Source organism: Hylobates moloch, unplaced genomic scaffold (genome assembly GCF_009828535.3).
Source record: "Hylobates moloch isolate HMO894 unplaced genomic scaffold, HMol_V3 SCAFFOLD_14, whole genome shotgun sequence".
Lineage (NCBI taxonomy): Eukaryota > Metazoa > Chordata > Mammalia > Primates > Hylobatidae > Hylobates > Hylobates moloch.
The window spans coordinates 77,056,394-77,128,482 of NW_026652289.1; positions in this window are offsets into that span (position 1 = coordinate 77,056,394).

Consider the following 72,089-nt stretch of genomic DNA (forward strand, 5'->3'; position numbering starts at 1 on the left):
TTCATAAAAAGCTCAGTGTACTGGTTCCGTTTCATGCACATATGTACATGAACTGGGCAAACATGGCATAGAAGCATACTCAGAAAGAGACTAGGTAAAAGAGTGCCCTCCACCTTGAAAGAACTTAGCTACCTATGAGGATTTGGCCCTGCTTTGTGACTATAGAGATGTCTATTGCAAAAGTTGAAAGGATGCTGGAATAACCTGTGTAATCCACTGGAGTGCATTACATTAAAACTTAGATGAAAATCATAATTTCTTATTGAAATGATTCAATTAGATTACGGTCCCTGAGTTTGAATAATTGGGTCTCAAGGCGACAAGGGACTTTAACAACTCATTAAAACTATCCCTGTGTAGCTGGATTACAGGACCAACAGCAAGGCTGTTCGTGGAGGTGGTATCAATCCGTAAGAGATGTTAGAAGACCATTTCAACAAATGTGGGACCAGTTAACTCAGGCTTTTGTACAAAATCTATATGGTGGGTAAACTACAAATTGCCCACCTCCTTCAGAAGTAGATAGTGCTGCCAAGTCACAAGTTTAAAACTACTTATTTCTAGCACCATTCTTTCTGTTGAGCATGGTCTTCATCAGCTGGAATTAGGCAGACACAATCAACTATTCACTGTTTACCTGGAATGAGTGGCAAAGTATCTGCTTCCCAACAAAAACGTGTTTTAAAAATAAAAAGGAAGATAATACAAGCAATTTAAAAATAGGAAATGCTTTACCTGCCCATTTCAGAATATCGATTGTACTTCCAGCAGTTGAAGTGAATTAAGGCTACGGTCTCTATAGAATTTTTATTAAGACAAAATCAGTTTCTCCTGATCTCAGATTGTGAAAGAACCCAAAGAAATATTGTGCCAAGTAAGAGCCCACCTATATCATTTCTCATAGACCACAAGTATAGGAATGGGAACTATCAGAAACACATTCTAAATTGTAGTAATTCTCACCATGGGCAAATCTCTATACATATAATTGTAAGCTTCAGTCTACTTGGTCTCTGCTAAGCAGAGACGGTTAACAACAGACAATCCTAAAAATGTTCATTATCACATGTCAGTGACTTGTTTTACACATTGGCAAAGTAGTGGTGTAACAGATGAAGGGTGTGACCTGTTCGAACTTTTAAAAACAATAAGCATAGCAGAAAAATATTTCCCAATAAGGATTGAGCCCTTCAAACTGGAATGCCTGGGAGACTGCCCACACAGACTTCCTCAGGTGAAGCTGATCAGTCCTTACCCTTCTGCTGCCCTCAGCCAGGCCCTCGATGCAATCTCTCTCCTGGTTCTCTTGAAAGCACTCAGTGGGCCACTGAAGTGAGAGAACACACTAAGAATTCTACTTACATTGATTCATATCTAAAAATTAATAGAAATCAATCTTTATTAATACTTAATATATGGTTTGACACTAACAACCTCACTCAGACCCAGCTCCCTCTTGGGCTGTGCATCCCAGCTCAAGAGGGAGACAGAGCAAACTGTGGCCTCCACAGGGCAGGGGGGCCCTCCTGCCCACATTTGCACTCAGCCTCTCCCAGCACATAATCGTTTGCACTTGCCCAGTTAGACTTTCAGATAACACTATCTAGTTCTAGCTAAGCTAACCCTCACAACCTGACCCTCTGGTTTTAAAAGGAAAACTGTGGTATGAAGATATATGAGCAATGCAAACACAGGCAAGCATTCCTCTTATTCCTAACTGAGGGCATCATAGTTCACACAAGTTGAATACAATTCGGGCAAAAGGCTTAAAATTATCAATATGATTATTGGAAATATGAGTTAATATCCACAATTGCTAATAACGACCTTCACCCTATTCATGCAACAAATATTTCTTGAGCACCTACTACAGGCCAAGCAGCATTCCGGGCCCAGGGCATATGACAGTGGACAAAATGACAGGTCTCTGGTCTCATGGGGAAGAGGGGAAAGAGACATAATAAGCTAAATAAGTAAATCACATAGGGCACTCAAAAGTAATAGGAGAAAAATAAAGCAGGGAAGAGAGATGGGGAATGACAGGGGAGGGTTTATAATTTTAAATGAGATGGTCAGGGAAGCCCTCACTGAAATGATATGTGATAAAAATGATGCAATGATGAGCAGCAGGACATATCAAAACCAACCATTCTTCTATGTAAAAACAAACATTTACAATTTGAAATTGAAGGCATCAGTGCGTTTAAAAAATGAAATGCTGTTTTAAAATTTCTAAGACACATTTCAAAATTAGCTCATTCTTTTTTTTATATGTTTAAAATTATTTTTTTCTTATTATACTTTAAGTTCTGGGATACATGCGCAGAATGTTCAGGTTTGTTACATAGTTATATACGTGCCATGGTGATTTGCTGCACCCATCAACCTGTCATCTACATTAGGTATTTCTTCTAATTCTATCCCTCTCCTAGACCCCCACCCCTGACAGGCCCTGGTGTGTGATGTTCCCTTCCCTGTGTCCATGTGTTCTCATTGTTCAACTCCCACTTATGAGTGAGAACATATGGGGTTTGTCTGTTCCCATGTTAGTTTGCTGAGAATGATGGTTTCCAGCACCAAAACAGCATGGTACTGGTACCAAAGCAGATATATAGACTAATGGAACAGAACAGAGGCCTCAGAAATAACAACACGCATCTACAACCATCTGATCTTCGACAAACCTGACAAAAACTAGCAATGGGGAAATGATTCCCTATTTAATAAATAGTGTTGGGAAAACTGGCTAGCCATATAGAGAAAACTGAAACTGGACCCCTTCCTTACACCTTATACAAAAATTAACTCAAGATGGATTAAAGACTTAAATGTAAGACCTAAAACCATAAAAACCCTAGAAGAAAACCTAGGCAATACCATTCAGGACATAGGCATGGGCAAATACTTCATGACTAAAACACCAAAAACAATGGCAACAAAAGCCAAAATTAACAAATGGGATCCAATTAAACTAAAGAGCTTCTGCACAGCAAAAGAAACTGTCATCAGAGTGAACAGGCAACCTACAGAATGGGAAAAAATTTTTGCAATCTACCCATCTGACAAAGAGCTCATTCTTCTGCATATTAATTTTATGTATTGTTTAAAAATAAACAATATATGAGCACAACAGAACCAACATAATGTTTATAAGTAAAGAAGGAAATATTCTTGTATTTGAGATGAGTTCAAAAATGTTTACTGATGGCGGTGTGTGATGAAAAAGTTTGGAGAGTACTCTTCTAGACTACAATAATTTTTATGAAATGACAATTTGATCACCCCTTGCTTATCTAAAGCGTGGTCATAGTTTCTGATTGCCATGAAAGATATATTCAGATCTTTAACTTGGTTCTACATGACCTGGCCTTCTCTCCATCTCACCCTCACTTCAGAGAGACTGAACTTCTCCCAGTTTTTAGAGTAGCCCATGCTTCCTCTCACCTCCTGGCCTTCACATCACCTATTCCCTCACTTGAGAATACTCTTTTAAGGACAATCGTCACTCTCAGAACCTTCCCACTTTTCACCTGCTCTTGTCTTTCACGTTGTGGCACTCTTCAGAAGTCACTTCCTCCTGGTGGCCTTCTCAGACTAACCAAGTCCAGTTTAGTTGCCCTCATTGGAATTCAACTTCCCTGTGAGCAGTAGGAGGGCATGGACTTATCCTGAGTCATTGCTGTACTCCCAAAACCAAATCAGTGCCAGGCACATAATAGGCATTTCATACATACTTATTAAATGAGTAAATGAATAAACGAATGGCTAGAGCTACAGCATATTTAAGTATTGATACAAATTCCATATCTTCTGCAATGCTTGTAGAGGTTCAAGGTTCCATTGATTGTACTCTTATGACAGTTTCTCTCTGTATATATTTATAACAGGACATCTTACCCAGGGTTTTCATTATTTTCACCTTGGATAGCGTAAACATTGACGGAATCTGACAAGCTTATAGTGCATCAGATTGTGGCTGACATGTAATGAACACACCAAAAATATTTATTAAAATACTTATCATATGAATTTATTTGAGAATGTAAGCTACAGTACCCTCCAAAAATATTTATTAAAATATTTATCCCATGAATTTCTTTGAGAATGTAAGATATAGTCCTCAATTCGGGCAAACCTGTGTTCTTAAATGATCAATTTTCATAAAGCATAATGTCTCATAAGCTCTGTAATTATATTTTAGACTCTGTAATTATACTTTGGACTACTATTTGCCAATATATAAAACACTGTCACTTAGATGTGATCCATTTTCAGGATTATCTGTTCTTAGCTGCTCTGCTCACGCAAATTTACAAAGTTGAAATAACTGTTTTTTTACATTTTTTATTTATTTTATAATCACACCATAAATACTGGAGATTAGTTGATTGTAAAGTAATACTAATGTACCATGTCTGTATATTTCATATGTATGGTGGGTATGTGTGTGACTGAGGAAGGTATGTGTCTAGACTTGCCTTCTCCATGTAACCAAAGGCTGTCCTCACTTTACCGATACGTGGAGGAAGAATTTAATCTGAGATGCCACAAAATTTTCTTTACAATGCTCACCAGGGAGATAAATAAGAGATTAAATGTGACTATAAGGAACTAGACCTTCCTTCTTATGAAAGACTGATCACATTCTTCTTGTTGGCAATTATGTAAGTCTTTCCTTTTCCAAGTTGCACCAACACCCCAGTTTCTCAAACCTTGGTAAAGCAAAATGACATGATGAAAGAAAAATGTTAAGAGCAGACATACTTGGACTATTCTTGTAGTAGTCAGACTACATTCTTTTTGCGGAATACTCCTGATTTTTTTTTTCATTTTTTTCTAAAAGCAATATTAATTTTTGAGGGATAATAAGAGGAAACCCCTAGCTTTGACCATGAAAAAAAATTACAATCAATGAATATAAATATAGAAGGAGATGCTGTGTGTTTTTAAGAACCTGCTCTCGCATTTAAGCAAAATCAGACCACAAGCTGTGTTGTCTTGATAAAATGCATGGTATTTGAGAGCATTTTTTCCATGATTCACTGTGTTTGGTTTACTTTTAGCTATAAATACCTTTTTCATATAATTCTGCCTTTCCAAGGCATACATATGTAAGCAATCTTGACTAACTGATCAAGCCAAGCTGCTAATAAATTTATTTGATTGCTATTTTTTGCATATCCTGTACCGCCTAAATATATAAATTCCCACAAGTAATAAAAGACTAATTTTTATTGCATTTTAATGGAGTGATTCGGCAATTTTTTATGCTTGTGTTTTATTTAACTACAGTGAAAGCCTTCAGAATAAGCTTCATGTAAGGATATAAGTAGATGGGGAAAAGATGGAGGAAAATGGAGATGGAAGGTAAAAGAGCTTGCTATGCTCAGAAAGTGCTTTGCATTTCATTGAGTCTTACAATTCATTCTCAAGTAGAGTAGCTCTGTTGTGTGAGCAAATCTCTTTGCCTAGACCATAATAATTGAACTTTTACAGATTTCTCAAGTACATCGAAACTGCTGCTAAATCAGAAAGGGTGAACTGAAACCTGCTCCACTATACCACACTCACTCATCTCCAATGCTATGCTGGATTTATTTTTGACACTAAGAAAAGAACCATGAATTTTTGTCAACTGCAGCATGGGAATTTACATTTGTTCTATAAAATGCACTGAAAGGACCAGCCTGCTCTTTGAGTATGGGAAATGTAATCTATCCAACTCTCAATAAACTTGAGAATATATATCTGGTTAAACCCATCTAAAATGAAATGCAGTCCTGGCAATATGGTGGGCTCAGAAAGCCTGGCAATAAAAGTAGATATACAGTATCTGACATCAGATTGTTTCAAGCTTAATTTCAGTAAAGTAATAATGTCAGGAAAAGAAACGCTCTGTGATGCACAGATTGATACCATTAGATAGAAACTATGCAATGCCTTATGAACACAACCATTTTTGACTTGATATTATATGTAAAGAATAGAGCAATATTCAATGTGCCAGCTCCAGATTTGCGGTTATAAAAGTTGACCAGGATAGTGGCCAGGGAGAAGAATAAAATATGGCAAAATACATTCCTCTGTAAACAAAATCAAATAGGATTATACTATTCTAAAATATGTTCTGTGTAAATACCCTCCACAATTTGCCCTGGGTAGTGAATAATTGCCCACATTCAGTGAGAAGGAGCCTCCAAACACAGAATGTTAAACAAATAATGCATATGTATCATAGTCAAACTAAACAAAAGCACGTCAGTGGTACTCGTAGCCACAACGGCAGAGGTGCATGAAATAATTGGTGAAAGGCAATGGATATCTTGAGAAACCCAAGCAATGAAAGCCCAGTTCCATTTATTTTTCTCTTAAATTGCTTTTTCCAGTCAATAAATAATCACATAATCACATCCTACTTCCAGGAGAACATACGTGGTTGCCACCCTTAGCAGGTTTCATTTGTGGGCTCACACCTCTCTATTCAGGATTCCAAGTGTCAGGTCTGCCTTGGGCTTTCATCTTCACAAATGTCAAGTGTGTTTTGTCTTCAAAAACAATGGTGTTTCTGGTTTTACTTGTCCTGTACGAATCATTCTCTGCTCTCCTTTTTCATTTGGAGAAGACATTATAGCAAGTTCATGTGCAGATCAAGTTTGTAAGAAATTAAGTGAGGCATACACACAAGGACAAAAGCACACGTAGAAATAGACACTGCACTCCCCCCTCCACAAACACACACACACACACACACACACACACATTTTCTACCCAAATACAGCAAGATGCCGTAACAAAGAAATTACTTGGACATACACATTAAAAGACAAGCAGACAAGTAAATAACCCATAGAGAATTATCCTTTATAATTTTGGAAAATATTATGGCAAGCTTAAATCAACAGCTAATGCCACAATTAAAAAAATTATTTCTAAATCCATTTAGTTAAATATTAAGTATGCTCCCTATTATGCTGTGAAATGAATAAAAGAGAGACAGATTACATTTTTTTCTTTCACCTCCAAAATAATGAAAAGATTACTGACAAATCAATATTGTTGCTATTAATAGTTGCCTCCGTCAGCCATTTTTGGGGAGACGTTATGCTTTTCTCGATTTGTACACCACGAGTCTGTTCTCCGTCATTCCCTTTCTCTTTAATCTTGTTTGAGTGTACAGCTCACTCGTCCTTATTTTATTGACTCAATCACAGGCGCACTGTCACTTTTTATAAAATGGTCACTGCAGAATCACATCAAGCAAATTTTTGATTCTGCAGTCAGTAATTTAGTGCCTTTATGGAATTGCAATTTCAGGGCTCACTGCTTGTTTTTCTAAAATGTACTTTAGGAATTAGTTACTCCAGCCACAAATCAGTTGAATTTATGCACAGTTGTAATACAGTTTATGGCCTCATGGTACATTGCTTCAAAAACAGCAGATGTGAAATTATGATAAATATAATGAGTGTTTTTTTGCCTGATCTAGTGGAGTAGAGAAGGATCTGGAGCGTGTTTACCTATCCCATACAGTACATTTAATGTCTTAGTCAGGAGCCCTGACAATGGCTGATTAATGTCCTCATCTCCTTTATTAAAGATAAGAGTAGCACTGCAGTCAGGAGATAGAAAGCACACCATAAATCTTCGTAAAATGAGCAGTCAAATAATCACTCATCAGAAATAAAATCTACATACATTAACACTAACACTCAGCCTTCCACGCACACTCCCATAAAAAGCAAAAAGAGATGGCGGTCCTGAAGTTTTAATTTGAACTAGTTCTTTAAGTTGAATATTACCAACCCTGTAACCTGGATGCAAAAGCTGGCATTTAAAAGCACATGTGAAAGGAGCAGATGCCTCATCATTACATTAAGAGCATGAAGCAGGCAACAATTAAGCGATTCACTGGAAAGACATAATGCTGATCTATGCTAGCAATTAATCACAGAATACATTAGACAATGATGGGTGACCTACAAATTTTTGACAAAATAATTTTTCATCATGTTGGCGATTTCTTAGCCTAATATGCCTGCAAGGCACAGAGTCAAAACCTGTCATTTATTCCATCTCTCCTTGACAGGCGGCAACCTGTCTTCCAGACAAAATGAACATTATCTGTGCTCACTAGACATTTAGTGCAGGGCTTAGCTTATGACTAATGATAATCGGCAGACAGAAATGTTAGAGTCTGAAATAATGTTCTCTTTGTTAAAGAAATTTCTTGAGGTAGAATTTTTTTTCCGAAAGAGGTAAAAAGATAAAAACTGGTTTTTATCTGGGTTTTAATGCAACTCAAAGAACCAATATTTCCCTTCTACCAAAATAAACAGAAGGATGTAACAATTTTTTAAATTAACATCTCATTTGAATACCGACTCTTGCCTGAAAACGTCTTATGTGGTTAGGAACTGAGATACAAAGGAAAGCTCAGGAGATAAGAGTCTGAAACGAGAAAATATAGGCAAGCTGTTTTGTGTTCCAGGTTTTATTTTGAATGCGGTGGAAATAAGTTTGAAACATCATGGGTGCATGTGTTGCAGAATATAAATAAATGAAGACCATGTTGAGAAATGGAGTCCCACCATTCCTATTTCTCTTGATTTCCATTCATCACTAGGTTCTTCAAAGCCTGAGACAACATATTTGGGAAAGGCAATTTTGAGCAAGAGAAATGCATAAAATTGCAAATGTATTAAATTGATTTAAAATTCCACAAGCAAGTATTTTATCTTGTACTTATAATTAATATAATTGTTTTATATGTTTTGGATGGAGAGAAATAGATTTTTTTTAGTTATTTTTCTTGTGCATTACACATGCAAAACACCATCTCAGAGGTAGATTTTTCTTTGGATTCAGGCACCGAATTCCTATTAGCCTTAATGGTACTTACATATGCACACTGATGGCGAATATACCCCCTAGGCTGGAAATTTAAAAGAACAAATGGCAAGGACATCAAAATAGTAAAGTCTAATTTAGATGATCCATAAGCCTGCACAGTTACTTTCCTGAGAAGGCAAACAAATGTTATGCCTTATGATGTTTCCGATTGTTTTGATAGCCCTGTAAATACATCCTCTAGACTCATTAGTTAAAGGGAAAGTCTGTTTTTATCAAGCAATGCAATTTTTGACCACGTGTGTTTGGTTTGAATTTTATTTTTTTCTATTTTGCATAATGTGTTGTTGCAAGTTCATATAATGTAGTTGGTCTCTTCAATCACAGCATCTTGCTGTGCACCTATCAAACAGCTCGTATGTCATTCTTTTCCCAAAGATGAAATAGAGGAGGAAAACCCAAAACGTTTTTGACCCCAAATCATGGTTATTTTATTAGATTTGCTCCAAATTCCTTCTGGAAAGAATCTGATTGTTGCATAATCCAAAGAAGTACATGTTATTCTGATAAGATGACAGCTGAAGTCCCATAAATCACTGAATTTATCAGTTGACAAAGCCAGATAAATAGTCATCTACTTGGCAAAGGAGGGCCTGTTCTGTTATTGTTCAAAATAGTTCAGGGAAGGCTATTGAGAAAATTACCCTTTCCTTTCTGAACATAGCCAGGGCTTCCAGTCCAAGGATCTGGATACACCGACTATGAAAGTCAATATTTAAAGGTCTGTCTGATATCAGGATAACAAACAACTTTAACCTTTAGGGATCACAAATCCCTTATTTTCCGGCTTTCATTTTATCTTTTGCAAAATAAAGATGAGAGCATTATCACCCTTTTCCCGATCACTGAGCCTCATCTCCGTCGTGTATATTGATTATCAGCACCAAGCAGCTTCTCAATGAGGGCCAGGAGAACCTGGGTGTTGTAACAAGTCGCCTCCAGCAGGTTACATCACCAGGGCCCAATAGGCTAGAATTGCCTCCCTGCCAGGGCAGAGCTAGTTCTGTATTTGTTATTCCCACCTCCATGTAGGAAACCTCCAGAAAATCCTTTGCGTTATTCAAAACTGAAATTTTACCTCAACAAAAGTAAGAATGAGAGATAGGGACCTGTACAGTCAAATGACCATTTGGTACTGATCACCCATTAAATGTCGCAAAAGAGTAAATTTAATTTGATTAAAAAATAAATTAAGTATATTAAAATCTAGAAGGCAGACAGCTAGCTTAGAGCTAAGGAAATAGAGCTCTGTGCCTCCTATTCTAATCCTGGAAATAGTGAACTTTAGAGCTTGTCCTCACCTCCACTTATTCTCTTTTAGCTATTATTAGATCTCCCTCTTTCCCGTATGTGCCCCTTCTCCCTCTATTCCAGCCAACACACTCATCATACACTCTTTCTCTGTAGGTAAAATGGGGTCAGAAGAAGAACCAAACGCTGATTCGAACATCTGGTAGATGGATCATAATTAAAGCAGAGTTGCTGGGCAGATAAGGCTGAGGACACATAGAAGAAAACAACTATTGGGTGAATTTTGTGAGCATGGAAATGACACAGCACAGGGGAGCTATGAAGGGGAGCTATGACTTTGTTCCTGTTTTTAAATCCACACTTTGCTGGTTCAAGAATTGCTTTAAGATCATACTTTTGATTTTCTGTGCATTTCTGAAGTAGGAAAAACTGACTAGAAGGTCAAAGTCATGATACTACTGTATGTTTGAATTGAGGGGACTTCCTAGCTGTCCACCCAGTGCATGAATTCTTCTCTGCAACATCCATATGTAACAGCTTCTGTGTTTTCTTTTGTCTTCCTTCAATGATGTGAAACTTACCCTGAGTAAGACCTTCTTCTCCTAAGAATACAAAAAGTTAATAATAATAATAATAATAGTTATTATCAACTTAGCATTTATTAAATAAGAAACATTGGAATACAACCTTTACCTGCATGTCATTTAAATTCATTCAAAATATTATCAACCCATTTTAGAGATGAAGTAATCAAGACAGAGTTAAGAAACTTCCACAAGAACGGAAGACTACTTGGTTCTGTATGATTCTAGAGGCTGTGCTCCTGACCTGTATGGAATACCAACTCCTTCAAGTATACACACATTTTTAGTCTTGCAGAATAAGCTGATTCCACACAGCTGTCATCTTTACTTTCTCACCTCCTGTTCCACTCCTTCTCTTCCAGGAGGCATTTTTATCCCAGTTTAACATTTCTAGTCGTCCGGGCTATTTCTCGTATGACTTAACTTCTATTGCCTCCTCTCTTTCCCCTGAGTATTCTCTTAAAATCTGGCACTCAGAACAAAATGTAGTAATTTTAAAGAGGTCTGGCCACTTTTCCTGGAAGCTATACTTCCATTTACATGGACTGAGATGAAATGACCTTTGGTCTTAGGTCATATTTTCGAAGTGCTAAGTTCTATCACTCAGTTGACACTCAAACGTTGCAATCCAAAAAAAGTGCCAACTACACTTCATGTGACTATGACACACCTCTCCCTGGATTTCCACCTGATGTCATCATCAATGGGATGTGGAACCTTCACTAGGCCTCAGTTTCTTTGTCTAAGAAGAGCTAGTTTGTTGATTTCTCTTCAAGGCCTACTCCAGCTAATATATTAGCTGCTTCTTCCATGCATGTTCCTATAAATTCTCTTTTGCATATTGCTCATTCCTCTACAGGTATACCAAATTGAGCATGGGGTAAGGAAACAGTGGACAGGGCTGACAAAAAGCAGAAAATTAAGGAAAAAGCAAAAGCCTACTTTAAGAATAGATTTATTGGCCAAGTGTGGTGGCGAGCGCTGGTAGTCCCAGCTACTCAAGAGGCTGAGACAGGAGAATCACTTGAGCCCAGGACTGTGAGGCTGCAGTGAGCCACAACTGTGCCACTGTGCTCCAGCCTAGCAGCCTGGGCAACAGAGCAAGATCCCGTGTCTAAAAAAAAATAGAAGAGATTTATTTACATTCAGGTCATATTTTATGTGTGATGTGAGGAGTGTTGTAAACCTTTTCGAGTTTAAGCCTCTAAGAGTCAGGTACTGTCTGTCAGGGAAGCTTTGGCACATTCCTAGATTCAACAGAAGAAGCAATAATCTTTTTTAAAGTCCTTCTAATAAACTAGATTTATTATAAAACAAATTAACTAGGGTCAAGTTCTTTGAACTTAGATCCTATGCAGTTGTTTTAGATATCAACAGAATCAGGTGAGTTTTCAGATCTCTGAATGAAGCAGCATTTTTGGCAAAGTATCTCCAGCTTACTCACTTTACTCCTTCCCTGAGTAGAAAATTCAGAGAAAAAAAAATTTTTTAAAGATGGAGTCTCGCTCTGTTGCCCAGGCTGAAGTGTGGTGGTGCGATCTCAGCTCACTGCAACCTCTGCCTCCCAGGTTCAAGAAATTCTTCTGCCTCAGCCTCCCAAGTAGCTGGGATTACAGGCACCCGCCACTACGCCTAGCTATTTTTTGTATTTTTAGTAGAGATGGGGTTTCACCATGTTAACCAGGCCAGTCTCAAATTCCTGACCTCAAGTGATCCACCCGCATCAGCCTCCCAAAGTGCTGGGATCGCAGGCGTAAGCCACCACACCTGGCCAAGGGAAGTATTTTTTTAATTATTTTAGATCTTTTTAGTGCTGACTGTGTTTCATCATTTTTGATGAGAAGATGGATTACCATAGGAAAGGGAAAACTGCAGATAAGCTCTTCTCTTCTAAAAGCTTCGGTGATTGTTGCAGGCTTCCAGGAAACAACAGCCCATGTGTCTTGCTTCATTACCTGAAAGATACCCAACTTATTTCTGAGAGCTCCAGAAGTAGATGTTTTTGACATCATTGTTCTGCCTGAATCCAAAAAGGGTAATAGGAACCGTGAATCAGCTATTCTCATGTTTCAGTCTCATTAATTACTAAATTCATAACAACTACCTATAGAAGTTTCCTATCACCATACTTTTGCCCTGGTTTCTCTTTCCTTTAAAGGGATGTAGTAATTTTGGTTCTTTTCCTATTTAGAAAAAAAAAAACAGATGTTAAGTTATAAGATAATGTAGATAAAACTTTAACTGACAAAAGATATCAAAGGCAAGCTAATATAAAACCTTATTTAATCCAATATTCCAATGACATGGGTCAGCCTTATAATTGATATACAACTAACATGTAAAAGAAGTCCTCAAAATCAGAATCCAGACTTCTGTTTTTTGTAGAGGGGAAAAGAAAATCACAAATACTTCAAGCATGTTCTACCTGAGTGCCCTCAGACAAACCAACAATGATTTTCATTTTGCCAAAGCCAATGATAACTCAGCGACATTTGCTATAGTTATTAATTCTCATCTTTCTGGCTTCAATGACACCATGATCTCCTACTTTTCCCAGCATGCCACTAATCCAGCTTTTCAGGTTCTATTGCTGGCTCTTTCTCCTCTGCAGTCCTTAAGCCTTCCTTTCCTCTCTCTCTCTTTTTTTTTTTTTTTTTTTTTACTTTATTATACTTTAAGTTCTGGGATACATGTGCAGAACGTGCACGTTTCTTATATGGGTAGACACATGTCATGGTGGTTTGCTGCACCCATCAACACATCATCTACATTAGGTATTTCCCCTAATGCTATCCCTCCCTTATTCCCCGACCCCACAACATGCCCGGTGTGTGATGTTCCCCTCTCTGTCCATGTGTTCTCATTGTTCAACTCCCACTTATGAGTGAGAACATGTGGTGTTTGGTTTTCTGTTCCTGTGTTAGTTTGCTGAGAATGATGGTTTCCAGCTTCATCCATGTCCCTGCAAAGGACGTGAACTCATCCTTTTTTATGGCTGCATAGTATTCCATGGTGTATATGTGCCACATTTGCTTTATCCAGTCTAACATTGACGGGCATTTGGGTTGGTTCCCAGTCTTTGCTATTGCGAATAGTGCTGTAATAAACATACATGTGCATGTGTCTTTATAGTAGAATGATTTATAATCCTTTGGGTATATACTCAGTAATGGGATTGCTGGGTCAAATGGTATTACTGGTTCTAGATCCTTGAGGAATTGCCACACTGTCTTCCACAATAGTTGAACTAATTTACATTCTCACCAACAATGTAAAAGCGTTCCCATTTCTCCACATCCTCTCCAGCATCCATTGTTTCCTGACTTTTTAATGAACCCCATTCTAACTGGCATGAGATGGAATCTCATTGTGGTTTTGATTTGCATTTCTCTAATGACCAGTGATGATGAGCTTTATTTCATATGTTTGTTGGCTGCATAAATATCTTCTTTTGAGAAGTGTCTGTTCATATCCTTTGCCCACTTTTTGATGGGGTTGTTTTTTTCTTATAAATTTGTTTAAGTTCCTTGTAGATTCTGGATATTAGCCCTTTGTCAGATGGATAGATTGCAAAAATTTTCTCCCATGTAGGTTGCCTGTTCACTCCGATAATAGTTTCCTTTGTTGTGCAGAAGCTCTTTAGTTTAATTAGATCCCATTTGTCCATTTTGACTTTTGTTGCCATCGCTTTGGTGTTTTAATCATGAAGTCTTTGCCCATGCCTATGTCCTGAATGGTATTGCCTAGGTTTTCTTCTAGGGCTTTAATGGTTTTAGGTCTTATGTTTAAGCCTTTAATCCATCTTGAGTTAATTTTGGTATAAGGTATAAGGAAGGAGTCCGGTTTCACTTTTCTGCACATGGCTAGACAGTTTTCCCAACACCATTTATTAAATAGGGAATCCTTTCCCCATTGCTTGTTTTTGTTAGGTTTGTCAAAGATCAGATGGTTGTAGATGTGTGGTGTTATTTCTGAGGCCTCTGTTCTGTTCCATTGGTCTATATATCTGCTTTGATACCAGTACCATGCTGTTTTGGTTACTGTAGCCTTGTACTATAATTTGAAGTCAGGTAGCATGATGCCTCCAGCTTTGTTCTTTTTGTTTAGGATTGTCTTAGCTATGTGGGCTCTTTTTTGGTTCCATAGAAATTTAAAGTATTTTTTCTAATTCTGTGAAGAAAGTCAGTGGTAGCTTGATGGAGGTAGCATTGAATCTATAAATTACTTTGGGCAGTATGGCTGTTTTCACGATATTGATTCTTCTTATCCATAAGCATGGAATATTTTTCCTTTTGTTTGTATCCTCTCTTATTTCCTTGAGCAGTAGTTTGTAGTTCTTGAAGAGGTCCTTCACACCCCTTGTAAGTTGTATTCCTAGGCATTTTATTCTTTTTGTAGCAATTGTGAATGGGAGTTCACTCATGATTTGGCTGTTTCTCTATTATTGGTATATAGGAATGCTTGTGATTTTTTGCACATTGATTTGGTGTCCTGAGACTTTGCTGAAGTTGGTTATCAGCTTAAAGAGATTTGGGGCTGAGACAATGGGGTTTTCTAAATATACAATCATGTCATCTGCAAACAGAAACAATTTGGCTTCTTCTCTTCCTATTTGAGTACCCTTTATTTCTTTCTCTTGCCTGATTGCCCTGGCCAGAAATTCCAATACTACATTGAATAGGAGTGGTAAGAGAGGGCATCCTTGTGCTGGTTTTCAAGGGGAATGCTTCCAGCTTTTGTCCATTCACTATGATATTGGCTGTGGGTTTGTCATAAATAGCTCTTATTATTTTGAGATATGTCCCATCAATACCTAGTTTATTGAGAGTTTTTGCATGAAAGGGTGCTGAATTTTGTCAAAGGCCTTTTCTGCATCTGTTGAGAAATCATGTGGTTTTTGTGATTGGTTCTGTTTACATGATGGATTATGTTTATTGATTTGTGTATGTTGAACCAGCCTTGCATGCCAAGGATGAAGCTGAGTTGATCATGGTGGATAAGCTTTCTGATGTGCAGCTTGATTTGGTTTGCCAGTATTTTATTGAGGATTTTTGCACTGATGTTCATCAGGGATATTGGCCTGAAATTTTCTTTTGTGTGTGTGTCTCTGCTATGTTTTGGTATCAGGATGATGCTGGCCTCACAAAATGAGTTAGGAAGGAATTCCTCTTTTGCTCTTGTTTGGAATAGTTTTAGAAGGAATGTTACCAGCTCCTCTTTGTACCTCTGGTAGAACTCGGCTGTGAATCCGTCTGGTCCTGGGCCTTTTTGTTGTTGTTGTTGGTTTATTTCTTCTCTATCCATGCTTTAGCCTCTTTGAATTCGCTCAGCTCAGTCACGTGGTTCTAACAATCATCCATAAGCCAGACTCTTAACATCGACTGTCTATGTGACATTTCCATATAGCCATATGAAACATATATCTAAAACAAAAACAAGACTCCCCCAATCCTACTCTTCCTTTGGTCTCTCCCAATTCGAAAGGAAACTATTATTAAAAAGTCAAAATATAACAGATAGTATAGTAGCGAGATTGTGGTGAAAAAGAAATGCCTATACACTGTTGGTAGAAATGTAAATTAGTTCAACCATTGTGGGAAAAGGTGTGGTGACTGTCAAAGACCAAAAGATGGAAATACCATTCGGCCCAGCAATCCCATTACTGGGTATATACCCAAAGGAATATAAATCATTCTATTATAAAGACACATGCATGCGTATGTTCATTGCAGCACTATTCACAGTAGCAAAGACATGAAATCACCCTAAATGCTCATCAATGATAGACTGGATAAAGAAAATGTGGTACATATACACCATGGAATACCATGCAGCTACAAAAAAAAAAAGGAGATCATGTGCTTTACAGGGACGTGGATGGAACCGGAGGTCATTATTCTTAGCAAAAAATAATGAATAAACTAACACAGGAACAGAAAAACAAATATGGCATGTTCTTATTTATAAGTTGGAGCTAAATGATGAGAACACATGGACACATAGAGGGGAACAACCCACACTGGGGCTTTTTGGAGGGAGGAAAGTGTGAGGAGGGAGAGGATCAAGAAAAATAATTAATGGGTACTAGGCTTGATACCTGAGTGATGAAATAATCTGTACATCAAACCCCCATGACAAGAGTTTACCTATGTAACAAACCTGCACTTGTACCCCTGCCCTTAAAATAAAAGTTTGAAAAATAAAAATAAAACAATTTTAAAAACACACACAAAAAACAAAACCAAAACAGCACTATCTCCCCAGCAATGCAAGCTAAAATCCTAGGAGTGATTCTTATTTTCTACATTTCATTCACCCTCAGCATCCAATTTTTCAAGTAGCCTTGATAATTCTGCCCTAAAACATATTTTATGCACAGACAATTCTATCTCTGCTTTTATCCTCATAGTCCGGATAACCATTTCTGTTTTGAACTAACACAGTGGCTACCCAGCTACTCTTCATCCATTCTTGCCTTCTTAAATCCATTCTCTGCACGGTAGTTGTATCGTTTCACTGTATACGTGTATTGTGTCACTCTCCCGCTTAAAAATCTTCCAATGGCTTCCTGTCAGAGGAAAATCCAAAATTTCCTATCCTGGCTTATAAAGCTAACATGTTTGCCCCCTGCCTGTCTCTCTTGCCTCAACTTTCACAATCCCCTGTTCCGCATGCTCAAGCCACAGAAAACATTTTTTTTTCTGTTTCTCAGTCATTCATGGCTTATTCCTGCCTTACAACCTTTCACCAATAGGAAGTCTGCCTAGGATGCTTTTCTCTCAAACTTTGCCAGCTCACTGCTTCTTGTCCATTAATCTATCAGCTTAAATGCCATCTTTTCAAAGAGGCCTTTCCAAATCAACCAAATCAACCATGCCGTCTCCATAAAGAAAGATCCTTGTCCACTTGTTCTTAGGCCTCTTCCCAACACCTAGAACATGAGTAGCACATAGTTGACACTCAATAAATATTTGTTGAATGAACAAATAAAATAACTACATTTTTTTCCTGACTGTAAAATAAAGGAATTGAGTTAGATAATTACTAAGGCTTCTCTTGTTTAGTCATGCTAGGTAAATTAGTTGGTCACCAGTAATGTGGGCACTTGAATCCTCTCTGTTTCCATCAATTCACCCATTTGAAAAGATTTTCTCTTCCAACTGTGAAAGCTGATAATAGCCAATATTCCTGAGCATGACAATGCCATACCTTCATGATGTAATATTAATTACAGCTATTTTTATTAGCCATAAGCACCAGCACCATTTTTTCAGAGCTACGTTGACATACACCTGCTGTTAGTGTTTGATTTATTTAGTCATAGCAAAAAATTTACATGCCAATGTAAATAGGGATGAGAGAGGAATACACGCTATTTCATAATTTATCACTATACGAGGTCCTACCATCTGTTTTTAACAGAAAAGACAGAGAAACACTTCTACTATTAGACTAATACATAATAAAAATACATTTGTGTCTCACTTTATTCTCTTCACATACACACTTCTTTTATTTTACTGCCTCTACATGACACATACCTATTTCAGGATGGTGTGATTTAACTCATTTAATCTGAGCCCTTAAGAACTTTTTTCTGTCCAGTTTTATGATTATTATTACCTATCATATTTTACAATCTGGATGAATTTCTTGAAAACCAATTAAGACTGTAGGTATGTTGTATCCTACTGGATCTCAAAATGCCCAGATCAGCTGAGGACTTTGTAGTTATCCCAGCTATGAACAAAACAATAAATGTTCATGCACTTCAAAGATTTATGTGGCTAAAATTTTCCATTCTATATATATATCTGTAATTATATCACTTGTTGGTCTCACCCTCTAGATCTTCTTAAAAGAAATGACTGTGAAGCCAGGTGCAGTGGCTCATGCCTGTAATCACAACACTTTGAGAGGCCGAGGCAGGTGGATCACCTGAGGTCAGGAGTTCAAGACCAGCCTGGCCAACCCTGTCTCTACTAAAAATACAAAAAATTAGCCGAGCATGGTGGCACATGCCTATAATCCCAACCATTTGGGAGGCTGAGGCAAGAGAATCACTTGAAGCTGGGAGGTGGAGGTTGTAATGAGCCAAGATTGTGCCATTGCAATCCAGCCTGGGCAACAAGAGTGAAACTCTATCTCAAAAAAAGAAAAAAGAAAGAAATGACTGTGTCTTATATACTTCTTTGCTGTTCAGAGTCGTGCATAGAAGTTCAGTATGAACATGAAGAGTTAAATATTGAAAAACTAAGCGACTTCTTTTCTTTTATTTAAACACATGTTCAATATGGACACAGGGAGGGAAACATCACACACCAGGGCCTGTCGAGGGGTGTGGGGCAAGAGGAGGGAGAGCATTAGGACAAATACCTAATGCATGTGGGGCTTAAAACCTAGATGATGGGTTGATAGGTGCAGCAAACCATCGTGGCACATGTATACCTATGTAAGAAACCTGCACGTTCTGCACATGTATCCCGGAACAAAGTAAAATAAAAAATAAAACACATGTTCATTTGATCTTCAAAACTAAAATATTTTTATATTTCATCCACAAACACAAAAATATCAGTGTCATCATGCAATTGCTTCTTGTATTACACTAAATGGTGGCTATAATTCTAGACACACCCCTATGTATTTTATGACTACATCTCTTTTTATCTTTCAAAGATGCTGGTCCATATTCCAGGGCTGAGCAAAAGACTCATGTTTTTTGATCATCTTCCAATGGATCATTTCTGCAACATTTTCCAAGAATAACAAATAGTCTTAAACACACAGAGCCTGTGAACTCATCCTATGATTATTTCAGGTTAGCTATATAAAGGCGAGTTTTACCCCAGATATCCCATGGGCCCATGTATGGGAGACATGAACACGTTGTCATTAATACTTGATATCTGATAGTTACAGGTAGAAACAAACAACCCTTTCCTTTTAGGGAAAATACAAACTTTAAGCAACATTCCATTTATCTACATCAATATTTGCAGAAGTAAATATCTAACAGCACCACCCACATAGTTATTTGTTGATCCATTCCTGTAGTCTATCAATCTTTTTTCAATCCTGTGTTCATGGCTAGAATGATGCAGCAGTGTATATTGTATCTCTATGATAATTTAATTTCACTGCAGTGTGCTAGGGTCTAGGTTGCTCCCCTCAGCAGCCAGGGGTGACCGCAAACAGTGCCAGAGCCTAGATTGTTGTCAGCAATACTTACTGGCTAAAGAGAGGTTTGAAAGAATGTGACATTCTACAGAAATATCCAGCAATAAGAGTCAGAGTGTATACAAGGAAATATATACAGGTATTTTCATAAAACCATACATTTCTTCATCAAAACAGTTGATAGCTGATTAGCTAACAAAATCTCTCATGTGCATTTCCATCTCTGTATGAGTCTGTATGGTCTCTACTTGTTCCAGGCATGTTTCCTTAATGGCTTTTATTTATACAGATAATCTGAAAATGAAGTAAATGGCTAAGCTAAATGAGAGTACAAACGGAAAAAAAATAATTCTGCTAATATATGTTCTCTTTTTTCTACCCACACAAAAATAAATTCAACTTGAAAAATCAAAGGAAAGAAACAAATGGCTCTTCCCCCCTTTAATTACCACATTTAGGCAGAACTGTAAGTACACACACCATTTCAGCACATGGCTTGGATGTGAGCGATGCCACAGGGTGCTGAACTAAAATGCTTGACTCAGAAAGTGCTCTTTAGTCATGCACTCCTCTATCAGCCCTTATTTCCGTGAAGTAGGAATCAAAAAAAAAATGATAGGGATCCCAGCACTGTGATGGCAATAACATTCTCTTTTTTTTGTTTTTCCTTTCATAGGCTAGCCTTGTAGGAAAATAATTATCCCCCACAAATTGTGAGAAAAAAAGAACTATTTGGTGACACTAGAAAATATATGGGTGGTTATAGAAATGGAAATTTATTATCGTATGATTTTGAATCAGCTTCAAATAATGACTCAAGCACTCCACACCAGTGATGCTGATTAGCAATGGCCTACCACAGGTTGTGGGATTCCTGATTAGCAATTTCACCTCAACGGTAAGAACTAGTGCAATGTGTGCACAATCCGATTGGGAAGAGAAAGAACAAAATTATTCCCAAGGCTATTTTGGACACTAAACACCATCGTCTCAAGCAAAATGAAAGAAGAGGAAATCAGAAACTGGTGCAAGTGTCCACTAGCTTGCTCTCCAGGAGACCCAGGTGCTGATGACAGAGACATATTCTCAGATATTATCATTTTCTTCCTTTTCCTGGAGTGACATTTATCATCTATCCCAATGTGGTTATTGTCTCATAGTTACGAGAAATCTCAGGGTTGTAAGGGACTTCGACTGTCTCTCGTTAAGTACTCAAAGTCATTCCAGTATCAATATAGAGATGTTCTTTTTTCATGTTTATGATCTTTTATTTTTTTATCTACTCCAGCACAAGGCTTTAATAGTAAGGGAGTTCCTAGAAGGAGTTATTTCAAACCATGACTAGTCACTTGTGGTTTTTACTCACTACCGAACGGTTTCTACCAAACAAATCAGCACTATCTTCCATGTTTCCTACTGATTTCATAAACATATATCTTGTTTCCCAAATTAAGTTGTAAATTTATCCATGATGAAGTCTGTGTCTCATATGTAAGCCATTGCATCTGCCAAAATACCTGCAAGCATGAGTCTTTCTACCTTAAAGGTTCCCGTAAATATTTGTGGCTCAATGACAAAATTGGGACTGCTTTTTAGGCATAAGAACAGAGTATAGATATCAAATTTATTCCACAAAGTTTACTGAGTGTGTCCTGGGTTCCATCCACAGGAATACACCAATTAAAGAAGAATCCGTCCTGCCCTCAATGAGCTAACAGTTTATAAGAGGAGGCCAACTGCAAATAAATACTTATAGTGTCTTAGGATACATGCCACGATCAAAGTTTGTATAAGGTTTAGCAGGAAGGAATAATTCATAGAAGTAAAGTTTGACTTGGTTCTTAAAAGGTATGTTTATAAGGTGGAAGATGATGGAAAGATTTTTCAAGGCAAAGGGAAAAATACCAGTTGTTACAGCTGAAATACAGTGAAGGTGGGAGTTATGAGAGAAAGAGTTGAAGAGGGAAGTGTCCAAAATTTTAAATACACTCTGCCCACAGACTATGTTTTAGTTGTCAGAAATTTCTGTAAGTGCTGCCTTCAGAACCATTCTCCTATTCTACCTCATCTTAATGGTAGAATGTCCTCTTCCAATTCAGTTCAAATCCTTGAGCATACCTTTATGGAGGACACAAACATTAGCTCCCCTCATTCTTCTACTGATAGCATGAGCCAGATTCTGAAGTTGCCTGCGCAGAAGACAGCCCAGGCCTCTCACACAACTGCTTACACTAACAAAGGCCTAGATGGTAAACCTGACCAGGGAAGTTTTGTGTGCCTTGCTAAAGCATTCAGACTTTATCCTCTAGTGTAAACAATGGGGAGGCTTTTTTATACTTTGTCCAGAAAGCCCTAATGAAAGCACTAATATATAATAGGATATAACTAGAAAGGCATTAAATCTAGATCATAACCTTTGATTCCCATTATGGTCTTCTGAGAACTAATGGGATAATTAACTTAAGCCATTAATACAGGTAAACATTTGATCTACTGTTGTTCAGATTTTGGAAATAGAATGTGAATCAAGCCTTGGAAACACATTAATATTCTACCCTGCAGATGTAAGTAGTATTCGGAGAACCTTTTTCTGATATCCATATGTCATTACACATGGATGGTTTTTTTTTTATTTTTATTATACTTTAAGTTCTAGGGTACATGTGCACAACGTGCAGGTTTGTTACATATGTATACATGTGCCATGTTGGTGTGCTGCACCCATTAACTCGTCATTTATATTAGGTGTATCTCCTAATGCTATCCCTCCCCGCTCTCCCCATCCCACTATAGGCCCCAGTGTGTGATGTTCCCCTTCCTGTGTCCAAGTGTTCTCATTGTTCAATTCCCACCTATGAGTGAGAACATGTGGTTTTCTGTCTTTGAGATAGTTTGCTGAGAGTGATGGTTTCCAGCTTCATCCATGTCCCTACAAAGGACATGAACTCATCCTTTTTTATGGCTGCATAGTATTCCATGGTGTATATGTGCCACATTTTCTTAATCCAGTCTATCACTGATGGACATTTGGGTTGGTTCCCAGTCTTTGCTATTGTGAATAGTGCCACAATAAACATACGTGTGCAACACATGGATGATTTATTAATCATCAGATGTATTTTTAAATACTACACAAATGCAGATTATAATATGCCAAATAATCATGCACTATAGCGCATGATTTGTATTACAGAGTTCTCTGTTTAACATGAGGGTTTCGTTTTTCTGGAGGCAATCTCTTCAGAAAAGATTGGCCTCATGCCTCTGCTGTTTTTCAGTGAGTAAAACAGCTTTACATTACAGACTAAGAGAGGGATTCATTTTTCTTACCCTAGCTAGCAATCATTGCAATCATTGGTGGAGCACTATCTCCTATCAAACTTCAAGTTGCATTTCAAGTTTCAGTAGTCCTAGTCAATCTATGAAGATGGTATTCCTTTGATGAAACTGTACAGTTACAATTAGGACAACAATGCTTAGTTAAAGATTGTTTTTTAAAAGTTAAGGACTCTTTAAGAATCCTGTGCATGGTGGTACAGGTTATGTGCTGGCCAGCTCCAGGAAGAACCATTCATAGTTATTACAGATTTCTTTATCAGGACTATTGTTCTGCATGAAAATGTCTTAAGGGAAGAGAGACCTCTTCTAATTTCCACGAACGTGCCATATGGGCTAGCAGCGCAAATGTAACACATGATACTTTACTAAATTTACAAATTAGTAGTATTTCCTCTTAATTCCCAAACCCACGCACAAAGTTTTGACTGCAAACATTAAAAAGGAAACAAAACTGAAAGTATTTGAAAAGTTCGAGTGATGTTTTATAGTACTAACTCTGGAAGGAGACTGAAATTGAAAGTAATTTTTTAAATAGTAACGTAAGAGTTAAACGGATAGATGAAAATACATAAAATGCAAGTTCAGAAGAAAAATATCACCATAAAAATATGATTTGATGGTTAAGAGTCACAATGACCTTGAAGGTAGAAAGGCCACACCCACTCATTTTTACTGATCATACTTTATTAACAAAACCAAGATGAGAACATCAGAAACCCGGATTGTACTGTTAGTGATTTAATAGCGTCCAGAAAAATTTTCTGAGTCTTTATACTGTCTTGAAATCCAGCCTAACTGGGAAAGATCACAAGTCATTTAACCCTTGAGTTGTACCATTTTCCTTCTATCCACAGTAGGGATAAATCAGCTTAGAGCAAGGCACCTTAGAAGCTGAGATACAATGCTGCCCTCTGTGTAGTAATATTAAAACAACAGTTGTCTTGACTGCCATAGTTAAAAGACTTCTATACAAAGACTTCATTTTTTTTATTCTTCTTATTCATGTTTTTATTTATTTGTTAGAGTAAGCAAATAAGGAAAAAAAGAAAATTATATTGGCAGAGGCTGACCTCTATTTTAAGTAATTTGTAGCTAAAAAGCTTACAGACTAAAACATGTAAATATATGCAGATCTGAGAACAAGACCTCAGAAGTGAAATAACCGAACAAGATTGAAGAGAATACAGGCCACACACAGGAAAGTCGCTGGTGCTCTTTGCAACCTGGAAACCTGAAATGAATTATTATCTGGGTCCTATTGTGACCTACTTAGTATCCTAGGAGCATGTTGGCATAAGAAGAAATTTGGGGCTATAGGAATCACTTATTTACTTGACCTCAAAGAAACAAGAACCAGCAGGATGCCTGCTGAGTCTGCCCAGTGAGCAGACACAGCTATAGCGATAGCCCAACCACAGCATGCTCAGGTGCTCACCCCCCACCATGGACAAAGGCAGCCTAAGCCTGTGTCCTCTGCTGAGTTTCTCTTTTACTGGAATATGCTGTATCTAAGTGGTAAACATTCCTAATAATAGCAGTAGAAAAAAAGGCAAAATGTACACCACCAATGTTCTCACTCTTTTCAAGTCTCTATTTTCTTTAATTATGTCACAATGAGAAGAACAGAACATGCATTTTAGATTAAAGTTAGAATGAGAAAACAGTCATTGTGAATAAAAGAACAATGCATTTCTTTAAAATGGAGAATATAGGTGAATAGAAATGGGGAATATTTACAGGAAGGCCGAGAGAATAAACATGACACTTCCCCAAACCTCAAGCATTCTTGCTAACAGACTCCGACCACATTAAAGAGATGGGATGATCCAAAGAGAACATTAGTTCTAGCTGTTAGGGTGTACAGATGAGGAATAAAAGTACAAAATCTCAATACTACTCAAAGTGCCAGATCTGAACTCAATTATCCGAACCCTCTGATTTCATGCTTTCACCTCACGCTGCTCCCTGCAATAAGTGTCCTTTCAAAGTCTCCTTGAACATAAATTGTTTCTCGTAGCACCATGAATCACAGGAGTTTGAGTAAGGTGAGCTGAGGTAAAGGTGATTGCTCTCAGCCTTATTTTTCTCTTTCGAGGAGGAATCTACCAAGGAACAAAATTGTGCCCTCTCCTTCAGTCAAAGCAGACATGAGTCATCCTTGAAATTGGATCCTACACTTAATTTTGCTTGTGTACATCTAGTGTATAATATATGTCTCACAAATGAATTCTTTCAGAAGAGCCAAAGCCTGAGATGCCATGATTGATGGAAAATTCCAAGTAACCCAATTAACATGAATAAGGAAGTTATCAAATATGAAAACTTTAGGTGAATTAACTGCAATCCAGTATGTTATGATGTGATGAATAATGGGCATCTGGAGTTTTATTAATGAACATCTAATGGGAAAGATAGAACTGGCACCAACAAGTTTAATCCCCAATAATGTGTAAAACAAGCCTAAGCTAAAACCAGGAGCTCTGTAGGCGCCAGCCCCTATGACCTACAATAGGAAGCATCTTAGTCCACAGGTGTGTTAGCAGAAAAACACATGCCAGCCAGCCCACAATGTTTTCATGGGACAGGAAGCTCAGTTTTAAATCACTGCAGCCATTATTCTCTTATCCTGAACTGGCGTTGAGTGTATCTATGTACTGTCCAGAGAATCACCAAAGTCAGTGGTGGTTACCTGTACTTAGCAAGGTAATCAGACAGAAAAGAAAACCTGTTTTCCTGATCGATTTGTGAATAACATTACAGCAAATTCTTATATATTGGCATAGGTATCACTCACAACTGGATATACTTATTTTTTGTTTTTTATAAAAGCTTTAAATTAATAGGATTTCTTTTAAGCACAGTTAGCCTTACTTGTGGCCACAATAAATGCTGCTTAGGAGGAGCAATTTGAGAGGCCCCAAAATACCTCCAGAACAAGGTTGCTGCTGTTGCCTGAAATTCTACCATTAAAGGCCCATTAGGCACTGCCCCTCGTTTTGTATATGGCTAGCCCCAAGAAAGATAACATGTGCAATCTCCTATAAGTCAATGGTGAATATTCACACAGAGATGTTAGTTTCCTTCCAACCAAGAGCTACAATGGAGAAAATTTTCATGAAAAGGGAGGAGAAAACAGAAAGATCCCAATCTGAGTCTGCTGCTTAAGGGAAAATCACGTGGATTTGGATCCCTGCATAGCCATATCATGGAGTCAGTAGGTTAAATGAAGGAAATGAAAGAACTCCAACTGAATCTTGCAGTTCCTTAAAAGCATCATGCTCTTCTTGCATCCAACCTTTGCACAAGTTGTTCTTTCATGGAAGTCTCCTTAATCCAAGAAAGTTTCCCCTCATTTCTCCTGGCTGAGAACTTTTTAAGATCAGATAAATTATCTTGTTTGTCCTATCGCAATGACTAGAATATTATATATATCCAATAATTTTTAAATGATAAATGAGGAAATTAGTTAAAAAGGTACCTAAGGTCAATCCCACTTTGGTCACAATTTTGCCTTAGGCCACTCTAATTTAAAAAAAAAAAAAAAAAACTTATTTCCCCCCTGTGTCTGTATCATTAAGATGAAAACACATTTGGCAAAAAAAAAAAAGCTAGTGATGGATATGATCATATATTAGAATTGCATGCACAAAAACCTTCAAATCCACATTTAAGAGAAAGTTTTCATCTTACTAAAAATCATTAATGCTAAAAACAAAACAGCTATCAATGCTACTGTGCTTATCTTAGAATATCATATCATTTAAACAAATAAGAAAAAAAACAAACTCAAGAATGCAATTTTCCTAGTTCATATAATTGTAGCCACTTTAAAGGAAAAAAATTCTGAGATTTTCTAACATTTTTAAATTAGCCAAAAGTTCCCCAAATTCTAACTTTCCACTTATGACAACTGTTTTTGTTCATTTTCTACTTCTTCTGAACATTCTGGATTTCTTTCAAAATATCTTAATTTGATACATATTTAAATTTTAACATATCCTTTTCAAGAAGGAGTAAAACACATACAAAAAAATTAGAGACTAAAAGCTTCAATGAAGGCTCAAGCCAATATCTGCTGGGTTACATTCTGCTTTCCTGGTGGTGAACCCCTAGTTGACAAGAACTAGTGAATATATATAGAGAGAGAGAGAGAATCTAGTTGACAAGAACTAGTGAATTGAGAGAGAGAGAGAGAATCTATGGGTCATTTCATTCTCAACTTACTAATGATTGGCACCCTCTTTAGACATTTAGTAATCAAAACCTGGGTCTAGGAGCTTTACAGTATATTCATTTCCTTTTATAAGAAATGAAATAACATTTAAAGTCTATGTATTGATTTTCCTTAAGAAAGTGTCCTTAATGGGCTCACTAACAGGAACAAGATGGCAGGGACAGACATAAAAGCATGGAAACTTGAAATTCTAAAGATGAGTGCTTCTCTTTCCCGGAGTAAATTAATACACAGATTAGAAATTATTTAAATTCATCATTTGATTAAGTAAATTTCTGTTAAGTGAGAAAAGTTTGTGCACTTAAGGTGCTTTGCTCTTTGTCTAAAGGAAGAGAAGAATAAAATGGAAAGAAGGAAGAGAAGAATTGGAGGAAAGGACTATAGAAGATACTTACATTTGTAGTTGGATGTTATAAAACTTAAGAAAATTGGGGGTTGGTTTCTGATACAAGCTTACTGAAAGGTGATTTTGTAATGTGAATCAAAGCTTTCAAAATCTGCATATGCTTTGATTCACTAATTCCACTTCCAGAAATTTATTCCAACAAAATTATAAAACAAGTGTGTTTAGATTTATGCATATGGATGTTGATTGATATTTATTAGAGTGAAAGCAAATTTAGGATGAGAAGTACTTGATTAAATAAATGGTATTCCATGATGATGTAGATGGATATTTGTTGACATTGAAAAATATTTGATATCTTTTGTTATGTAAAAAAGAAAATTACAAGTCAACATATTTGGTACAATCTCATTTTGTAATATGCTTTTGTGTATTTAATATATTCTAAGAATATTTTTTCTAAGAATATTCACTCATGTATATGTAATACACACCTGAGACAATATATGTACCACACATATACACATACATATATGTAATATACAACTAAGAAAAATAATTAAATACTAAAACTTGTTATTAATAAAGGTTGAAATCAGTTGTTTGTTTTAGTGTTTGCAAAGACTGGTTTTTAGTAGCAAACATAATACAGTTAATAAGTATAAGAAAAATAATAAAGTAAACTATTCTTAAAATCTCTTATAGACATTAAACCCTGAGAAAGGTAAGATGATGATGATGATATTTGCCTTTAAAGTTGACAACACTATTTTTACTAGTTCAGTTTTTATTCAAGACTAGAAAAAGGCAAAAGTGATTGATCCCTGAAAGTTTTCCTCCATCTAAGTACCTCTCTCAGACTTACTATTTATTTACCACATCTAGGACGTGACTACAAATCGGTTCCCAACTTGGGAATACACAAACCCCCCAAACTAATATGTAATACAAATTGTTTCATCATCCTATGGTTAACAATCGTGAAGAATTATTGGTATTATAAATAATATTCAATTGAAATTTTAGAACAGATATGGCTCTGCCTGAGTCGTTTATTGGAAAATCATTTGTTTCACATCAGTTTTGGCATCCAGTATTCAACGTGAATTATGTGGTTATAGCCCAGTTTATTATATTTCTGTTTGTTCCGCTGTGTATATATGTGTCTTAGGCTTTAAAAAGGTAATTTGTGCCCTCAAAATGTATTATGTAACAAATTGTGATTCATGCAAATCACTTTGATTTGTTTTCCAAAAATGTAGCCTGCTTCAATTAATCAGTTGCTATTCATTTCATGTGTTTCAATTGCACTCACAACAAAAGCTCCAGTGGGTTATCACTTATATGGGGGGCTGGCTTCCAGAGGGTATGAAAGACACAACAATCAGACATTACACCAAGCATACAATTATAGTGTGTGTCCCCACAAACTCCAATAAATCACACATCACATTATGCCAAACTCCCACCTCTCTGAAGTTTCCCGTTACCCGAGCCACCTACCTGCTGTAATCACAGCATTCTGCAGTGCGTGGGTGCACAGCTTTCTACCTGCTGAGACCTATTCCATGACTCCCAATGTGTAGCAGGAATCAGCAAGCGGATTGCTATATCTATGTTCTGCAGCCTGCCCATCAGGATAAATGAGTGGCTGGAAGTGCTTCGCTCCTATGCATGAACTTTGTTTAGGGAAGAAGGAAGTAAAAGCAACATGTCAATTTCAGTTGTGCTTGGAAATTGATGCTACACAATATTTTCATGTAGATTTTTTATTCAAAATGTAAAAATGGACATAACAAAAATGTACTAGAGATGTTATAAACTGTAAAATTCTCTTTTATAAAGGTTTTGTTTTAATTATGAGACAAGTTAAAACGTATAATTACCACTCATACTTTTACTTAAGTGTTATGTTGTCTCAACCCTATCCCATAGGATGAACTAATAATAATGGACTGGAATTTGCATTTTATATAAGGTATATTATTATTTATTTTCCTAGCAATAACAGGGTACTTAGTGTCATCTAAAATAGAGGGCATTATTAAGCCAAAAGCACTTTTCTATGCCAGCTATTTATAAACTGCATGTGAATAGTTCTAAAATATAGGGTACTGAAGTGACTAATTGTGCTGGGTAGGTAGTCATTAGGAGTAAAACTGCCCACAAAGGGAAGATTTGTATATGCGGTTCTGATATTGCTCTGTCAACCATTCATTGCCAAGTTACCCTGATGACAACGACACAAGATTATATTCAGGGACATTTCTTCTGGGGCCATTGCTGTGGAAACAAGTAAGGGTCAGAAGAATGAAGCATAGACATGTTTCCACCATGTCAGTATACTGAGGCTGAACTGCACTGAGGGAGGATGCAGAGCTCTATGCCATATGATTGGCATCCCTGTGTCATCATATGCAATCACATGGCATACCGCTCTTCAAACTTGTATGTGTTTTCCTATCAATGAGCCAAATCCCTATTCCAACAAGGTAAAGTTCACAAACAATAGTTAAAAGTATTCCAAAGGCAAATTTTCAACTTTGACATTGGTGTTAATGCATTTTACAGTTCTAAGTTTCTATTCTCATCTTCTAATTTTTAATAAAGAAAAAATAAAAGTGAATGAACATTCGTTTTTTGAGTAATTTGTTGTGTTATTAGTAATCAGAACTTTATCCATGGCATTGAATGTAATAAGCATAGCATAGTAAAGGATAACAATTCACATTTGAACCAACAAAGGGTCAAAAGAGGTAAACAACAATACCAGTGTAGCCAAGCCCTAGTACTGCAGTCTGTCTTGAGTCTAAGGCCTGTGCTCTTTCTACTAAATCAGGTGTCCTCCTTTGATTTACTATGGAAAAGGAGAAATGCTCAGCTGTAAACTATGATGAAGTATTTGTTTTATTGCATTACCTATAAAAGATTTTTCTTTGTGAAAGATATATACAAAAAATTTTTTAAATAATATCCTACTCATCCAATTTCTGTTAAGAAATAGGAAGTTGCAGTAGACCATTACCGTAGGCTGAATAATACTCCCCTCTAAAGATGTCCATCTCCTAATCTCTGAAATTTGTGAATTATGTGACCTTATACGACCAATATGGTTTGGCTGTGCCCCACCCAAATCTCATCTTTAATTGTCATCCCCATAGTCCTCATATGTCATGGGAGTGACCTGGTGGGAAGTGATTGGATCACGGGGGCGGTTTCCCCCATGCTGTTCTCAATTAATCAGTTGCTATTCATTTCATGTGTTTCAGTTGCACTCGTGATAGTGAGTGAGTTCTCACGAGATCTGATGGTTTTATAAGCGTCTAGCATTCCCCTTGCTGGCACTCACTCTCTCTCCTGCAACCTCGTGAAGATAGTGCCTGCTTCTGCTTTGTCTTCTGCCATGATTGCAAGTTTCCTGAGGACTCCCCAGCCACCATGCAGAACAGTAAGTCAATTGAACCTCTTTTCTTTATAAATTACCCAGTCTCGAGTATTTCTTTATAGCAGCATGAGAACGGACTAATACAATGAAAAAAGCACATTGCATGTGTGATTAAGGATTTTTTTTTTTAAGACGGAGTCTCACTCTGTTGCCCAGGCTGGAGTGCAGTGGCGTGATCTCAGCTCACTGCACCCTCCGCCTCCCAGGTTCAAGCAATTCTCTGCTTCAGCCTCCTGAGTAGCTGGGATTACAGGTGCCCAAAGTTAAGGCTCTTGAAATGTGGCTATTATCCTGTGTTATATAGGTGGGCCCTACATAATCACAGGGTTCTTCTGAAAGGGAGGGAAAAGGGGCAAAGTCAGGAAGTAGATGTAATGACAGAACTGGAATAGTGGTCTTTGAAAATGGAGAAAGGAACCATAAGCCAAGGAATGCAGAAAGCCTCTAGAAGCTGGGAAAGGGAGGGGAATGGATTCTCTTGTAGAGCCTCAGAAAGAAATGCAACTCCTGCTAACACCTTGATTTTAGTCCCATAAAACTCATTTCAAACTTCCTACCTCCGGAATTGTAAAATAATAAATGCGTGTTGTTTTAAGACGCTAAGCTTGCAGTAACTTTTTACAGCAACAACAAAACTAATACAATTATCCTCACCCTAAAAATTGAAACACAACTGACAAAAGTACAAATTATACTTTTTTTTTTTTTTTTTTTTTGAGACAGTGTTTCACTCTTGTTGTCCAGGCTGGAGTGGAATGGCCTCGGCTCACTGCAGCCTCCACCTCCCAGGTTCAAGTGATTCTCCTGGCTTAGCCTCTCGAGTAGCTGGGATTACAGGCATGCACCACCAAGCCTGGCTAATTTTGTATTTTTAGTAGCCAACGATTTTTTAAAACCTAAGGGAATTAAATTTTAAAAGGGACAAGTCCTTCCAAAAAGTAAATCACATGGCCGCTTTTATTGCTGGGGAACTATAGTAGAAGTAGAAAGAGAAATTCATCTTCCACTGAGGGAGGTAAGGAGAAACCAGCACATTTAACAAAAGGTGAATGTGGGTTAGTGTGATAGACTGCCATCTCAAGGAGCTCAGCTCCTTTAGCCCAGGTTCACAGAGTGAATCTGTACCCACCCACCAACTCTTTTTCCACGAGGCCATCACTAAGTTCATGGGAACAATGTGCTAAAGAGTGGAGGCGAAAAAGAACTGACAGAGATCTCCTCTCCAGCAACAAGGCCTTAACCAAAGCAGAAGACAGAGGATACCAAAGGCTGCAGGAGGTGGGAAGGGGTCGGTGAGTAGGACAGAGATTCCTCCTGAATTGCACAGAATATGAACTGTACCTTTCACTGACTTCAAGGCAGTAGTTTCCCACTGAAGACTGGAAGCAGGGCAGAAGGGTAGACAGAGATTTCCTCGGGTTCAGAAAAACAGGACAGGTCTGGAAACCAAAAGTAATTCCCAGTAACTCAAAAAATGGAGAGTTGACTTTTAAAACATGGAGTATCTCGAGAAAATTACTGGTGTTTCTTTCTCAGGACTTGCTGAAAGGAAAGTGCTACTCCTGATTGCAAAGTATGCCAGTGGTGAACTGGATCTAACCAAATCTACCACTAAGCTTATGTTCAGCTCGACTACAGATTAGATTGACTCAGCACCCATCCTAGCAGCCTGATAGAGGAGGAGAATGCCATTGACTGTGGTAGCTACTATTCTTGAGACAAAATGACTGCCTTACATTAAAAATTATACAATGTGAAGAAGGAGAAAAATGTGATGCATAGGAGAAATGATGATCAACAAAAACAGGCTGACAGATGACCCAGATGTTGGATTTAGCTGACAAAAATGTTAAAATAACTATGATAAATGTGTTACAGAATCTAGTAAAACTTGATGCGGGAAGAGATTGAAAGTTTTAGAAGAAATATAAAACTATAAAAAGAAACCAAGTAGAAATGCTAGAACAATATAAGAAGAGCAAAATTCATTCAATAGGCATAAGAGTATACTGGACACATCAGAGGAAAAGATCAGTGAACTGGAAAACAGGACAATAGAAATCATCCAGACTAAAATACAAGGAATAAACAAATCTTAAACAGGAAATCCAAGACCTATTTAAAGACATCAAATCATATAATATATGTATAGTTAGAGTTCCAGAAAAAGAATGAGGGAGAAGAATTATTTTGAAGGGATAATGGCTGTGAATTTTTCAAAATCAATGAAATATATCAACCCATGAGTCAGAAAAAAAAAAAAACTTAGCAAGTCTCATGTAGGATAAATACAAACAAAGCTACTATAGGCAAAACATAGCCAAACTACTAAGAAACAAAGGATAGAGTATCTGAAGAATGGCCATGAAAAAAGAGACACATTACATACAAGAGAAAAGAATGGTAAGAATAATTACTGATTTATCATCAAAAAAGGAGACCAGAAGGCAATGAAATAATATCTGTAAAGTACTGAAAGCAAAAAACAGAATGCTGTAGATAGCAAATATATACCTCAAAAATGAAAACAAAATAAAAACATTCCAGACAAAGTAGAGAGAATACTTCTCAAAAATCTGTTCCATTGGGTGTTCTAATAGAAATTTTTCAGTATGATAGAAAATGATACAATTTATAAGCCTGAATCTGTATGAAAAAAATAAAGACCACAAGAAAAATTAAAAATTAATATTTATCCACTATGTAGGTAAATATTTAAAATCTTTTTTTAATTTTTTTTATTTCTTTTATTTTAGATTCAGGGGATACGTGTGCAGGCATGAATATATTACATAATGCTGGGATTTGGGATTCCATTGAACCTATCACCCAAATAGTGAACACGGTACCCAATGGATAGATTTTCAACCTTTCCAGCCTTCCCTCCCTCCCTCCCCACTTTTGGAGGCCCTGGTGTCTATTTTTTCCATCTTTATGTCTGTGTGTACCCATTGTTTAGCTCCCACTTATAAGTGAGAACATGTGATACTTGGTTTTCTCTCTGTGCATTAATTCATTTAGGATAATGGCCTCCAGCTACCTCCATGATATTGCAAAGGACATGATTTTATCTTTTCTTGGCTGCATGGTATTCCATGGTATATAGGCACCATTTTTTTTTTTTCTTTTATCTACTCCACAGTTGATCGGCACCTAGGTTGAGTTCATGACTTTGCTATTTTGAATAGTGTAGCAATAAACATGTAGGTGCAAGTGTATTTTTGGTGGAGTGATGTTTTTTCCTTTGGGTAAATATACAGTAGTGGGATTGCTGGATGGAATGATAGTTCTCTGAGAAATCTCCATACTGCTTTCCACAGGGACTGAACAGATTTACATTCCCACCAACAGTGTTTAAACTTTGCCTTTTTTCCACATCCTTGCCAAAAAAACCCCTTTTTAAATACATAAATATGTAACTTTTATATATAATATATAGTACATAAGTCACATTTCTATGCATATATATTTAATACATATTAAGACTTGACAATTTAAAGAAAAATTACAACAATATATTTGGGGTAATAAGACATAAAAAAGTTACATATGTAACGAAAGCACAAAGGACAAGAGGAAGGATAAATATATGCTGTTGTAAGATTTTTAAATCATTCACAGAGTAGTAGTTGGAGGTAGACTGTAATAAATTAAAGATAAATATTATACTCTCTAGAGCACACACTAAAAAGTAAGAAAAATAGTCAACAACTAAGAAAACAAAATGCAATTCCAAAAAAAATTCGATTAACCCAAAGGTAGAAAAAGGAACAGAGGTAGATCAGATAGTGTAAATTGAAAATAAGTATCAAGATGATAGAATCAAACTCAACTATGTAAAGAATTACACTAGCTATAAATGTATTTCATGAAAAGGTAGAGGTTTCAGACTGGATTAAAGAGCAAGATTCCACTATATGTTGTCTTTTAAAAATACACTATAATTACATTGTGCAGATAAAGACACTGCACACTATATAGACAACAGATACAGGTTGAAAGAAAAGAGTGGAAAAGGCTGTTGTGGCTGTCAGACAAAACAGATGTGGACAAGAAGAGATACAGAGGAATGTTTTCAAAATAAAAGAGACAATTCAGTAAAAAGCAATAAGAATTCCAAATATATATGCACTTAATAACAGGGCTTCAAAATATATCAACCTAAGATTCCATCAATGGATGACTGGATATAGCAAATGTAGTGTATATATAAAGTGGAAGAAAGAAATGAGGAAATTCTGTCATTTTTGACAACATAGATGAAACTAGAGGACATTACATTAATTGAAATAAGCTAGGCACAGAAAGACAAATAAGACATAATCTTACTTATATGTGGAATCTAAAAGAGCCAAACTCATAGAAGCAGAGCATAGAATGGTAGTTACTAGGGGTGGGAATGGGAGGGTAGTTAGGGAGATGTTGTTCAAAGGTACAACGTTTAAATTAGACAGGAATTTAAGAAATCTATGGTACAAAATGTTGACTATAGTTAATAATAACGTATTGTGTACTTGAGAACTGCTAAAATGGTAGATTTTACGTGTTCTTGGCAAAAATAAATATGTGAGGTTAAAAAAATACATGAGCCAAAAACTGATGAAACTAACTGAAGAAATAGACAAGTCCATAATAATCACTGGAAACTTCAACACCCGTCAGCAATTGATAGACCAAAACAATAAAAAAGAATCAGTAAGAATATAAGAACTCTGAATAACATTATCAACCAAACTGAACAAATTAATATTTATAGAACATTCCACTACACAACTTCAGATTATAAATCCATTTGAAATTCACGTGAAAATCTTAACCACAATAGGTTATATGTTGGGTCATAAAAGAAGTCTGAAAAACTGTCAAGAATGAAATTGTACAGAATATTTCTCTTACCACAAGAGTATAAAATTAAAAACCAGTAAGATATACATAAAGCCTCAAACTATTGGAAGATATTAAGCTGTACACATCTTAAAAACCCATGTGATTAAAAAAAGAACACAATGAAAATTTTAAAAATAGTATAAACTGAATAATGATGAAAATACAAAATATGCTGGGTGTAGTGGCTCACACCTGTCATCAGAGCACTTTGGGAGCAAAGGCAGGTGGATCGCCTAGGTCAGGAGTTCGAGACCAGCGTGGCCAACATGGTGAAACCCCATCTCTACCAAAACTACAAAAATCAGCTGGGCGTGTTGGCAGGTGCCTGTAGTCCAAGCTGCTCAGGAGGCTGAGGGAGTAGAATCACTTGAACCTGGGAAGTGGAGGTTGCAGTGAGCCGAGATAACACCACTGCACTCCAGCCTGGGTGACAGAGTGAGACTCCATTTCAAAAAGAGAATACAAAATACAAAAATTTGTGAGATAGAGCTAAAGCAGTGCTTGGGAGAAATTTATATTTGAATTCCTGATTAGAGAAGAAATGTTTAAAATAAATGACAAATAATTATTATATCAGAAAAGATACCTGCACTCATATGTTTATAGAAGCACTCTTCACCATAGCAAAGATATGGAAATAACCTAAGTGTCTATCAACAGATAACAGGATAAATAAAATATGGTGTGTGTGTGTGTGTGTGTGTGTGTGTGTGTATATATATATATATACACACAGTGGTATATACACAATACATATAATGTGGTATATATATAAATCAAATACCACTCAGTTATTTAAAAAAAAAAAGAATGAAGTCATGTCTTTTGTAGCAACATGGATGGAACTGGGGACCATCATCTTATATAAAATAACTCAGAAACAGAAATACCACATGTTCTCACATATAAGTGGGAGTGAAATGATGTGTACACATAGACATAGAGTGTGGAATAATAGGTATTGGAGCTTTGAAAGGGTAGAGAGGGTGGGAGAGGTGTGAGGGATAAGAAATTACTTAATGGGTACAGTGTATACTCTTCAGGTGATGATGTTATACTAAAAGCCCAGGCTCTCCCATTGTGTGATCTATCTAAGTAACAATACTGCACTTGTACTCCCTAAATCTGTAAGAAATAAAACAAAAACAAATTAATGACATAGAAAACAAAAAATACAGAAACTAAACAACAACTTAAATGTTAGCTCCTATTAAGGCTGGCCAAAAACAAAAAAAAAAAGAGAATAAAGCCAATTGTCATTGTTCAGAATGAAAGAGAGAATGGCACTACAGGGGCTATAGCTATTAAAAGAAAATAAGAAGATTTTTAAACAACTTTATGTCAATCTAGTCAACAATCTAAATGAAATGGAAATTCTTTGAGAAATACACGTTACCAAAACTGACAAAGAAAGAAATAGAAAAACTGAATAGCCTTATATCTAATAGAGTAAATAATTTGAAATAAAATTCACTGCCCCAGAAAAAAAATTGAGGCCCTTACGGTTTAAATGAAGGATTCTACCAAACATTTAGGACGAAATAATACCAAGCTTTTAAAAACTTTTTTACAAAATAGAGAAGAAAAAATATTTCCTGACTGGTATGGAACCACAATAACCTTAATTACAAATTCAGTAAAAAATTATAAAACAAAATCAAAAAAGGGAGAGAGGATAAAATTCTAGATAAAAATCATTCATGATTATATACAAAAATCTTCAACAAAATATTATTAAACCAAAACCCAACAATATATGAAACAGATGATATGTACCATAATCAATGGCATGTATATCAGGAATGCAAAGTTGATTTCACAGTCTAAAATTAATGTATTTCATCACATTAACAGAATAAAGATGGAAATCAAATGATAATAAATGCAAAAAAAAGTATTTAACAAAATTCAATGTGTATTTATGATAAAATTCTTAGTAAACTAGAAATAAAATAGATTCTTCTCAATTTGATAAAGGACATCATTAAAAACTTAAAGTTCACATCAAACTTAAAGGCAAAACACTGATTACTTTCTCCCTAATGGTACAAGATTATCTGTTCTCACACACTGTTTTAACCTTGTAGTTCATCAAAATTCTAGTCAGTATAATAAGGCAGGAAAATATAACAAAAGGCATACAGATTAGGAAGGTAATAAAAAGAAAACTGTTCTTATTCCCAGATTATATGATAGTTATATAGAAAACCCTAAGAAATATATGGGTGACAGTGGAGGGGGGAGACAAAGCTACTATAGCTAATGCGCAAATTTAACTCATTTGTTAGATATACGATTAAGATACAAAAATCAGTTTTATTTCTTTATATTAGTCCAAAAAATGAAATTTATAAAAATATCATTTATAAAGGCATCTCTAAAAATCAAATATCTAGAAATAATCTTCCAAAAGATGTATATCATGTCCATTTTGAAAAACATGAAACATCACTAAGAAACTTTTAAAAGATCTCAATAAATGGAGAGAGACATCATGTTCTTGATTTGAAGATTTTATATTGCTAAATATTCATTCTCCCCAAACCGATCTATGGATCTCGCAAAAATAACAAAGTACCGGCAATATTTTTTGAATAAATTAACAAAGTGATTCTGAGATTTACATGGAAATGTAAATGAGATCCAAAACACCTTGAAAAGAAAAATGAATTTAAAAGAATTTTCACCATCTGAACTCAAATATTACTCAAAAGCTAAAGTAATCAAGACAGTTTTCACTGGAATAAGGACAGGTTAATAGACATACATGTAAATATGCATTGATTTTCAACAAAGACACAATATTCTTTGAGGAAATCAAAGTCTTTTTAACAAAATATGCTGGAAATCCTAGACAACCTTCTGAAGAAAAAAAGAAAAAGACCTTTCACTCCTATCTGATGCCATACTCAAAAATCAATTCAGAATGTATTATAGACCCAAACATAAAAGCTAGAAACATAACCCTTCCAGAAGACAGCAGAGGAAAGTAGCTTTGCAACCTTAGAAGAAGCAAACATTTCTTCGATTCCAGGAAGATATCTTTAGCCAAGCACCCACCTTGGTTTTTATCCAAGAATGAAAATATAAGCCAACAAAAAGAATGTTTAGAGAAGCTATTTTCATAGTAGCCAAAACCTGGAAACAACCTAGATCTCTATCAACAAAATCGATAAACAAATTGAAGCATAGTCATACAGTGCAATGCTACTCAGCAGTAAAAGGTTATAATTACTGATTCATACAACAATATGTTGAGAAGAAGAAGCCGTCTATATAAACTGACAAACAGGTAAAACTCACCTATGTGAATGAAATCTGAAAGTGGTTGCCTCTGGAAGAGAGGATTGACTGGGATGGAGCATAAAGGAATTTGCTAGTGTGGTGGGAATGTTCTATATCTTGTTTTGGGTGGTGCGTAAATGGGAGAATAGGCACCGCCTTATCCAAGTTTGCATTTTCTGCAGTTTCAGTTGCCTGCAGTCAACTGCAGTCTGAAAATATTAAGTGGAAAATTCCATAAACAAATAATTCATAAATTTTAAATCCCACACTGTTCTGAGTAGTGTGATGAAATCTTGCGCCACCCCATTCCATTTAGCCTGGCACGTGAATCAGCCCTTTGTCTAGCATATCCACTCTGTAGAAGCTACCCATATGTTCATTAATCTCTTAGTAGCCATCTTGGTTACCATATAAACTGGTGTTATTACCATGCTTCTGTTTCAGTAACCAGTAACTTTTTTTTTTTTTTTTTGCCTAATAATGGCCCCAAAGTGGAAGAGTAGTGATGCTGGCACATAGTTATAATTGGTCTATGTTATTATTCGTTATAGTTGTCTCTCACTGTGCCTAATTTGTAAATTAAGCTTTATCATTAGTATGTATGTATAATTAAAAACATAGTACACAAGGTATGGCGTTATCCCTAGTTTCAAAACCTACCAGGGGTTTTGGAAGTACCCGCTGTGGATAAGGGGGACCACTGCATAGAACTGTCAAAACTCATAGAATTGAGTATTTGACATATGTCCATTTTATTCTGTGTAAAACATACTTCATTTTTATTGAATGTAAAAATTATGGATTCACTTACCTGAGGCACTAAATAATTCTATAACATACTGGCAATTGTCTTCGCAAGCATTTCTTAACAAATCTTAAACTGAGTTATTTTAAGGTTCCTTAATAAATCGTAAAATGAGTTATATTTTGAATATAATCAAACGACTACATTTCACTCCCATTTGTGGAAAACAGTAGACTTAAAAAAAGTTATTTTACCATGACAAGGAAATAATCAGCTAGATATAAATAAGTTATTTCACAGAACAAATTGCCTTATTCCTTCCAAATAAGTAACATTTTTAAAAGGAGAGTCTGTTACAGATTAAAAGAAGCTTAAAATAAATATCAACCCAATAAAGCATACTTGCTTTGGCCTTGTTTGGAGCTCTTTTTGAACAAATCAACTATTTTTAAAAGGTATTTGTTAAACAATTGAAGAAATTTGAGCACAGACTAGGTATTAGATGATGATAAAGTTATTTTCTTAGATGTGGTAATGTGATACTGCGGCTACACTTAAAAAAAATCTCTCATCTGTTAGCAATATATAGTGAAGTACTTAAAGTGAAATAACATGATATGTGGCATTTTCCTTAAAAGATCCTAGCATAAATAAAAATGTAGAAGAGGACGATAAATGAAACAATATTAGTAAAACTGGACAATTCTTGAAGACAATTTGTGATGGGAATGAATGGATTAATTAGACTATTATTTTATTTTGTGTATGCTGGAAATGTACAATAACAAAAATTTTAATGTATTATTATAAATGAAAAGTAGATCACTCTTTGTTTTTCCTTTTTAAACATATCCATTTTTATTTTGAATTCAGGGGGTATATATACAAATTTGTTACAAGGGTATATTGCATGAGATTTGAGCTTCTTTTGATCTCATCACCCAGATAGTGAATATAGTATCCAATAGAAAGCCCGTGGCCTTCTCCTTCTCCCCTTTTGGAGTTTTCAGTGTCTATTGTTCCCATCTTTACATCTATATGTACCCAAGATTTAGTTTCCACTCATAAGTGAGAAAATGCATTCTTTGTTTTTCTGTTCCTGCATTAATTTGCTTAGGATGGTGGCCTCTAGCAGCGTCCAAGTTGCTGCAAAAGGCATGATTTCATTCTTTGTATGGCTGCATAGTATTCCATGCTGCATATGTACCACATTTGCTGCTGCTTTTTTTTTTTTTTTACTTTAAGTTCTGGGATACATGTGCAGAATGTGCAGGTTTGTTACATAGGCATACATGTGCCATGGTAGTTTGCTGCACCTACCAACCATCATCTAGGTTTTAAGCCCTGCATGCATTAGGTATTTGTCCTAATGTTCTCCCTCCCCTTGATCCCCCACCCCCTGACAGGCCCTGGTGTATGATGTTTTCCTCCCTGTGTCCATGTATTCTCATTGTTCAACTCCCACTTATGAGTGAGAACATGCGGTGCTTGGTTTTCTGTTCTTGTGTTAGTTTGCTAAGAATGATGGTTTCCAGCTTCATCTATGTCCCTGCAAAGGACATGAACTCGTCCTTTTTTATGCCTATATAGTATTCCATGGTGTATATGTGCCACATTTTCTTTATCCAGTTTATCATTGATGGGCATTTGGGTTGGTTCCAAGTCTTTGCTATTGTAAATAGTGTTGCAATAAACATGAGTGTGCATGTGTTTTTATAGTAGAATGATTTATAATCCTTTGGGTATATACCCAGTAATGGGATTGCTGGGTCAAACGGTATTTCCGGTTATAGATCCTTGAGGAATCGCCACACCATCTTCCACAATGGTTAAACTAATTCACACTCCCACCAACAGTGTAAAAGCGTTCCTATTTCTCCACATCCTCTCCAGCATCTGTTTCCTAACTTTTTTGTGATCACCATTCTAACTAGTGTGACATGGTATCTCAGTGTGTGTACCACATTTTCTTTATCCAGTCCACCATAAACGGGCATCTAAGTGGATTCCTTGACTTTGCTATTGTGAATAGGGGTGCAATGAACATGCAAGTGCATGTGGTTTTTTTTGGTAGAATGATTTATTTTCCTTTGGGTATATACCCAGTAATGGGATTGCTGGGTCAAATGGTAGTTCTATCTTTAGTTCTCTTTTTGGAAAAGTGTCTATTCACGTCTTTTGCTCACTTTTCAATGGGGTTGTTTGGTTTTTTCTTGTTGATTTGTTTAAGTCCTTTACAGATTCTGGATATTAGTCTTTTGTCAGATGTACAGTTTATAAATACTTTTTCCCATTTCTGTAGGTTGTCTGTTTATTCTGTTGATAGTTTATTTTGCTGTGCAGAAGCTCTTTAATGTAATTAGGTCCCACTTGTCAATTTTTGTTTTTGTTGCAATTGCTTTTGAGGATTTGGTCATAAATTCTTTGCTAAGGCTAATGTCGAGAAGATTATTTCCTAGGTTTTCTATGATTTTTATAGTCTGAGGTCTTACATTTATATCTTTGATTCATCTTGAATTAATTTTTGTATATGGTGATAGGTAGGGATCAAGTTTCATTCTCCTGCATGTGGTTAGTCAGTTTTCCCAGCACTATTCATTGAATAGAGAGTCCTTTCCATACTGTTTATTTTTGTTGACTTTATCAAAGATCTGTTGGTAGTAGGTGTACTGCTTTATTTCTGGATTCTCGATTCTGTTCCACTGGCCTATATGTCTCTTTTTGTACCAGCATCATGTTGTTTTGATTACTGTAACCTTGCAATATAGTTTAAAGTTGGGTAATGTGATGCCTCTGGCTTTGTTCTTTTTGACTTAGGATTGCCTTGGTTATCTGAGCTCCTTTCTGGTTCCATATGAATTTTTAAATAGTTTTTCTAATTCTGTGAAAATGACATTGGTAATTTGATAGAAATAGCATTGAATCTGTAGATTGTTTTGGGAAGTATGGACATTTTAATGATATTGATTCTTCCAATCCATGAGCATGGGATGTTTTCCCATTTGATTGTATCATCTTTGATTTCCTTTTGCAGTGTTTTATAGTTGTCCTCATAGAGATATTTTGCCTTCTTCATTAAATGTATTGCTACATATTTTTGTGTGTATGGCTATTGTAAATGAGATTGTGTTCTTGGTTTGGCTCTCAGCTTGAACTTTATTGGTGTATAGAAATGCTACTGATTTTTGTACATTGATTTGTATCCTGATATCAGGATACTGATTTTATTTCCTGAAATTTTACTGAAGTCATTTGTCACTCCAGGAGCCTTTTGGTGTAGTCTATAGGGTTCCCTAGGTATAGAGTCATATCATCAGTGAAGCGAGATAATTTGATTTCCTCTTTTCCTATTAAGATGCCTTTCATTTATTTCTCTTGCTTTATTGCTCTGGCGTGGCTACCAGTACCATGTTGAACAGGAGTGGTGAGAGTACACATCTTTATCTTGTTCCAGCTCTTAATAGAAATGCTTCCAGCTTTTGTTTGTTCAGTAGGATGTTGGCTGTGGGTTTGTCATAGATGGCTCTTATTATTTTGAGGTATATTCCTTCAATGCCTAGTTTGTTGAAGATTTTTATCATGAAGCGATGTTGCATTTTATGGAAAGCTTTCTCTGCATCTCTTGAGATGATCATTTTTTTAAATTCTGTTCATGTGGTGAATTGCATTCATTGATTTGTGCACGTTGAACTGACCTTGAATCCCAGGAATAAAGCACAGTTGATCATGGTTGATCATGGTGAATTAACTTAAAAGTAGGTCACTCTTATCTTCCAGTGAAAAATATTCCTGGCTATTACTCAAGCTCTTGGTATGTTGGACTGAACTTTTTAAGTCATAAAATAACGAACACTAATTAAATAATTAAAGCAAATATAATTAAGAAAATCAACTTTTTATTCCTGTGTATAGCACAAAATTAAATAACTTCATATGACTATATACATACATATGAATATTATATGTTTGTATATATAAACATAGATATGAATGTATATGTGTGTATATATGTGTGTATATATATATATATATGTATTACATAAAAACAAAGAGGGAGATATTTTTATGAATGAAATACCATTCCTTGTCTTCCCCCAAAACTAAAACAGTAAACCCAATATCTATGAAGCCCTATAAGCTGTACTTTTTTTTCCAGAAAGTTTCATGATTTTTCAGATATATAAAGTGAATAAAATTGATTTTTGCTAACACCAACTTCTGATCTCTAGCGTGCATATTTAAACTTATTATTGAGCATGCACAGAGCTAAAAGTGGAGGTGGACTGTCTTTCCTATTACAATGACAATCTGCATTTGACACATCGATAATGTCTTAACCTTTTACTCCCCAAAGTAAAGACTCCTACTCTCTTCAGATTTTGTATTATTACCTCAAAAGACTTCTTTACCACATCTTTTTTTTTTACTTTTTTATAATATCCTGAAGTTTTTTATATTAAAATATTTGATGGCTAATAGTTTCTTTGAGAATGTTAGTCACATGTTGATTATGTGCTTCTATGTTTAGTGTTAATTGTAGTATAGTGATTTCCCTCATATGGGTATACTTTTAGACACAGGAAGTCAGTCACTGGTAGTGGCCCCTATAATTGGGCATAAATCTCTGGATCAACTTTTTGAAATGATTTGGGGCTGTAATGAATTGGGGTCCAAGAAAGATACAAATAAATGTCAATTAAAATTGTATTGATGGAAACACGATGCTCATTCTAGTCCTGGCTCTGCTTCTAATATGTCATGTGATTTTTTTTTTTTTTTTTTTTTTTTTTTGCAAAGTGAAAGTAAGTTTATTAAGAGAGTAAAGGAATAAAAGAATGGCTACACCATAGACAGAGCAACCCGGCTGCTGGTCGCCCATTTTTATAGTTATTTTTTGATGATATGCTAAACAAGGGGTGGATTATTCATGCCTCCCCTTTTTCGACCATATAGGGTAACTTCCTGACATTGCCATGGCATTAGTAAACTGTCATGGCACTGATGGGAGCGTATTAGTGACGACGATCAGAGGTCACTCTTGTGGCCATCTTGGTTTTGGTGGGTTTTGACCAGCTCCTTTACTGCAACCTGTTATTATTATTTTTTTTAATTATACTTTAAGTTCTGGGATACATGTGCAGAACGTGCAGGTTTGTTACATAGGTATACACATGCCATGGTGGTTTGCTGCACCCATCAACCCATCATCTACGTTAGGTATATCTTCTAATGCTATCCCTCCCCTAGCCCCCCAGCCCCCAACAGGCCCCAGTGTGTGATGTTTCCCTCCCTGTGTCCATGTGTTCTCATTGATTAACTCCCACTTATGAGTGAGAACATGCAGTGTTTGGTTTTCTGTTCTTGTGTTAGTTTACTGAGAATGATGGTTTCCAGCATCATCCATGTCCCTGCAAAGGAAATGAACTCATCCTTTTTTATGCCTGCATAGTATTCCATGGTTTATATGTGCCACATTTTCTTTATCCAGTCTAACACTGATGGGCATTTGGGTTGGTTCCAAGTCTTTGCTATTGTAAATAGTGTTACAATAAACAATACATGCTATTGTGAACAGTGCCACAATAAACATACATGTGCATGTGTCTTTATAGTAGAATGATTTATAATCCTTTGGGTATATACCCAGTAACGGGATTGCTGGGTCAAATGGTATTTCTAGTTCTAGATCCTTAAGGAATTGCCACACCGTCTTCCACAATGGTTAAACTAATTCACACTCCCACCAACGGTGTAAAAGCATTCCTATTTCTCCACATCCTCTCCAGCATCTGCTGTTTCCTGACTTTTTAATGATTGCCATTCTAACTGGTGTGAGATGGAATCTCATTGTGGTTTTGATTTGCATTTTTCTTTTTTTTTTTAATCTTTTTTTTTTTATTATTATACTTCAGGGTTTTAGGGTACATGTGCACAATGTGCAGGTTCGTTACATATGTATCCATGTGCCATGTTGATTTCCTGCACCCATTAACTCGTCATTTAGCATTAGATGTATCTCCTAATAACCAGTTGTGTGATCTTCGACAAACCATTTATTCTCTCCAGACTTTTTTTTTTTTTGAGATGGAGTCTTGCTCTCTTGCCCAGGCTGGAGTGCAGTGGCACAATCTCGGCTCACTGCAACTTCTGCCTCCCAGTTTCAAGAAATTCTGCCTCAGACTCCAGAGTAGCTGGGATTACAGACATGCACCACCATGCCCAGCTAATTTTTGTATTTTTAGTAGAGACAGGGTTTCACCATGTTGGTCAGGCTGGTCTTGAACTCCTGACCTCGTGATCCACCCACCTCGGCCTCCCAAAGTGCTGAGATTACAGGCGTGAGCCACCATGCCCAGCCTGTCTCCAGACGTTAGTAGACTCAGAGTGGAGCTCAGACAAGACTCAGATGAAGTTGCTGTGAATACACTCAGAAAGAAGGCCAGCTTCCTCAAGGCCAGAAGCATAGTTTGTTGGTGTCTTATAGACTCACAGACATGCATGCACGTGCATGCGCGCACAAACACACACACACACACACACACACACACAAAATACCCTAATGTCATTGAAAGCTCAATGTAATCTGCATGTATTCTACAAAATCTTTCCTGATCCCACATTTTCCACCTACCCACATCCCTTCTGTTCATTCCCAGAGGATTTGATCTGTACCTCTTTTAGTACACCTATTACCTTTGACCTAAATGTCTGCCTTTAGAAAGATTTTGAGTCATTGTGCAAAAATCCCAGTGCTTTGGAGAAAGAAAAGAAAGAAGGGAGGGAGGGAGGGAGGGAAATAAAGAAAGAGAAAGAAAGAAAGGGAAGGAAGGAAGGGAGGGAGGGAAGGAAGGAAGGAGAAGGAAGGAAGGAAAGAAAGAAGAAAGAAAGAAAAAGAAAGAAAGAAAGAAAAAGAAAGAAAGAAAGAAAGAAACTCCTTTTTTCAACCAAAGTCTAGGACCCAAAGCCTCTGGACCTATTTCCTCATCTATTATAATGGGAGCGATATTAGAGTTATTCTGAGGATTAAATGAGATTTACTGTGATCTTAGTTGTGTTCAGCAGATAAAAGAATCTCCACAATTGTTAGTAGTTTTATAATTATTTTCACGCATCCCTGATTCCCACACTCCGTTGTAAGTTCTTCAAGCATAAAAGTTGTACCTGATTAGTTCTTTGCACATAGTTCATTCTTAAGAATTGTTTAGAAAAATTCTTAAGAACGAACAATTGTTTAGAACAATTCTTAAGAACGGGAAGAAGGCGGGAAGAAATGAAGAAAAGAAAGAAAGACATTATACATGGACAAGAATGGTTAAATAGCATCTCAAACAAAATGTGTTTACATAACCCACAAGTCAGGACAAGAAATCATATTGGATGATTAGATTCTCTTCACAAGGAATACCACTCAGTAAAGATTCCAGAAGAAGGACTCGTGTTTTAGAAGTAATTTTAAATATACAAGTTGTGTTTATTAGGAAAAGTAGTAGTTTCTCCTAGCTTTACTACATTTCATTTCCCACACTGTCCAATCAATAATTTAGTGTTGAACAGGACAAATTCCAACTGTTAATCTGAATGTTTCACTCTTCAGCAGTGCTGCAAACATTGTTGGAGGATTTCTGAGCAACAAGGAAGTAGAGAATAAACCAAAAATGAAAGAGCAAGTAGAGAAGCAGGAAGCAGAGAGATTCTAAGGAAATGCCAGGCCAGAGGTCTGGGTGACTTTGAAGGATAAGAAGCTTAAATCTACCTGGATGTCAATAAAATATTTCTTGTTTTAGTTCTCCTAGAAAACTGGTATCTAATTCTGCATTCACAACAGCATTTGCCTGACTGGCCAGCTATAGTTATGCCTACAAGTAGAACAGGAAAACAGAATAAATCCTATCTCAAAGAAAACATACATTTTATTTCTTTCCAGACTTCCAAAATGCAGTGTGGATGAGAAATTTCCAAGTGCTCAGAGCAACAAAATTATCTGAAATGGCAAATGCTACAGTCTCAAATGTGTAAAGGTAGATATGGTCTGCTTGACTCTCTGGATCAAATTGAATTCAATATTCCAAGTCTAGTTCACATCCAAGAACATAAATTATCATTACCGCAGAAAATAAACATGGGAAAAGATCCAGACATATAAATACTGATATATAAATTCAGTTAAAAAAAAGAGAAGACACATTAGGATATAATCATGTCAAGATGGTCTGGCAGGGCGTAGTGGCTCATGCCTGTAATCTCAGCACTTTGAGAAGCTGAGGCAGGCAGATCATGAGGTCAGGAGTTCAAGACCAGCCTGGTCAACATGGTGAAACCCTGTCCTCACTAAAGATACAAAAATTAGCCAGGCGTGGTGGCGTGCACCTGTAATCCTAGCTACTTGGGAGGCTAAAGCAGGAGAATCGCTTGAACCCAGGAGGCAGAGGGTTCCATTGCACTCCAGCCTGGGTGACAGGGCGAGACTCTGTCTCAAAAAAAAAGAAAGAAAGATGGTCTAAGTTGGCATTGCTGGTCTTGTAGTGATCCATATATCCACATTTTTGTGATGTGATTACAAAAGTAAAACTTTTTATTCCAAGTAGTAGTCTTACAAATATTTTTCAAATTTCCCTAGGAAATCATTTTCCCTATTACTCACTATCATAAATGATCCTTTCTCGATGTGTTTGAAAGAGATTTTGAAGACCGATCCTATCTATTTGCATGTATAACCTAAGGCAACTGCAGGTAGCCTAGAATTTCTGGGGCATATCCAATTCAATATAATTTTATTCCTTTTGACAAATTAAATGTCACTTAATTTGTATACCTTTGTAAAATTTTTTGTATAATAAATTCGTAATTTAGGAAAAATTTATCTGCAACGTTAAGAGTCTTGTTTTTTTATTTAGAAAAATGCCTCTACCATTCATAAGACATATTTTAAACCTAAATCCCTTTCAACTAAGCTGCTGTCTGAGAAAGTAACCTTCAGAAGCAACAACCCCTTAAGACCTACTCCCGGTCAGGCATAATCTGGAGCTAGCATGGAATAACACAAGTCAGTGACCATTTACTAGATTTCCACTGCATGCTATCATACACTGTGCTCAATTCTGAGCAAATTATAATTACTAAAGCCTTCCATGTTAGTTCTTTAGGCTTCAAAAGGACAGCTTTGTATGTGTCAAACTCTTCAATGAATAAGAGTGCTACCTCTAACTTGTCATTGGCAATTTCCCTTGAATAAAGATCCCCTAAGGAATCCATGAAGGTGCAATATTTATCAGGCTCCTCCTGGATAGCACCAGAAATCAACCAAGAAAGGCTCCAGTTTAGGAAAATTTTCTTGAATGATTTAATGGATGATTTTTCTCTTTTCCATTTTTTTCACATTCTAGAACTCCTGAAAGGGTCCTCTAATTTTCTTTTCAACCATATTGTTTTTCTGTTTGCCTTTTACATCTATTTTATTGGAGATTTCTTCACCTCATCTTCTAAGATTTTTTTTTTTCATTTCTGTTATCTGTTCTTTACTTTTCAATAACTCGTTTTCTCTCTGATGTTCCTTTTATAGTAACCTATTATTTATTTCAAGGATGCACGATGTTATCTTTTGGAGGATACCAATGATCATTTTTTGAAATTGTCTTCTCCCAGCCTAAGTTCTCTTTTCCCCAGGTTGCATTTTTCAGTGTGTTCTTTTGTGTCTCCAGCTTTCACATTGAAGCCTTTCCTCGAATGTCCATGATTCTTGATTTCCCACTGGTATCTAAGAGTGGAGCTCTATAAATTGATTTGAAGAATGGGCTTTGTAAAAGTGAAACAGTGAGTTTCACTATGTAATGATCTGGCTTAGTTGTTTTATCAGAGTAACGTTGAGGTCGGTATCTTTAGTTCTCCCCTCCTAAGCTATTGTGAATTCCAGAGAAGAATCCTACAAGCCCCTAACAGGAGGGTACAATTCTAGCTGCAAAGGTTCTGGAAACCAGGTAGAAGTCAAGCATTAGGAATGAAAAACTTGGCGTTTTTCATTCAGGTGGAAATGCTTGGGTTTTTTCAGAGGGTACCTACCTCCAGGCTCAACTTGAAACAGACTTGATTTAAGCAAATATATATATATATATATATAACATTTATAAAGGAATTTTGCTTTCTTATTTCATTCTGCTCTAACCACAAGAAAACATTTTTCCAATATCCGCTTATCCACTCACAAATGCAAATCAGTTATGCTGATTTTATTAACAGTACTTTGAAAAATTAAGCAAGCTGAGTTTGCAGAAGTGCTAGCTGTTGTTTTTGTTTTGTTTCACATTTTTAATTGCATCCTCCATGAGAATGCATAATTAGGTCTTGATTCTAATTTACTATAAATACAACTAATTCAAATATTTAAAAATAATTAATGACAGCCTCAAAAAGAGCAAGATTCATGAAATCTCCAAAACAGTTAAATAAACTTTAATTTATCATCTTATTTGGCTTGACCAACTCTAAAATGTGTGTCTTTACTTACATACTCAAGAACTAAGAAGAAGAAAGAAGGGAAAAGTTACTGTTTTCAAAAAAATTGAAATAAAATGAAATAAAAATGCTATGAAATTTCAGTGGTTATTTAATGCAGGGACTCAATGTATTGTCAGAGGAGTTATTCATTTACTAAGCCTTCCTCACAGAGCATAAAAGCCATGGAATGGAGAAATGGGTAGTTCTGATGCCTATAAGGTTGTCTTTCAATACTTGGAGGTTAATATTTTTCTCACACATGTATTTAAGTTAATGTGCAAATAGATGCTGAGTACCATAGAAGTGAATAAGATTTCAGCTAAAATTTCTAACAAAGTTCTAGGGGATCACTGTGGATTAGCATGAGAGTATAAAATCTCTGATTGTTGCAGACTCAAGAAGACTCCGCAACCACTTACAGGTTCTTTTCCACGACATCCACTGGGCACTGAAGAGAGTGTGGGCAGGGCAGGACACCAGAGAAATCCTCTCTCAGTATTATCTACCTGGGGAAGGAAACAACCACTGCAATGGAAAAATCCCACAGCTCCACCATGCTCTTCTCTATGGAATAAAACTAGAAGTCAGTGGGCAAAGGGCAGCAGACCCGTTGTTCCCAGAGAACAGGTGAAGACCCATTAATTCTGGATAAATGGTAAAAGAAAAAGATTATTTGCCCTTGGAGAAGAGATAGAAACCTATCCTGGGCCCAAACTATTGATGGTCTCCTGGAGCTGGTGGGGGCCAGGAGGTAGCATAAAACTCTTCCCCACACAAAACCCAAGTTAGAGTTCAGCTACCACATGGAGGAGTATCAGGATCACTGAGAGAGCCAACTACTGAGGCCCAAGAATGGAGGGCATGCCTAAAACTGAGGCTGGGCTAGGACACAGAGAATCAATTCTGCCACCACCTCTAGACTAGGAAGCACTGAGTAATGAGAAATGGCAGTCTTCTGTTGCAAACGGAGCAAGAGTATGGAGACAAAAACTCCCTCTTAAGCACAAGCTCAGAGAAAAACAAAAGTAGAAGATGAAGAAAGAGGACTATAAAAATCCTCCAGTAACCCAGCTCATATCATATATATAAGACAATGTTAGAGAAATTTGCAATTGATTCTATACAGAAGATACTCACAGGAACAACATCAGCAAAACACAAATGCAACTCAAATCCTGAGTACATTGATGCCAACTCCAACATTAATAATTAGCAGAAGAGGCTTGCCCATTTCTAGGCATAAATGATGTTGACTTTAGTCTTCACTGTTCTACATATAAAGTCAGCATCCAAAAGAAAATCTCCTATCAAGAGACTAAGCAATCAATAGAACCAGACCCACAGATAAACCAGATGTAGAAAATATCAGACAGGTAATAAAAAAAATCCTTAATGTGTTAATGGCTCTATTTTAAAAAGTACACAAAGTTTTTAAGAGAAGGGCAATTTCACCCAGTATATGGAAAAGTCTAATGGAATTGCATGGTAAAAGTGTGGTAACAAGGTAAAGTATGTCTTTGACAGTTTCATAAGTAGACTCAACACAACTAAAGAGAGAAATGTAAAAGAAATGTGATCATACAAAAACCTATATATAAGTGCATCTAGAAACAATCTGTCCTAGTCTGTTCATGGTGTTATAACATAGTGGCATAAACTGGGTGACTTATAAACAACAGAAATTTAGTTCACCTAGCTCTTGAGTCTGGAAAGATCAAGAACAAGCCACTAGCAGATTTGGTGTCTGGCAAGGGCTCACTTTCTGATTTATATGTAGCCATCTTTGTCTTGTGTCCTTCTGTGGTAGAAGGGCCAAGGAAGCCTTCTGGGTCTCTCTTATGAAGGCATAAATCCACTCTCAGTAGCAACTACCTGGGGAAGGAAACAACCACTGCAATGGAAAAATCCCATAGTTCCACGGATGAGGGCTTCATTTTCATGACCTAATCCCCTCCCATTGGCACCATCTTTTAATACCATCACATTGAGGGTTAGGTCTCAGCATATGAATTGAGTGGTGTGAGGGGAGACACAAACATTTAGTCTATAGCACAATCTGAATACCCTTCAATTGGTGAATGGTTAACTGTGGAACATCCATAAAATGGGATACTACTCAGAAGTAGAAATACACAAAATATAAAATGAAATGAATGAATCAAAAATATTTTACTGATCTACCCAAAGAAAAAGAAATTGTTTTCCCAGCATTTGGAGCAGCTGACCCAGGAGGATCACTTGAGGCCAAACATTCAAGACCAGCCTGAGAAACATAGTAAGATCTTGTTCCTGCAAAAAATTTTTTAAAAAGACACCTGTACTTGTATGTTTATAGCAAAGTCATGGAATCAACCTAAGTGCCCATCAATAGATAATTGGATATATACACCATGGAATACTATACAGCCTTTATACAAAGGAACGATTCATGTCTTTTGCAGCAAAATGAATGGAATTGGAGGCCATTATCCTATGCAAAATAACTCAGAAACAAAAAATCAAATACTGCATATTCTTATTTGAAGTGGGAGTTAACAATGGGTACATATAGACATACAGAGGGAAATAATAGACACTGTAGACTCCAAAAAGAGGGAGGGTGTGGGAGGGGTGAGGGTTGAAAAGTTTCTTATTGGGTACAATGTTCACTATTTGGGTGATGAGTATACTAGAAACCCAAACCTCACCATTATGCAATATATCCAGGCAAAAAACCTGCACATGTATCCCCTGAATCTATTATACACACACACACACGCACACACACACACACACTCTCTCTCTCTCTCTCTTTACTGAGCAAAATAAGTTAACCACAATAGAACATATACTATTTCATTTGCACAAAATTCTAGAACAGGCAAAGCTAATCTATAGAAACAGAGAACAGATTGGTGGTCGCCTAGGGCTGGGGGTATTAACAGAATGTCTGGGAATGGACAAAAAAGAAATTTTGAGGGTGACAGAATTATTCTTTTTTTTATTTTATTATTATACTTTAGGTTTTAGGGTACATGTGCACAATGTGCAGGTTTGTTACATATGTATCCATGTGCCATGTTTGTTTGCTGCACCCATTAACTCGTCATTTAGCATTAGGTATAGCTCCTAATGCTGTCCCTCCCCCCTCCCCCCACCCAGAATTATTCTATATCTTGATTGTGGTCACAATTACATGGGTATAGACATTTGTCAAAACTCATAAGCCTATACATTGGTGAAATCAGTGGATTTTATTTGTGTATAAATTATTTAAAATCTGTATTTTAATTTTTTTATTATACTTTAAGTTCTGGGGTACATGTGCAGAACGTGCAGGTTTGTTACACAGGTGTGAATGTGCCATGGTGGTTTGCTGCACCCATCAACCCATCACCTATATTAGGTATTTCTCCTAATGTTATCCCTCCCTTAACACCCCACCCCCTGACAGGCCCTGGTGTGTGATGTTCCCCACCCTATGGCCATGTGTTCTCATTGTTCAGTTCCCACTTATGAATGAGAACATGCGGCATTTGGTTTTCTGTTCTTGTGACAGTTTGCTGAGAATGATGGTTTCCAGCTTCACCCACGTCCCTGCAAAGTACATGAAGTCATCCTTTTTTGTGGCTGCATATTATTCCATGGTGTATATGTGCCACATTTTCTTTATCCAGTCTATTATTGATAGACATTTGGATTGGTTCCAAGTCTTGCTATTGTGAATAGTACCACAATAAACATACACGTGCATGTGTCTTTATAGTAGAATGATTTATAATCCTTTGGGTATATACCCAGTAATGGGATTGCTGGGTCAAATGGTATTTCTAGTTCTAGATCCTTGAGGAAATGCCACACTGTCTTCGACAGTGGTTGAACTAATTTACACTCCCAACAGTGTAAAAGTGTTCCTATTTGTCCACATCCTCTGTAGCATCTGTTGTTTCCTGACTTTTTAATGATCACCATTCTAACTAGTGTGAGATGGTATCTCATTGTGGTTTTGATTTGCATTTCTCTAATGACCAGTGATGATGAGCATTTTTTTAATATGTCTATTGGCTGCATCCCTGATGAACATTGATGCAAAAATCCTCAATAAAATACTGGCAAACCAAATCCAGCAGCACATCAAAAAGCTTATCCACCACGATCAAGTCAGCTTCATACCTGAGATGCAAGGCTGGTTCAACATACACAAATCAATAAACGTAATCCATCACATAAACAGAACCAATGACAAAAACCACATGATTATCTCAATAGATGCAGAAAAGGCCTTCAACAAAATTCAACACCGCTTCATGCTAAAAACTCTCAATAAAATAGATGGAACATATCTCAAAATAGTAAGAGCTATTTATGACAAACCCACAGCCAATATCATACTGAATGGGCAAAAACTTGAAGAATTCCCTTTGAAAACCGGCATAAGAGAAGGATGCCCTCTCTCACCACTCCTATTCAACATAGTATTGGAAGTTCTGGCCAGGGCAACTAGGCAAGAGAAAGAAATAAAGGGTATTCAAATAGGAAGAGAGGAAGTCAAATTGTCTGTGTTTGCAGATGACATGATTGTATATTTAGAAAACCCCATTGGCTCACCCCAAAATCTCTTTAAGCTGATAAGCAACTTCAGCAAAGTCTCAGGATACAAAATCAATGTGCAAAAATCAGAAGCATTCCTACACGCCAATAACAGACAAACAGAGAGCCAAATCCTGAGTGAACTCCTATTCACAATTGCTACTAGGAGAAGAAAATACCTAGGAATACACTGGATGTATTCCTCTTCAAGGAATACACCTTCTTGAAGCACCTCCTCAAGAAGAACTACAAACTACTGCTACTGCTCAAGGAAATAAGAGAGGACACAAACAAATGGAAAAACATTCCATGCTCATGGATAGAAAGATTCAATATCATGAAAATGTCCATACTGCCCAATGTAATTTATAGATTCAATGCTATCCCCATCAAGCTACCACTGACTTTCTTCACAGAATTGAAAAAAACTACATTAAACTTCATATGGAGCCAAAAAAAGAGCCCACGTAACCAAGACAATCTTGGGCAAGAAGAAAAAAGCTGAAGGCATCATGCTACCTGATTTCAAACTATACTACAAGGCTGCAGTAACCAAAACAGCATGGTACTGGTACCAAAGCAGATATATAGACCAATGGAATAGAACAGAGGCCTCAGAAATAACACCGCACATCTAAAATCATCTGATCTTTGACAAACTTGGCACAAACAAGCAATGGGGAAAAGATTCCCTGTTAAATAAATGTTGCTGAGAAAACTGGCTAGCCATATGCAGAAAACTGAAATTGGACCCCTTATACAAAAATCAACTCAAGATGGATCAACTAAAACATAAGACTTAGGACCATAAAAATCCTAGAAGAAAACCTGGGCAATACCATTCAGAATGTAGGCATGGGCAAAGACTTCATGTGTAAAACACCAAAAGCAATGGCAACAAAAGCCAAAATTGAGAAATGGGATCTAATTAAACTAAAGAGCTTCTGCACAGCAAAAGAAACTATCATCAGAGTGAACAGGCAACCTACAGAATAGGAGAAAATATTTGCAATCTATCCATCTGACAAAGGGCTAATATCCAGAACCTACAATGAACTTAAACAAATGTACAAGAAAAAAGCACACAACCCCATCAAAAAGTGGGCAAAGGATATGAACAGACTCTTCTCAAATGTATTTCAATTTGAAAAAAAAATTAAGGCCATGGTTGTTATTGGTGAGGAGAAAAATCATCCCAAATTTTTTTTTCTATACCAAATGTTGGATTTACCTTATTAACTGGAATCACATATGAATTACTATACAAATTCAGATATTCAGTGAAAAAAATCTTACCTCCCCACAATACAAGCTCCCTTTAAAGATCTCATAGAAATATTTGTGCATACCAAAAAGGTCTTAAGCTGAATACAGTGTTAACACTAAAGAAAATGCTGTTTCCTGGGCTGTGTATTCTACATAATAGAACTATACATTTAATGTAATCCCTCAACCTTCCAAGGGTTAAATGCTTGATAATTACAAAATAAGAAATGCCCCTAAAAGGCTGCATCTGTTGTGTTAAGAATTGATATAACGTTAAGTTTCAAAAGCAGGATTCAACTTAATATGAACATTGACAGCTATGATAAATAGCAAATATGCACAGAAAAGAGATTGGAAGAACACACACCAAAATGATAACCAATTGTGGACCTATAAGCAATTATTTTCTCCTTTATGTATTGGTATTTTACAAAGTTTATATAATAATAATGTATTGCTTTGTGATAAAAAATAAGTAAAAATCATTTCTAATTGTTTAAGCACAAATGAAAAGATGAATAGATTTCTCATTGTCCTGCATTATTTACCTGAAAGTTTTGTGCATCTGATACTGACAATGTTTTTAAGATGAGCAAAAATGATACACTTTAGCCAATATTAAAATTTTGTTTTCATAAAGCGGATTAATGGGAACTGAGTATCTTTTTTCTTCCCTAATTTTGAAAGAGGACTTTTTCTGCCTACAGTTTCTACTTTCCTGCACAAAGCACTCGGGATTTAGACAGCTGTATAAACACAGGTTGAAAATTCATATATTAGCAGCAGAAAATTAAGCAGAAGCAGACAGCATATCCTACATGCATCTGGCCTTAGATCCTCTTCCCCAAGGACACTGACCTCTGAATAGTGTTGACAGGGAAGGTCATTTATCTGTCCTAAGAAAGCCTGCCAGCACTTTCCTTGAACTCACAAAAGGGTAGGGTGGTCAGTAGCAGCACTTCACTCTTAATCTTCTAAGTTGCTGCCAAGTTACTCATCACCATAACCAGACCTAGGAGATGTTGTCCTTATTTTTGTATTCAAATGTCTATGTATTTCTTTACTATCTACAAACTTCAAAGTATTCTGCCTCATCAGGCGAGGGCCTGGTATTCCAGTGCTCAATCTGCAGGGGACTAACATACATCTCAGGTCCCTAATGTGAACTCAGACGATTACACCAGGTAATTACAAACCAGAGGCAAACTTACTAACAGGATAATGCTGACAAATAATTGAAAGAGAAGAAAGTTGTCTCAGCACTTTTCTTTATGAAGCAAAGATATAACCTGGATTTTTATGAATATAAAGGAACATGTTGCAAACTCAGGTGGAGGTCTGTTTGATTGCTTCAAAGCAATTCCAGACCACCAAGGCAACCCTGTGGTATCAACACTTTAATATTGATATGGGCTTCCAAAGCAAACCCCAGAGCATGCCATGGCACATTGTGTCTTCATTACTTTCTTGGTCCTGTCTGACTTATTTTACCTGAATAAAGTCCTTGTCTCCCCCTTTACCCCTGTTTTTTACAATGATATTCTTGACTCCTTGGTAGTTGCTTCTTTAACTGACCAGATTAAGAATTGGAGATAATTTATGTAGAAATTCAATAAATGTTATTATTGTCATTACTGTTTTCATCAATGCCATAATCTACCTTTATCTTTCCCTCTTCAGGCCTATGAGAGTTTTTTTCCATTATATCAGATTCCAAATCTTCTTTTTATGCATTCTAGACCGTTGCTACTCAAAGTGCATCTACAGACCAACAGCACTGGCGTTACTGTTAGAAATGCAGTATGTTGGGCCCGCATTCTGTGAAAACAGAATCTACATTGTAACAAGACGATTCGCAGACATGCTGTGCTAGAGAAGCACTGTGCTAGATCACTCATAGCTAGAATCACTTTGCTTTTCCAGTCTTCCTCTATTCCCCATGTGCGTCCTCTAATATAAACAAGCTAATCTCGAGAGACCTTGCCATTTTGTGCTTTCCCCCACTGTCTGCTAAGATAAGTATCTTTGCCCCTTTTCTATGACTGTCCGAATTTTACTAGTTCTTCCAAAGTCACCTCTAGGTCAATGTTTTCTTTGAATGACAAGTCTTGCCAGCATTGTTTTCTTGCCTGACCTCAGCACCCATTGTGTTGCTCACATACACTGGCACTGAATTTTTTTCAGTCTACCGTATTATTACAAACTGTTGTCTTTGTTTTGTTGTATATCTACTAGTTTCATGTAGAAGTTCTGTTTCCATAAAATGATGACAGGGACCATATCGTACAGGCCCTATTCAGTATTACTCTCACATTCAGTGCTTAGAAAATATTGTTGGATTGGTTTGCCCAAAGTTTCTCAGAAATCCAACAATAATTGAAATGTGGGACCTGCAAACTGACAATATGTTTAGAACATTACAATTTTTCCTGGTATCAGAAATTAGTATTTTGTAAGCCATTCTTATAATTGGAAATTTAAGGAACATAAGAATATAAAGATTCAGTTTTACTACAGTATTTAAATTATTCATGCTGATTAAAATAATTATCCATGCTGAATAAAATAATCATCCAATTTTACATTAATTCAATAAATATTTATTATTGCCACAAACAAGGTAAATTTCTAGAAATTTGCCATAGAACCATGTATAAAACAAAATACAATACCAGCCCTTGTGAATCTTACACTCGTGTGCCCTATGTTTAAGAGTGGATCTTATATCTGACTCTATATTTAATGGAAATACAGTTCTAAAATATTGTTCACACTCAATTGTTAGTATCACTAGGGACCTATTACCATTGAATATTTTTCTTAGAATACAAGATTTGAATATAAAATAGAAAGCATTATAAATTATTTATATATTATCTGACTTTTATGCCTAATATAATTTTTACATAAATGAAAAAAATCATCTTCAATTTTTAGTTGGTACAGAATGAAGTAAAATTCCTTAAGCAGGAGGCATATAAGCTAATTTTATCCCTCAAAATGTTTTTGTTTTGTTTTGTTTCATTTGAATTCCTTCAAAGGATATGTGTGTGTGTGTGTGTGTGTGTGTGTTTATGAAAGAGAGTGCATGCACACCCACCCCCCAAACTTTCTCAGTTAAAGGCTTATTTGGTTTGGCTGTGTCCCCACCCAAATCTCATCTTGAATTCCCACATGTTGTGGGAGGGACCTGATGGGAGGTAATTGAATCATGGGGGCAGGTCTTTCCTGTGCTGTTCTCGTGATAGTGAATAAGTCTCACTAGATCTGATGGTTTTATAAAGGGGAGTTTCCCTACACAAGCTCTCTTTTATCTTGTCTGCTGCCATGTGCCATGCCTTTCACCTTCTGCCATGATTGTGGGCCTTCCCGGGCACATGGAACTGTAAGTCCAATAAACCTCTTTCTTTTGTAAATTGCCCGGTCTCAGGTATGTCCTTATTAGCAGCATGAAAATGGACTAATGCAAAAGCCCTAGCTCTCTTTTTGAAATAGATATTTTATCAAAGTATAGCATATAGTAAAGTTCACAGATCTAAAGTGCATAGCTCAAGTAATCTTTTAAAAGTGAAAACACTATGTAGCCATCTAGATAAAAATATAGAATATTACCAGCACCCCAGAATACTTTTATGCTCCCTCTCAGTGCTTATTACACCCAAAGATAAACATTGACTTAGTTTTAATCCCCCAAATTTAATTTGCCTGTTTTTGAATTTTGTAGAATATACAAACAAGGTATATGCTTTTGCATCTGGAGAAATATTCATCTATATTGATACAGTAGTTTATTCTTTTTTATTGCTGTATAATATTTTGGTGAATAAATATACCACAATTTATCCAGTCTGCTATTGATGAGTATTTAGATTGTTTCCTGTTTAGGGCTACTACAAATAATGCTACAGTGAATATTCTTACAAATGTCTTTTGTTTTATATTTTTACCCAATTATAATCAATATATTTCCAGGAGTGGAATTTTTAGGTTATAGGGTGATATATATATTGATATGGATACTGCTAAGTAGTTTTTGAAAGTAATTATACCAATTGATTCTCCAATCAACATGACATATTAGTTACAGTTGTTCCACATCCTTGTCAACACTTGATATTGCCAGGGGTTTTTTAAAATTTTATTTTAGTCGGCCGGGCGTGGTGGCTCACGCTTGTAATCCCAGCACTTTGGGAGGCCGAGGCGGGTGGATCACGAGGTCAGGAGATCGAGACCATCCTGGCTAACACGGTGAAACCCCGTCTCTACTAAAAATACAAAAAAAAAATTAGCTGGGTGTGGTGGCGGGTGCCTGTAGTCCCAGCTACTCGAGAGGCTGAGGCAGGAGTATGGCGTGAACCTGGGAGGCGGAGCTTGCAGTGAGCTGAGATCGCGACACGGCACTCCAGCCTGGGAGACAGCAAGACTCCATCTCAAAAAAAAAAAAAAAAAATTTTATTTTAGCCATTCTGGAGGGCATGTATCAATATCTCTTTTTAGTTTTAATTTGCATTTAAGTTGAATTTTGAACAATTTGATATATGCTTCTTGGCCAAATGGGTACGCTCCTTTAAGGATGTTCAAGCCTTACACATTTTCAAATTGGGTTGTTTTTATTTTTCTCATTGATTTCCAGGATTTTTTAATGAATACTTTCTTTGTTTATGTATTAGCTTTCTCAATGTTGTGCCACTTAATAAACAACCTTAAAAATCTCAGAGTGTTATAACAACAAATATATATTTCATGCTCACTTTATATGTTGGTTGCAGTTCACTTACAGCTCTTCTGGACTCTTCTAGTTCAAGCCAGGCTCATTTTTCCTTGGTTCAGCTTGGCTGCATGTGTCTTCTCACTCTAGGAAACAAGGTGAAGATGCAGCCACTATCTGAGATATCCAGTTCTCATGGTTGAAAGTCAAAGCAAGAGATGGAGCCAGCAGAAACTAGCAATGTCTCTAAAACCATCAATTCAGTCATGGAAAATGTCATGTCCATTTACATATCATTGGCCAAAGCGAGTCATAAATTTCAGCCCAAAGTCAATGGAGCCGAGAAGTACATTTTTTCCAGAGGGATGGATGAGTAAGGTAGTGGAGATAGGAAACCATGAGCAATAATACTATGTTGAATACATGGTATTACAAATACCTTCTCCCGCTCTCCCTAATAATGTCTTACAATGAACAGAAATGTTCAATAATAATGAAGTACAACTTAACAATATTTTCCTTTAAGGTTTGCACTTTTTGTAGTTATTTAAGAACTCTTTCCTTCTCATAACAACATGACAATATTCTCATATTATTCCATATCACATATTGGCAAACTTTTTCTGTAAAGGGCCAAATAGTAAATATTTCCACTTTGCAGGCCATATAGTCTCTGTCACAACCACCCAACTCTCAAGTAGTACAAAAACAGCCAGAGACAATATGTAAATGAATGGGTGTGGCTGTGTTCCAGTAAAATTTTATTTACAAAAATAGGTGGTAAACTGGATTTGGCTTACAAGCCATAATTTTCTGCTCATGTTCTATGTTATCCTCTAGAAGAGCGGTCCCCAACCTTTGCTGCAGGAGAGGGAAGATGGTTTCTGGATGAAACCATTCTACCTCAGATCACCAGGCATTAGTTAGATTCTCATAAGGAGTGCTCAACCTAGATCCCTCGCTTGCGCAGTTCCCAGTAGGGTTGGCACTCCTTTGAGAATCTAATGCCGCTGCTGATCTGACAGAAGGCAGAACTCAGGTGGTAATGCCTGCTAGTCCGCGGCTCACCTCCTGATGTACAGCCCAGTTCCTAATAGGCCACAGACCCATCAGGGGTTGAGGATCCCTGCTCTAGAAGACTTATTGTTTAATCATTCACAATTACATCCACAATCTGTCTGGAGTTGATTATTTTGTGTTTGATTTGAGGTAAGAGAACTATCATATTATATATATGTTGTTTAGTATATAACATATATACTAAAAATACAGAAAATTAGATGGGTGAGGTGGAACGTGCCTATAATCCCAGCTACTCGGGAGGCTGAGGCAGGAGAATCGCTTGAACCCAGGAGGTGGAGGTTGCAGTGAGCCGAGATCACGCCACTGCACTCCAGCCTGGTGACAGAGCGAGGCTCCTTCTAAAAGAAACGGAGAGAAATTTAATCTTCTGGACAGGTAGAGTATGGAACGATTACTCTGATCCACTCAAAGCTGTGTATTTCTGTTTGTTTTTGGTCCTAGGGCTCAGATATTCAGGGACCCTCAACTGAAGCCAAGGTGGCTTCATAGCCCCTCCTCCACAGTCATTCCAGAACTTCAGATTGGGTCTCCCCAGTACTTTGAAACTGCCAGATCTTCATTTGGCTATCTACTTCTTAACAGTTTGCTTTCTACTTGGTTTAGCTGTCTCTTGGCATTTAGCTTCACTCAAGTATAGCTTAGGAGTTACAAGTGCCTCTGAATTCCACATAAATCATGAGACTTTTTTGCAGTTTCCTTTTCTCTAGGATCTTGGTCCCTTAAGTCCTAGCTATCTTGGTAACCCTTAACCCCAAATTTTGTCTCTGCAGCCCACTGAAACTACTTCTAGCTCTAAACCAGTACTTTCAGTTCAGGCTGTATGCTCCACGCTTGGAACCAGCAGACTCTGTTACCCTTAAGTAACTGCAACTCTACCATTAACCTAAAGAGTAGAATAAGGGCAGATTAGGTCTGGCTCATCTAAAGGTGTTTCCCTTTTTTCTGGATGCTTTGATTGCTCCAAAGCCTTCAAACAGCTATTTCTCTTTCTCTCTCTCTCTCTCTCTCTCTGTGTGTGTGTGTGTGTGTGTGTGTGTGTGTGTGTGTGTAGTGTGTGCTTTTTTTCTTTAATGAATCTTTTACATTTGTTCTGTGAGAAGGTTAGTTTATTATGGAGAGTAGCAAAATCCCTGCATTCCTTTTAATTTTACATCTGGCCAAATATATGCATTTATGCATTACACTTGTACCCCTTAGGCACGTAGGTTGTTGATTCCTGGTCTCTTTGAGCAATGCAGTGAATGAGTGCCTGAGTCAGAATTATGCATCTTTGCATAAGAAAGTGCTAAGCACTCTTCCCTTGGACTCTTTAGCATTCCTCAACATAACATTGCACACCTAACAAAAGGCATATCCTAAAATTTGTACTTTGACAGATTTTTGTCACCTTTTCTAGATTAATTTCATTTGTTTCCATTAATTCAAATGCCCTGGTTATTGTAATACATCTGAGTATAATTACATTAAAAACCAAAAACAAAAACCCTATTTTAGCCTAAACCTGAGCTGGGGGGTTGGGGGACAGGAATAACAACATTGATTATTACTTACACATACAACTAAAGACTAAAATATCTGAGTTTTTTATCAGTTATCTGTCTTACCCCTAATATGTCTAGTTGAGACTTATCTTTATCCCCTGACCAGTCTGACCCAATTCCTCAACACTCTCCTATATTTCCTATGCCGCAATGGCAGGCTTTCTCCGTCGCTTGTCCACTTAATGTGTGTGAGGGCTGTAAAAAGAAGCTAAGTAGTTCTGGCACAGTAAAGAAGTGTGGAGGCAGTGCTGAACAGCCAGAGGACACAAGAGCTCTACCATATTATACTGTTTGTCACTCTGATGTGAACAATGGCTATGAAGTTATTAAACAGATTGTCCTGGGTTTTTCCTCTCATTAGTATTTTAGCATTCCCTCTCATGCCATTGTCCCAGGTTTCTTTTCACGATACCCTCTTAATTATTGTGCAGGCTTGAGGAGAAGGATGCACCCGCTGCAAACCACGCAATGGTTCAGTTGTTGAAAGCCACTTGGGTATTCGTTTATTTGTTCCTAGGTTTACAATTTAGTTGTGTTAACTCATGGAAAATGCTCCAGGACAGATTTAAATCATAACAGACAGTTTCCATTTTTTTTCTCTGAAAATCAAATGGGAAGATTTTTTTAAATGGGTAGTTAGTGGTGTGCCCCAACATGCTTGGAATGTGTGTTTACTTAGATGTAGGATAATGTAATTTTAACAAGTCCAAGTGCCTTTGTCAAAATAAGCAAAAAACACCTAGTATGTTGCATGGACAATAATAGGCATTGAAAGAACACTGCTTTCTTGCAGACAAACATAAGTTTCTTACAGGATAAATAAAATTTCCTTAAATATTTATGAAAAACAAAACTCTTCATATAAGACCTGCTGTCAAACAAAAACCCTTTTCTTTCAGCAGGTCAGTCTCTTCACTTGTGTCAATATTTTAATATATAAAAAACAATTCCAATTTAAATTGGATTTAGGTTTTAGTTTTAGCTCTATAAACTGAGTGTGTTTATAAGTGATGCTTAAATACTTCACATTCTATTCATTAAACATTTATTGGTTAACCATTACATGTCAGATACTGTCTAGGCACTGAGGAAAAAGAAGTGAATAAGAATGTAGGGTTCTTGAAGTTTATCACAGTGAATTCCTCTTTAAAATAATACTAAACATCCCTTTAGTTTTTACTTCATTTTCGTATTAAAAGCCCCAGGATTGAAGTTAAAATATCTTACTATTCAAAAGAATTGGACTATGCAGTCATAACAACTACAGTGCAAGGTTTAACTTTGCCCTTTATTCAGTGAACCATTTCCTTCTTATTGACAAACATAAAAATACTTATACGTGTATAGTGCTTTTTAAAGTTCTTTGACCAATATAATTTAACGTAGGCCTTATAATACTCTGTGAGGTAGGCAGAGTAGATATTATGATCTACATTTATAGTTCAAGAAAATTGAGGCTGAGACAGGCAAACGATTTGTACCAAATCTCATAGTCAGGATGGATCCCACATCTGGTTCTCCTTTAATTCTCCAGGGTGCTCCTTAGGACACTCTACAACCACTTATTGAAGCTTTCCAGATAATTTAAGGAGAACACTTGAATACAGTAAAAGTCAAAGAAAAAGCATCAGGCTATTTCTGAACAAAGTGACTATTTCTGATTAGGTTCCCAATTAGGATAACTGGGAGCCTATAACTGTGCACGGCCTTAGACATTTTACATGAACCTGCTTGGAAATTTCTATCAATTAGAGTCTGAATCTCACCTTTAAACAGCACATCATGGAGAAAAGACTTTTATTAGAGTATATTTTTAAAACAGACCTTTATTATTGGGATTAAAGCCATTTAAAACTGTGCAAAGTATTTCGTACAAGTTGAACAAAATTTTTGGCACAGTTCTCAACCTCAACAGCTTAGAAATGCACACGGGCCGTGTCGCATAGGACTCGAGGGCAACTTCTCGTAGTCATACACTAATTTCTCTCCATGCTTGTCTCTGTTGAGTCCTGCTTTCTCCATGGAGCTCCTCTGATACAGTCAGAAATAAAGCAGCATAAAGGATTTGCACTAGTTACATCTCAAGCTCAATCCTTTCCTGGAACCTAAGGCTGCCTAAGCAAACACCACTTGTTACCGCAGTTTCTTTGGTACCAGACTGTTCCATAAGATGGTTGAAGTCTGCAGGTTTTAGATACAGAGGTGGTTGGTGCCAGTTGGGTAAATATGACAGTTTAAATATACACACCAATACAATATTTGAAATATGAGTTGTCTGGTCATTAGCCTTTAAAAAAAGGTTTATTTTTTAAGCTTAAAACAGTAAATTTTTTGCCTCATTCCTTAATCTCTTGCTAAGCTTCATTATAGTTTAGTAGGGCCACTGTGATTAGGCAGCCGGGCTTTGCCAACGTGGCCACTCCATAGGAAGAATGCTCCATGGAGACAGGACTCAACGCCCGACTTGTGTGGCTGCTGTTGACCTGCGTTGACACGCTAAAGGTAGTTCTTTCCCTCCTCTGTTTGACGAGAAAGGGCCCATCTTTCTGAGGGCCAGTGGGATGACAACCTTTCTCCTCTACTCCAAAGCCTGCCTGCCTAAATGGTGGATAAATAGCCGTCCTCCTTTCATCAAGATCCTCCCCTTTCTTTCTTATTGGGCCTTGAGAGTAGACAAGCTTTGTCTATATTTTCTGTCCCTATGTTCACTCATTTGGAAAAAGAGACAGAAAGAAAGATGGACAGAGAGAGAGAGAAAGAGAGGGAGAATATGTATATACATATATATAAAATAGATTAAGAGAAAGAGAATCTATTATATTTCCACTCTGGAACTAAAAAATAGATTTTAATCAGACTCATAGAAAGAGTAAACAAGGCAAAGACATTCACTTTTCCTCACAGAGTTATATTAATACTACAATGTCTCCAGTATTAATTCTGTAGAAACTCTGGAACACAGCTCTAAGGTCATTTCAGTTGACCCTGGAACAACATAGCAGTTAGGAGTAGTGACCTCTCGTGCAGTTGAAAGTCTGCGTATAACTTTTGACTCCCCATAAATACTTATTGGGGAGTCAATACTAACACTTATCTGCTAATAGCCTACTGTTGACCAGAAGCTTCACTGATAACATAAATGGTCAACTAACACATATTTTGTATGCTATATGTGTTATATACTGTATCCTTAAAGTAAGCTAGAGAAAAAAGGTTATTAAGGAAACTATAAGACAGAGAAAGTACATATACTTTTCATTAAGTGGAAGTGGATCATCATAAAGACCTTCACCCTCATCATCTTCACAATGAGTAAGTAGGCTGAGGAAGAGGAGGAGGAAGAAGAGGGGTTGGTCTTGCTCTCTCAGGAGTGGCAGAGGTGGAAGAAAAATCCACGTATAAGTGGACCCTAATTTTAGTTTTACTGGGGAATTTCAGACTTTTATCAACAGGTAAAAATATATGTAATTAAAGTTTTGGATGTCAATGAACCTTTCCAATGTAATGGAAATCATACCGAATGAGGATGGTGATCTGTGTATCTCTTAATAAGGCTTCTTTTCCATTATATAAGCACTGTAAAAAATAGTCATGTGAAAGTCAATACTAAGCCAGGCATGGTGGCACATGCCTGTAATCCCTGCTTTTTGGGAGGCCGAGGTGGGTGGATCACCTGAGGTCAGGAGTTCGAGCCCAGCCTGGCCAACATGATGAAACCCTGTCTTTACTAAAAATACAAAAAATTAGCTGGGCGTGGTGGCATGAACTTGATATCCCAGCTACTCAGGAGGCTAAGGCAGGAGAATCGCTTGAACCCAGGAGGTAGAGTTTGCAGTGAGCCGAGATTGCACCACTGCACTCCAGCCTGGGCAACAAGAGTAAAACTCAGTCTTAAAAAAAAAAAAAAAAAAAAAAAAAGTCAATACTAATCCAAGAGGTATGACCCATGTTTACTAGTGAGAAACAATCACAGATACCACTGTTTTCCCTCAGCTTCCCTCCCTAGACTTTGTGTTTGTGTTTGTTTTAGAGCTAGTTTGTTTATGTATGTTCCTTTCAGGAGAGAAAAAGGGGGAGATAGTGTATTAATCTGTTCTCACACTGCTATAAAGAACTGCCTGAGACTGGGTAATTTATAAAGAAAAGAGGTTTAATTGACTAACAGTTCCACATGGCTAAGGATGCCTCAGAAAACTTAACAATCATGGTAGAAGGGGAAGCAGGCACATTGTACATAGTGGCAGGCGAGAGAGAGAGTGAGAGAGAGAGAGAGAGAGGGGAAAAGGAAGAGAGGGAGGGAGGGAGGGAGGGAGGGAGGGAAGGAAAGAGAGAGAGAGAGAGAAAAAAAAACAGAAAAGAGCCCCTTATAAGACCATCAGATCATGTGAAAACTCACTCACTATTTCAAGAACGGCATGGGGGAAACTGTCTCCATGATCAAGTTACCTCCCACCAGGTCCCTCCCTTGACATGTGGGGATTACAATTCAGTTGACAATTTGAGAAGAGATTTGAGTGGGGACTCAGACAAATCATATCAGAGAGAGATTCTCCTTTTTGAGTTCATGGGCCCCATTTGAATCCACTCTTTTTATCAACAGGGCTTCAATTGCCAGATGATTTCCCCTAATCTGTGTGGCCAAGCTCCTCATAGTTAAGCAGTAGCACCTGATGGCCGCTTGCTACCCAGCTACTTTATCAAAGTCCCAGGAGTATAGCTGCCTCTTGAGTAAATCCTGGTTTTATTTCATTCCCATTTTTGTCCCCATTTTTTTCTGCATTAGTTGTGATTCTCTATGCATTTTACAGATGTTTGTGTAACATTCTTTACTGCATGTTTTCCTAGTAGGTAGGTAGGTATTTAGATGTTTCTTTCCTTTTTTTGTTTGTTTGTTTGTTTGTTTGAGACGAGGTCTCGCTCTGTTGCTGAGGCTGGGGTGCAGTGGTGCAATCTTGGCTTACTGCAGCCTTGACTGCCTAGGCTTAAGCAATCCTCCTGCCTCAGCCTCCCAAGTAGCTGAGACTACAGACACATGCCCTGTGGCCAGCTAATTTTCATATTTTCTTTTTTTTTAGAAAAGTGTCTTGCTATGTTGTCCAGGCTGGTCCCAAACTCCTTGCTTCAAGTGACCCTCCTGCTTCGGCCTCCCAAAGTGCTGAGATTACAGGTATGAGTCACCATCTCTGACCTATGATTCTTTCTTAAACTGACACTTTTCTTTTCTAATTATTTAAGAGCACTCTCTTAATTTCATTGTATCATCTTGAAATTCTTAATAAGTTTTTAAAAAGGTGCGTTTTTATTTTGCAATGGGCCCTACAGATTACATAGCCAGCCCTGGTGACAATTCTTCTTGTGTCCTTGGAATAGGGTAACAATATGTCCCAGTTTGCTCTGGACAATCATGGTTTATGACTGTTGTCTGTGTTAGTTATTTCATGGCATTCTTGTCATAATATTTCACTCCTAGAAGTTTAAAATGTATGTTACCTACTAAAATTAATTACTCAATAAAAACTGAAAATCGGCCAGGCGCAGTGGCTCACACCTGTAATCCCAGCACTTTGGGAGGCTGAGGTGGGCAGATCACGAGGTCAGGAGATCCAGACCATTCTGGCTAACACAGTGAAACCCTGTCTCTACTAAAAATACAAAAATTAGCCGGGCATGGTGGCAGGTGCCTGTACTCCCAGCTACTCAGGAGGCTGAGGCAGGAGAATGGCGTGAACCCATGAGGCGGAGCTTGCAGTGAGCCGAGGTCACGCCGCTGCACTCCAGCCTGGGCGACAGAGCGAGACTCCATCTCAAAAACAACAACAACAACAAAACAAAAAACTGAAAATCAGTTGTGATCAGAGGTTCATGGGTATACATTAGTACTAAAAAAGTTGACCAATTGTTCAGTTTCACATATAACCTTACTAATTTAATTTTTCATCAAGAATGTTTGTAGGATATCTTTGCCATATGATACAACGTATGATGCACCAGGACCATACCTTTAGAATTTGAAGTTTCCATATTCGTTTCATTCTGATATTTTATTATTTAGATGTTGGGATTATCATTGTAAATACCGTGTGAATCAAACGCACATAAACACAATAGTCTGATGAAAACACACACAAGGTAGCGTAAAGCACTGAATGGTGTTAGGATTGGTGGTTCAAATGGAGTTTATAATTAAGGAAGATCGTGTAAATATCTTTCTGTCCGTGCAAAAATGTGTGTGCTTGTTGGAAATTTGCTTTGGTCCCTTGAATATAGACCCATTCTTGTGCTAAATTCTTCAGATCTAGAGCTAGCAGGATACTGGGGGAGAGAGGAACAAAAGGGGAAAGGAATTAAAGCTTGTTCATAATAAACCAAAGAGAACACAGCAAATTATGTCTTCTTACTCAGTACTGAAGGAACTTTTTTTTCTGTTCCTTTGCTTCCCCTCATTTCTTCCTGTCGTATTAAAGAACTAACCCAAAATCATAACCTCCTGTTGTTGAATCTTATCTTTCCTCCCCCTTCTCCCTTACATTACGTCCATTGGAAATAAAGCACTTTTTGAGTGAATAGAGTGAGAGGTAGTTGGTAGAAATCATTAAGAATTTTGTAAACAAATCTCATTTTTTGAGAAACTATATACTTTAATATTCATTTTATTATTTTCAATGGACTATGTTTCACAATTTATGATGCAAAGCATTGTCTTCTCAAACTGGCATAAAATATATATGGTATATGATATAAAAGTGAGATAGATTTCTGCTGGTCAAGAATGGTAAATTTTCAGGGTGTATTCACTTTTAGTTTTGTTCAGTATAACTTGTTTGGCTAAGAACCCTCTTGAGTATATGTATGCCATTTATTTCAGAAAAACATTTAGATCGATAACAAACAATAAAGCAAGATTCATATGCATTTTATCCTTCAAACTCAGTTCCACCATGTAAGATGAAATGAATACTTTTATACATTCCTGGGAAGGATACAGAAAACAAATGTCAAAATGCTAAAACACTAAAGTGCCCATATCTTTCATTCAGTTGTTCCCCAGATTTCACATCATCCAAGATATGGGGAAATATTATGCACAAAAATGTTCATCACAGCAGTATTTTCATTCATGAAGAATTAGAAAGCACATATATGTTTCACAGTAGGGAAATGGTCAAGTACATTATAATATATAGCATGTGTATAATACCATATATATTTTTTTCTGTCCTCTTTTTTCCAGATAACATTATAACACAACCATTTTCCAACATTATTCAAAGATCGTAAAATGCATCTCAGTGACGGAATTGTATTTCCCTGATTGACCACATCATGAATCTATACAATTGTAATAGGAATAAAATCTTTAAAAAAGATGAAATGTCCTATAAATGACTTTGTCTTCAAATAAGAATCTAGTCTTGCTCTGAGATGTAAGAATGAGGAACACTTCATTCTTCCATAGTTACTCAAAGATGTTTTAGTTCCAACATCAGGAACAATTCAAATATTTTTAGAAATATCAGGAGGAGTAAATTGTTTCATTCTTTGCTATGAAACAGAATGTTACAGAGCTAATTCTCTGACTAAAGTGGTTTCTAGTAGACTGAATCTCAGTGATAATTTTCTGTACATAGGAAGTCTTTCACATACCCTATGTCACCTTTGAGAGCCATATCAAAAATGGGGTGTGGCAATGCAATTGATTACCAGCAGAGAATGACGTACTTGAGATGTTTTATCCTCTTCTGTATTCTTTAAGGCTTTACCTACATCTAGCTGAATTTTCATCTGAAAATATTGTACTCAAATGTGAGGTAAGAAATAAACCTAAGGAGTAAATTCTGACCTGCACATATTTCCACTGGAAGAAAGCTGTGAACTCCATCCCGCAGTCCTCACTCTAGCAAAGCACATATGAACTTCAGTGGGAATTCCGCCAAGAGCAAGATGGTGAGGCAGAGCTCAGCAGTGTCAAGTCGGATTAGTTCTGTCTGCCTTTGCCTAGCTGGGTGTTACATAGGATGGTGTGCTTTTATTATGTTTAACCACTTGCGGTTCAATATATTTTTATCTTCGTGGATGGCTAAATACGCAAAATGTGGTGCAATTGCCTTTTATGGAGGTGATAAATTTAATTTATAGCATATACATAATATGCATGTTTGTAGAAAACATATTGATCAAACCAGCTTCTTTTACTATACTTAATATGCAGAGAGATTGCAACATTTCAT